Source organism: Procambarus clarkii, chromosome 70, assembly GCF_040958095.1.
Source record: "Procambarus clarkii isolate CNS0578487 chromosome 70, FALCON_Pclarkii_2.0, whole genome shotgun sequence".
Taxonomy (NCBI): Eukaryota; Metazoa; Arthropoda; class Malacostraca; order Decapoda; family Cambaridae; genus Procambarus; species Procambarus clarkii.
The window spans coordinates 8,715,028-8,787,116 of NC_091219.1; the positions used below are offsets into that span (position 1 = coordinate 8,715,028).

Genomic DNA, 72,089 nt, shown 5'->3' on the forward strand with positions numbered 1-72,089 from the left:
AATTTAACTGACAGTGTCAGGAAGCAAAAATGAGAAGCAGGAGGGAGTATAGATAGGACAGAGGACAAATGACAGAGGATAATAAGTTTCGATGCAACAGAGCTAGGAATGAATATATTAATATATGGATAGTATCGAAAAGGAATTATGAGAGCGTTATTGCAGTGAAAGCAAAAAAGCAACCTAAATACCTACATAGTCAAATAAGAAGGAAAATGTCAGTGAACGACCAAGTGACAAGATTAAGGAAAACAGAAAGGGCATATACGGAAAGTGACAAGGAAATCTGCGAGGTACTGAATGTCAGTTTTCATGGAGTGTTCACAACTGAGCCTGAGCAGCTCCCATTGTTAGAAAAAGAAATGTCTAAAATGAGAGATTAACAGAATATAGAAATGCCAGCAGAGGAGGTAATGAAACAACTAACAACACTGGATGAAACTAAAGCAGTTGGACCAGACAAAGTATCACCGTGCATACTAAAAGAGGCAGCGCAGGCCCTCAGCGTGCCTCTAGCAAGGATCTATAATGAGTCATTTACGAAGGGAGAGTTCGCCAGTTGCTGGAAGAAGGCAATTGTGATACCAATTTTCAAGAAGGAGATAGGCAAGAGGTACCTAACTACAGACCAGTATCACTGACAAGCATCCCCTGTAGAGCTTGAGAGAATAATCAGTTAAGACTATCACACTTAGAGAACATTAGGTATGTAAATTAACTCCAACAAGCTTTCAGAGAAGGGAAATCATGCTTAACAAACCTTTTAGAATTCTATGATAAAGTAACAATAATAAGGCAGGACTGGGAAGGATTAGCAGACTGCATATTTCTAGACTGCCCATAACCCTTTGATACACAGGAGACACCTGCACAGGAGACTGCAATTAAAATTTGAGAGGCAAGCGGGAGTAAGCGGAAAAGCCCTAGCTTGGGTAAGGAATTACTTAACAGGCAGGAACCAGAGGGTAACAGTCAAGGGCAAGAAGTCAGACTGGCGAACCGTAACGAGTGGAGTACCTCAAGGATCGGTGATCGGACCAGTTATATTTTTAATGTACGAGAATGACATGTCTACAGGAATCGAGTTCTATATGTCGATGTTTGCGATGACGCGAAACTAATGAGACGAGTTGTGACAGATGAGGATTGTAGGATCCTTCAAGAGGACTTGGACAAGCTGCAGAGATGGCCAGAGAAATGGCTACTGCAGTTCATCACGAGCAAGTGCATAGTTATGGAAATGAGAGTAAGTGACAGGAGACCAAAGGGTCAGTACACAATGAAGGAAATTACCTTCGAGAGAGGGACCTGAGAGTGGACGTAACTCCAAATCTAACTCTTGAGGCCCATATAAATCGTATAATGACAACATCGTACTCTATGCTAGCAAACGTTAGAACGTCATTCAGAAACCTAAGTAAAGAGTTATTCAGAGCACTTTACACCGCGTACTGGAGACTAATCTTAAAGCATGCACCCTCATCATAAAGACCCCACCTAAAGCAACACATTAGGAAACTGGGAAAGGTTCAGAAATTTGCGACGTGGCTAGTCCCGCAGTTGCATGGGATGGGATATAGAAAGCAACTAAAGGAACTGAACATGACGACATTAGTAAAACGGAGGGAGCGAGGAGATATGATAGCAGCATTCAAAATACTTAAGGGGATTGACAGAGTGGAGATAAACGAAATGTCCACAAGGAATTCCAACAGAACAAGGAGACATGGATGGAAGCTGGAAATTCAGATGAGTCATCGAGATGCTAGAAAGTTTTGTTTTAGCGAGAGAAATGGGGAAATGGAATGAACTAAAGGAGCACATTGTGCAAGCAAACACTGTTTGTAGATTTAAATCTAGGTATGATAGTGAAGGACAGAATCCATTGCATTAAACAACTGGCGGCTCGAAAGGCGTGATCCAGGAGCCAACGCTCGATCCTCCAGGCTCAAAAAGGTGCGTACAAATAGATGAGTACACACAAGACATGATGGACTACATCACGTAGAAGTGATGTAGTACATCACTACAAGAAGTGATGTTTGTTTGCTGCGTCTGTTTGACGCAGCAAACAAACTTGTCCCAATCTGACAGGAAAATCTAAAATTCACATGAGGGCCCCATAGTTTAATCAGGAATGCAAGTTTGCAAAACAGTTAAGTACAAGGGCGTGGAGAAACTATAGAATTAACAAGGCAACAGAAGAGAGGCAGAAAAACTGTACAAAAATGGCATAATTAGTAAGGCAAGGACTCACCCTAATTTGCTGCACATCAGAAGGAAAACAACAGTGAAGGAACTGGTAATAAAACTGAGGATAGGGGCAGACAGGTTCACTACAAATGACAGGGAATCTTGCAAGGAACTCAATACGAATTTCTAGGAGGTCTTCACATTAGAGTAAGTAGTTGTTCCAGAGATAAGAGAGGGAATTTCTAACCTGGCACCACTGGAGGAGTTTGAGATTACCAGTGGGGAGATAAGGAATCATTTGCATGAGTTTGATGTGATAAAGGTTATAGGCCCAGACGGAATCTCAGTATTGATACTAAAAGAAAGAGCAGATGTACTGTGCCTACCACTCTCATTGGTTTATTACAAATCGCTGGTAATGGGAGAACTACCAGAAAATTGGAAGAAGGCTAATATAGTTTCAATTTACAAAACGGGTGACAGACAGGAGGCACTGAACTACAGGCCAGTGTTCCTAACTTGCATACCATGCAATGTTATGGAGAAGGTTGTGCGAAAAAAAAGTAGAACATCTGGAGCAAAAGAACTTTGTCACACATCATCAACATGGGGGTTCAGGAATGGCAAATCTTTCCTAATAGGATTAATTTAATTCGATGATCAGCCGACAAAAGTCAGGCAATAAATAGAAGGAGTGGTAAGAATGCATATTTTTAGACTTGCTGAAAGCCTTTGGCACAGTTCTCCATCAGCTATAATTGTAGGCAAGAGTAAAAAGAGAAGGTACTCTATTGGATAAAGGCGTACTTAATCAACAGAAGACAACGAGTCACTGTGAGGGGTGAGGTCTCAGAGGGGCGGAGCGTCACCAATAGTGTCCCGCAGGGTTCAGTCCTTGGACCTATCCTGTTTCTGATATATGTAAATGATCTCACAGTGGGTACAGGCTCGTTTCTCGCAATGTTGGCTAATGACGCAAATATTATAAGGAGGATTAAGACCGAGGATGATAGCAAGAGGCTACAAGATGACTTACACAAACTGAAGGAATGGTCCAACAAATAGCTATTGATGTTCAACCCAAGTGAATGTAAGGTAATGAAACTAGGTGGAGAGAGCATGAGGCCAGACACTGGGTACCGGGAGATTAAATCCTCCACGAATTCCTCCAGTAATTGATCGGGTAGATAAAGACAGAATATTTAATACAAGGGGCACACGGACTAGGGGACACAGATGGAAATTGTGTGCCCAAATGAGCCACAGAGATATTAGAAAGACCTTTACAGTGTCAGAGTAGTAGACAAATGGAATGCATTAGGAAGTGATGTGGTGGAGGCAGACACCATGCACAGTTTCAAGTGAAGATATAATAGAACCCAATAGGCTTAGGAACCTGTACATCAGTTGACTGACAGCTGAGAGGCGGGACCAAAGAGCCAGAGCTCAACCCTCGAAGGTACAACTAGGCGAAGACAACTAGGTGAGTAGACACTCATACACACACATAAAAGACTTTAAAAACTGTTATCTCTACATTATCTAAGATGGCTAAATTTTGGTTGAGTAAACTCAACGTTTTTAAACCTTTGACAACATTTATTTATATCAATAATTTAGGTGTGACCTTTGTACAACCTACTACCTTTCTACAATCAGATAATAAAGGCAGTTATATAACAGTGTTTGGCGCCCTCCGTCACCAATGGTTGAGACATGCTGAGCACTGGGAGGTACCTTGCTTCTTGAGCCTCTCGTTTCCAGTCTTAATGGGGAACTAGTGAATATAGTATAACCGGTTCCCTTCTCCATGGATGACAGAGAATTGAAAACTGATTGCTATAGTTCAACTTGGACTCAACTCTGAGTTACATACATGTATTTGTTTACTGGACCATAAACTGTAGTTTTAACACAGTTTACACTGGTGACAAAAACTTATTTGCCTATATACTTGTTTTAGTTCTGGTATAATACAGGTGGAAGTCATATCCACGGGTTACAGAAGAGACTTGCAAACTTAGCGGTACATTGAAGCTAAGACTTGTCACAACGGGTGACAGAGACGTGTACTTCTGCTCGGGTGACAGATGAAACTTACCTGTCTAATTGTACAGTTTGTACCAGTCTCCACGGGTGGCATACAAGACATAATTCAACGCTGGGTAGTGTAGTGCATCTTGGACACATCTCAAATGATAACATAGACTTGTGTATGGAGTCGGGGGTTACAAGACAGTACTACCTCTTGTCCTTGGATGACAGATGAATGAGACTTATATAGTGAGCAGTATAGTGCAGCTTGAACCTTTAACCAGAGATTCTTACTGAAGCGACCATACGAGTCATAAATACTCATTCTCCGCCCAAGTAAAACAGAAACAAGCAACACTTAGTGGGCCAGCCAGAAGCTTAGGGCCCCGTGCAGGAATATCCCTGCCCAAAAAAAAAAGAGATGATAGTGTATTGTGTTTTGGAATGAAACTATTTAGTACTTCAACTCACTCAGTAGCTCTGTTCTCTCTTTGTTCCGCGATGTTTATCAGGGAACATCTTCATCTATCTTCATCCATTGTTAAGGGAGTTAAAAGTCAAAGGAGCTAGCTGAGGCACAGGTACAACTAAGGGATCGACAGTTAGTTTTTTAAACTTTGTTCAATGTCAACCAAAATTTTGTGACTAGTTGTATATGAAAAGGGCTGCAATTGATCAAAGTTTCAGTACTGCAACCTAAATAGAGAGGGAGATTTATAATTTTTATAATTTTGTTCAACGAATATTACACATTTTCAAGTGTTTATAACAACCACACCTTTCAGATATAATCATTCTATGACACTTTTCTGTCACAATAGCAAATAATAAAGGCTCCGTACTAAGGTATTTTCCAAAATATCTTTAGTTTTCGTAATGCAAATAGTCAAAGTTCCCCCCAAAATTATGCAAATATATCATGTTTATTGCTATTATAAAATCAATAAATGAACTTAGGAAGCAATGCTTAGTACCAATTTTAGAGACATACACTCTACATATAAGGGGTACGTTTCATATAAATTTAATAAAAAAAGAAAGAGTTATAAGAATTTTTATCTTACTTGAAAATAAATAAGAAAATAATAAAGTCTAAGGTGCTGCCATCTGTGACTGAGGTTGACATCAATCAATTTCCTCCAAAATTGGCACCCTTACAGAAAGGCTTACGTGCAGTCTGGTGTATAAGTTTCATGCAAATCGTCTGAAAAAAACAAACAAATTTAAAACAAAAATAAAAAATAAAGAATTCTTTTTATTTTAACTTTTTTTTTTTTAATTAATTATATTTTTTTTAATATATGCTATTGGGATAGCTGAGAGTCATAGACATGATTTCAGTTGACACTTGTGTTTGACCATTTTGTAAAAATTTTGACACATAATTCAATATTTTTTTCCCCCTTCCTATTTATGCTACGATGCTGAGACTTGAACCAGATGAAAACCTTATCATGTACAATCAGTCAAAAAAGTTTGATTGAAATCGAACGAGTTTTCTTTTTTGGCATTTTTGGAACTAAGGCCAATGTTTTCTGTTACGCTGATGATCTAGTTCTGTTTACACCGACGAAAGATTCTTTGAAAATCTTGATAGGAATATTTGAGAGATATTCTCACATATTCTTCGGTTGTATGCAGAATACAACCTTACTTTTCATTCAGCTAAATGTGCTGTAGTTCCCTTTAACTCACTCAATCCGTTGTATATTGATCCGAAATTAAAGTTATTACGCTGAGAGATTACTGAAAAATATTTTGAAAAGCATCTGGGTCATATCAATCCTGAAAGGGTCCACATGAATTTTTCAGATGGTATTAGAGACCTAAACGTTAGAACAAATGTCATTATGAGTGAATTCGTTCATCTTGATACCTGGTCGCAAGTAAAGTTAGCAGTCAATATCAGAGCCCACATGACTGCGAACTATGCCACCTTTAAAGTGTTGATTTTGGTAACCTTAATTGTGAATGGAGAAAATGTTCAAGAAGAATAATGGGTGTTCATCGTGACACTCATTGCAATCTCATATCAAGCCTTATGTCCAAATCCACACTTGAAGAAATTGTCCACAAACGAATGATATCCTTTTGTCTGAAGGAAATTGCACATTCAGCAATCTCGTTCAATTCCTTTTTATTACACTCAGTCACTAGAGACTCCAACTATCCCAGAAGTGAAAACTTAGTTGTCAGGAATTACAACTTAAGGATGAATGATATATAATGGTGCAGCAGGTATACATAATAGGAAAACAACTTGTCAGCAGAGAAAGCAGGGAGACCCCCAGCTGGATAATTGGAATTTTGAAGGAACAACTTTGATAAAGAGACGGTTTACTGCCAGGAATGTCGAGTTCTGTGGAAGTCAGATCTATGTTGCACGAACTGTGTGTTGGGAGTGATTTTGATCCGGCTTTGCGCTAGAATCAAATACATGGAGACTGCCGAGGGAGGATATTTTGTTTTTATAAACTCATTGAATGATTAGTTTATATTAATCCTTTAAATTATATTCTCATTGTCAGAGTTTCATGTAATATTGTTTTTAACACTTTCTTTAAGATAAATGGCTCACTGTAAACCTATGTAAACTAACCAACTATATATGTACTAAACATACACTCTTTTACAATATTTTCTTAATTTATTGTTTGTAAGTGCATCTGGACCCTTCATCACGGCCGACAGAGACTTACTTGTATCCTGTTGGGTTAGGTGCAGCTTGGACCCTTCACCATGGGTACAATTGCAGACCATCAAGTAACCATTGACGGTGTGTGTACCAGGCTTGATGTAGCAGTTGTGATCTTGATCTGTGGCAACAAACAAAACCAGCATTATATAAAGATCATGAGTAATGTTCATGTTATTTGCTTACATATGTGTTAATTGTTTTTATAATTTAAATTTAATTTTAATTATTTTCAATATTTTTATTTAAATAAATAAATAAATAAATGTTTATTCAGGTAAAGTACATACATACAAGAGGTTTTACAAAAAATGGTAGATTTATAGATAGAGCTAGTACATTCAATGCCTAAAGCCACTATTACGCAAAGCGTTTCGGGCAGCACGCTTTTTATAATTAAATTAATAGTAATATTACTATTAATTTAATTATTATTACTATTAATCTAATTCTCATTATTTACATTGTAATTATTTTGAATATAATTGTTATTATTGTTTGATTTAATATTTCCATTAATTTAAATATAGTGACAGTATTTCGTTCAGAAATATGTTATTGAGTACAGCAAACTTGTTGTGAGATTTCTGATTTCTCCCTCTGGCAATGGCTGGAGCTTATTTACTGTTAAGTGCCTTAACTCCAGATTGGTATACTAGATGTGAAAATATCCTTTTGAGTCGACTGCAACCACACACCCAGACTCTATGCAGGGAGGTCAGATGCGTCGAATGAGTAATCAGAAAAGTGAGAGATAAGCGAGAGCAACCGCCAAAGATCCTGTAGTACAGGAGAAGGATGAAGACCAAGGCGATCTTCCCCTCTACAATGCATAACAAGACCGTCTCTCACTGGGTCGTGCTCTTTGCAACTCGCTGGCAGCGAATAAAGCAGGTAGAGGACAGGTCCTCACATTTAATCTTTTATTCAGTGATTAGGATTAGGAGTTGGAGCCTGAATCAGCTCATGTGCCTGTTCAGGACAATTGTAAGTAAAGTAATGAATGGGGGCATTACTGCAGAATGAAGGAATGACATAAAGACCTGTGTAGACAGGATAAGAATTTATTCAACAACTTAATGACTCATACACAGCCCCACACTTTACGTTAAACCAAGAGTGTCATTTCAAATCTGACAATCACCACTTTGCAGTAGGTCTCGTTGACCCACCACCTGACAGGTGTATAGAGACACAAAGTCTCGACCCAATGGACAGGTCATCAACAATAGTGAACTAACCTGAAACACTTCATGTACACTCTTGTCAAATCAACCACTTGAACAACAAGGTGGACGTGGCGCTTTTACGATGGGCGGCCATCTTCCAGCTGCCGTGAGGGTGAACTCCATAGGTTTGGAGTTTACTGGCTGTGCAGGTTACCCTCTTGTGAACTTGGTCTTGAGTCACATGCTCTGGGTCCCTGTCCAGGACGTCTACGGTGTCGAGCTGGTCACTGCTCGCCATGTGATCATAAAGTTTGTGGGTGAGGCAGTATACCGTGATTTTCTCCGGAGGTGCAAGGGGGCGTACTTTGCTGCTGCAGGACGGCAACAGGTCTGTGACCATTTCGGACCGCAGTGGTGCTGTGACATATGTGAGTGTCCATGGCGCCCCCATGGAGTTAGTATGGGGGGACTTCCAGAGGTATGGTCCCGTCGTCAGTGTGCGGATGAACTCGCTGTCTTCTGGGAAGTATTCGGGTGTGAAGACCAACATTCGTACCCTCGGGATGCGACTGAGGTCGGACATTCCGTCCTCTGTCCGGCTTTTAGGGTACTACGTGCGGGTGTTTTATGCCCAGAAACCCCTGGTTGATACCTGGTTGATGGGGTTCTGGGAGTTCTTCTACTCCCCAAGCCCGGCCCGAGGCCAAGCTTGACTTGTGAGAGTTTGGTCCACCAGGCTGTTGCTTGGAGCGGCCCGCAGGCCCACATACCCACCACAGCCTGGTTGGTCCGGCACTCCATGGAGGAATAAATCTAGTTTCCTCTTGAAAATGTCCACGGTTGTTCCGGCAATATTTCTTAAGCTTGCTGGGAGGACGTTGAACAACCGCGGACCTCTGATGTTTATACAGTGTTCTCTGATTGTGCCTATGGCACCTCTGCTCTTCACTGGTTCTATTCTACATTTTCTTCCATACCGTTCACTCCAGTACGTTGTTATTTTACTGTGTAGATTTGGTACTTGGCCCTCCAGTATCTTCCAGGTGTATATTATTTGATATCTCTCTCGTTTTCTTTCTAGTGAGTACATTTGGAGGGTTTTGAGACGATCCCAATAATTTAGGTGCTTTATTGCGTCTATGCGTGCCGTATATGTTCTCTGTATTCCCTCTATTTCAGCAATCTCTCCTGCTCTGAAGGGGAAGTGAGTACTGATCAGTACTCAAGACAGGACAACACAAGTGACTTGAAGAGTACAACCATTGTGATGGGATCCCTGGATTTGAAAGTTCTCGTAATCCATCCTATCATTTTTCTAGCTGTCGCAATATTTGCTTGGTTATGCTCCTTAAACGTTAGGTCGTCAGACATTATTATTCCCAAATCCTCTACATGCTGTTTTCCTACTTTGGGTACATTTGATTGTGTTTTGTACTCTGTATTATGTTTAAGGTCCTCATTTTTACCGTACCTGAGTACCTGGAATTTATCACTGTTAAACATCATGTTATTTTCTGATGCCCAGTCGAAAACTTTATTAATATCAGCTTGAAGTTTTTCAATGTCCTCAGCCGAGGTGATTTTCATACTGATTTTTGTGTCATCTGCAAAGGTAGATACGAAGCTGTGACTTTTATTTTTGTCTATATCTGATATGAGAATAAGGAAAAGCAGCGGTGCAAGGACTGTACCCTGAGGTACAGAGCTTTTCACTGCACTTGGACTAGATTTTATATAGTTGACCGTTACTCGCTGAGTCCTGTTTGACAGAGAACTGATTATCCAGCGTCCTACTTTACCGGTTATTCCCATTTACTTCATTTTGTGTGCTATCACGCCATGGTCACATTTATCGAAAGCCTTTGCGAAGTCCGTGTATATCACACCAGCATTCTGTTTTTCTTCTAATGCCTCAGTGACTTTGTTGTAGTGCTCAAGTAGCTGTGAAAGGCACGATCTTCCCGCTCGAAATCCATGTTGGCCTGGGTTATGAAGGTCATTGGTCTCCATGAAATTGGTGACCTGACTCCTAATCACTCTCTCAAATACTTTTATGCATGTGCGATGTTAGTGCAACTGGTCTATAATTTTTTGCCAATGCTTTGCTCCCTCCCTTGTGTAGAGGGGCTATGTCTGCTACTTTAAGTGCATCTGGTATCTCCCCCGTGTCCAAGCTCTTCCTCCACACTATACTGATTGCCTGTGCTACCGGCACTTTGCATTTCTTTATAAATATTGAATTCCATGAGTCTGGACCTGGGGCCGAGTGCATGGGCATGTTTTCAATTTCTTTTTCAAAATTTAGTGCGCTCGTGTTTATATCAGTTATATTTACAGGGGTTTGAATATCCCGCATAAAGAAATTGTCTGGATCTTCCACCTTCATGTTGTTTATTGGAGTGCTAAACATGTCCTCATACTGTTTTTTTAGGATTTCACTAATTTCTTTGTCATCCTCCGTGTATGAACCTTCACTTGTACGAATAGGTCCAATACTGGCAGTGGTTTTTGCTTTTGATTTCGCATATGAGAAGAAATATTTTGGATTTTTCTTTATTTCCTGAATTGCTTTCTGATCTAACTGCCTTTCTTCAGTTTCATATGAGTGTTTCAATTTCTGCTCGATTTCTTCAATCTCCCTATTTAAATTATTCCTTCTTTGACGGTACTTGTTTCTGGTGTGGCTTGTTGGGGCATCAGGATGCCGGGTGCACTGCTGATCCGGTTGCTCCCGTAAATTTGTTCCGTGAAGAGGATTTCCCGCCGCTTCCTCTGGAGGAGGACTCCGGGGGTGAGAAGGTGAGCGTCCCGTTCGCTGCTGAGGCTTCCTGAGCGTCGCCCGACGTTCCCCCCCGGTTGTCGCAGACCCTCCTCCGGATGTTGCGGTGCCGTCGGATGTTACTCCTGATCCTGTCTCTGGAATTGCTGCTCCCGTGGGCCATCCTAGTGCTCCCTGTGAGGCATCGCCATCTGCTCCCTCGTCTTCGGCTGCTGAACCTGGCCCTGCATCCTCACCTCGGGTCCCTACGGTGCTGGGTGCTGGGTGGCTGCGGAGCCTCCTGCTGTGTGTGTGGTCCGGTTCCCTCTGTGGTAGAGGCTGCTGCCGTTTTGCGTCGGGTTCGTCCGGCTAGTGGTGCCCATGTTTCTGGATCCACTTCCGGCTCTGATGATATCCGGCCGGAGCCCAAACGTTCCAGGCGTTCATCTACTGCATGGGCCGATGTTGGGGACTTTAGTGACTGTGGGTCTTCGGGTGTTGACGCCGTGGATCCGGATGCGTCGTTGTCTCCGCGGTTGGTGGTGGTGGAGGTACATATGCCTGCTGGTGCTGATGCCCGTGTCTCAGGTGTGCCTTCTGTTCCTTCCCCGCTAGCTGGCTCTCCGCAGTGGGGTGTGGCGGCTTCCACTGCCAGGGATAGTGTGGATGCTGGTGCTGGGCATTGCCTGGTAGTGACTTTACGAAAGGATGCACGCTGCCCTGGTTCCCAGCAGTCGTCTGGTGGTGTGGTCCGGTGCTGATGCCCGTGTCTCAGGTGTGCCTGCTGTTCCTTCCCCGCTATGACTGGACCATCATCTATGACTGGACTTCCCACATATAACTGGACCATCACTTCTCCGTAGTGATGTTGGAAATTTCCAACACTAATAACTACTATTGTATTATAATAAATCATTATCATTATATACTAACTACAGTAGTTACTAATTTCACTAACGGTAGTGTCAACATAAATTAACCATTGCATCTGCGTATTAATGCTAGAATTCTCATGAAATCGAGTAGCAACATTGCATCAGATAATGTCCAGTTAGACACATATATTACCAATGGGTTAGAGAATTGAATGTGGTTCTCTAAAATTATCAGTAATAATTACTTACGGATAATATAACTCCCAATAATCTCAAACCGAGAGTTATTAACTAAATAATTATGTAATAGCAGTCCTTTCTGTTACGTACGAATGTCATGGAGAAAATAAAATCTTCTGCATTTCTCGTTTAACACCATAAAATGAGAATATGATAATATTCATATCCCTATAATTGCAACCCAGTTCTCATTAACGTATTACATCCATAATTGTGAGGAAAAGAATTATTCGTGATTAATAATTTCTGTGGTGAATGCAAGAGACGGGTTGAGGGAGGCGGCGACGCCACTGTGCGGAAGGCATCCCTGGCGTGAAGAGTGGCGAGACACGTGGTAGTGACTGGGGAATTTATCGGCAAGAATTACGCTGATACTCGGTCAACAGTTAATAATTACTTATCCACGTGTTCTATAGTGCCCAGCCAGTTAATAACGCGTCAACAATTGAAGCCAAGACCCGTAATTACACGTACACAGCAGTGAACGTCAGGGACTGGCTGACGCGGTTCCGGCAGACCTCAGTATTCAATATGCTCACGATAAGAATATGTTTCTCGTTTGATGCATCATCCTAGATTATATATTTGGGAGTAGTTTGTCGTTATATAGCGAGGATACCCAATATACAACGTTAGTACAAGTTCGGCAATTTCCTCCGTTTTCATGAATATTGAAAATAAAACGTAGCCTATTCAAATGCTACTTAAATTTCTCTGATTTTAGCGTGTATGCGAGGAGTCATCAAGTTGTTTCTCTTCATTCGTGATATTCACCTCGAGTTCTTTCTTTGTGGAGATCCTGTGAACACGAGGACGAATGACGAAATGATGTTACAGAAATCGTCTTAAAGCTAAGACTTTTTCGTACAAATTTATTTTTATGATTTTGATTCTTATATAATTCCTGTAGAATCTTTGCATTGAATAGATTATTACCAGAAATGATGATTGGTAATTAATGTGTTTGCTCTGACTGTTGCTCAGTAATTCATGATCTTTAATATTCACAATTTGAGTTCTCATATTTGAATCTATAGTAGTTTAGATTTATAATATCATTTACTCAGCAATGAACTAGTGGCGAACCACACTGGTTTCTAGATGTATATGAATTTCTAGAAATACCCCCCCACTGTAGGTCTTTGAGGCTCTGACTTTAATTAATTAATAATACAGTCCATTCATTATTTGAAGTGATTATCCTTTTAATAATTATCCATAGACACTGGTTCTCTAGTGTTATTCTAATGATCACTTTTATTAGTTTTCCCTCTTTTCTCAAAAGTGGGTGGTCCTTCAATTTATTAAATCAAATAAGTAAATAATTGAATATATGAGTCAAGCCCCAGATAACCCACATTATGGTCCTTCGAACCGGATGTATACTAATTGGTAATAACTAATCACCGTGTGAAGTAGTTTAAACTAACCACATTTATTAATTGTGTCTACCGGCAGTGTACCACATAGGTTAGCCTAATTCACACCAATTTATTTGCTGCTTATACCTCATGTATAAAGTAGCACTCGTGGGACACAGTTGATTGCTCACAACACTCAGACCTATACCTTATACTGAGGTAAGAATCTTCAGGTCACCAGGAGCAACAGCTCATAACTTCTATAATAATTCCACATTAACACCCACGTTAGAGTGGCCTCACCATCTAACTATTATTTATTTAGGTGGTAATGACATCCATCCTACTCGACACCCAGCTGAGGTAATTAATCACCTTAAAAGAATAATTTCCTCATTTAAACTCATTAGCAGTTCAGTAGTGTTTACATTAGTGGAACCTCGCCAACTGAGCAATAATAATCGTTGGGGAGTGAGTCCAGAATATTACCAAAGAGCTGCCAAATATATAAACTTTAGGCTGAGGAAGAGAGTACGATTGGATGCCACTTACATTCAATTTATAGCCAGACCATGCAGGCAAAACCTGGCAAGAGATGGTGTACACCTGTCAGGTGAGTCTAGGTCACATGTAGTTGACAAGTTGGTCAACACAATCAATCACCATAAAGGCTGTGGCTGTCAAGCCAAATTAATTGTACATAATTGTATTTTCATATTGTATTTTTATGTGATTGTGCTGAATTTGGCACAAATGCAGACTAAATGAATTTGTAGTTTCTTAGGTAGAAATTCTTACAACTAGTCTTGAGCTAGTTAGTAGTACATACATTATTCCTTCTTGTGCTGACCCTATCAAGGATGGGATTTAACCTTAGGGTAACTCTGATTAGAGGATATCCGTATTAATTATTTGTGTACTCATTATTTGTGTGTATGCATTTTGAGTGCTGCTGAATGATCACCATTACATCTAATGGTGATAAAGATGAGCTAGCCGGAAGAAAGTTAATGGTGAAGTTCAAGCACTGCTCAAAATCCTTAGCTACTTATTTTTAGGTAGGTACATTTATCCTCGAGTGAGGTACAGTGTCATTTAGCCAGATTTATTTAGGCTATACTCAATATTACTTGTCAACTAATGAGCAAGTACCCAAGCTTCATTAGTAATACTTATTCAAGTCCTATGAAATTTGGACTTAAAGCCACCATGGCTACTCCTGAACAATTAAGGAGAACCTATATTGGCCTCAAAGGTCATTTAACTAGACTAATAATTAAGTCTGGTACCTTGTCTAAAGCAACTCCCATTGATTACTTTCGACTAGAAACATCAGTAAGAATAGCTGATCTAAAATTTGATCAAGTTAGATCTACAAGCCAGTCTTATCTCAACCTACTGAATACCACTGAAACTGATCCTGACGAAATAGATCAAATTATAGCAGATATTTCTCAGTATGAAGATGAGACTCTAGATAAACTTGACATACTATCCAATATAGTAACACAATCTAAATCTAATGCAAATAATACTATGTCTCAATCCAGTAATCAACTACCTGAGGTTCGTCTACCTACTTTAGACTTACCTACATTTGCAGGGCTGGATGAAGAAAATTGGGACACCTTTTGGACTTCATTTGAAGTTCATATACATAAGAAATCCTCTCCTGACAAGATTTCTAAATTCTCATACCTGATTAGTCTTCTCAAAGGGGAGGCTAAAAAGGTCATAAATAACCTAGCTCTCACTGAGAGTAATTATGAGGAAGCTATAAAACTGCTAAAGTTGAACTATTGCAACAAGGAGTTGAGTATAGCTAACCTTTATTAAGAGTTGCTAGATCTGAATGCACCAAGTAACAGACCAGACTCACTTCAAAGCTTCAGGCTAGAAGTAGAGTCTCTAGTGAAGGCCTTAGGTACTAAAGTTGATGTACCAGCCTCAGAATGGTTAATCAAGTTACTTTTGCAGAGGAAATTACCTCGAAATATCTTAGCAGAAATATGCTTTCACTATAAAACCGAGTTTCTCACTCTCGAGCAAATATTCGAGGGACTGAGAATAACGGTTAACTGGTTGAAGACTCATGATAAGATTAAACCTGAGTCTAAACCACCTAATATTGACACCTCAGTCAAACCCAAATCGACTTTGAATAAGTCCAATAAATTCAAACCTAAGACTACTCCATCCACTAAAAAAAGGAGTGGTAGTGTAGGTATTTATTCTGTATCTCCCTCTGACGTTACAACTGATATGTCTACTAAAAGGACAAATTCAGCCAGAGAGAGAAAATGTTTGTTCTGTGATCAAGAACACGTCACCTACAAATGCACTGTTTATCCTAACTTTAATACCAGGATTAAACGGTTACAAGAAATACACAGGTGCACCAAGTGCATGGGCTCTCATGATCCCTGTAAATGTGTAGTGCAGCTACGGTTATGCAGTAGATGCAACAAAGGTGTACATCATTATGCCTTATGTAGAAAAACTTCTACACAATCTATGACAACTGGGGAGAATTCTATGAATTCTATCACAGTACAATATATTCAGGTAAGGTAAGGTACATACATACAAGTGATGTTGACATTAATGGATTGATATATAGATAGAGCTAGTACATACAATGCCCAAAGCCACTATTACGCAATGCGTTTCGGGCAAGAAAAACATTAATATCTAGAACTTAATACTAATTGAGCATAAAGAATAAAAAGTGTTGAGAACAAATACAAATAAAGATAAAAAAAAAGGGGGAACATGACTGAAAAAGCAGCACAAATACAATAGGTTGACAAACAGTGTTGATTAAAAAAAATAACAGACATGGGTTGAAAATAGAGGAGTGAGGTAGGTTACAGGGAATTTATTAGGTAGTGTTTAGTTTTTATCTTAAACTGGTTGAGAGAGGTACAGTCTTTAACATGGTTGGGAAGGTCATTCCACATTCTGGGTCCCTTGATTTGTAGAGCATTTCTAGTTTGATTAAGTCGTACTCTAGGAATATCAAAACTGTATTTATTTCTGGTGTGGTGCTCATGGGTTCTGTTACAACCTTCAATGAAGCTTTTGAGGTCAGGATTGGCATTACAGTTGAGCGTTTAATATATGTATAATACACAAGAGAGAATGTGCAGTGACTTAATATCTAACATATTCAGAGATTTGAGTAAGGGTACCGAGTGATGTCTGGGGCCAGAGTTGGATATTGTCCTAATAGCAGCTTTGTGTTGGGTAATTAGAGGACGTAAATGATTTTGGGTAGTAGAACCCCAAGCACAAATACCATGGTTGAGGTATGGATAGATGAGGGAGTAATAGAGAGTAACCAGGGCAGGGCGGGGTACATAATATCTGATCTTAGAAAGAAAGCCAACAGTTTTTGAAACTTTTTTTGATATATTTAGAATGTGTCCCTGGAAATTCAGCTTGTGGTCGATGAGAACGCCAAGGAATTTGCCATCTAATTTGTTACAAATTTGGGTATTGTTTATTTTGAGATTTATCTGATTAGAGGATTTATTGCCAAACAGAATATAAAACGTTTTGTCAATGTTAAGGGTGAGTTTGTTGGCAGTTAACCAAAGATGGACTTTCTCTAGCTCAGTATTTACTGTGGCATTTAGAGCAAGGGGGTCAGGTCTGGAGTAAATGAAGGTTGTGTCGTCAGCAAATAGAATTGGTTTGGAGTGTTGGGAGGCATTTGGAAGGTCATTAATGTAGATGAGAAAAAGGAGAGGGCCAAGTATGCTGCCCTGAGGAACACCAATGTTGATGGGTAGGGTGGGAGACATTGTATTATTCACAGAAACATACTGGAGCCTGTCAGTAAGATAAGATTTGAGGTATTGCAGGGAGTGTCCTCTGACTCCATAATGATGTAATTTAAGAAGAAGGTTTAGGTGCTTGACAGTGTCAAAAGCCTTATGCAGGTCCACAAATAACCCAACAGGAAACTCCTTTTTATCAAGAGCTGCGTGAATTAAGTTAATCATACTAATAAGTGCATCGTTAGTGCTTTTTTTGGGTCTGAAGCCATATTGACAAGAGCTAAGTATATTGTGTTTGGCTAGAAAAGAGTAAAGCTGCTTGTAGATTAGTTTTTCGAATATTTTTGACAAGTTAGGCAGGATTGATATAGGTCTGTAGTTGTTAACATCTGTGAGATCACCACATTTGTGGACAGGGGTTACTCTTGCTTTTTTTAGAATGTCTGGAAAGGTTTGGAGTTCAAGTGACTTGTTGAAGAGCAATGCAATAGCAGGGGCTAAAGATCTGGAGGCTTTTTTGTAAATTAAAGTTGGTATCTCCTCGAGGGCACTAGACTTGGTTTTAAGGGAAAGGATTATCTCATTCACATCAGTGGAACTAGTAGGCTTTAGGTACAGAGACTGTGGATAGTTACCTGTAAGATAGTCCTTAACATCAGTACAGGAAGATGAAATATCATTTGCAAGGGATGACCCAATGGAAGAGAAGAACCTATTGAACTCAATAGCAGAATCAGAGGCTGAAAGCTGACCAACGTTAGTGGAAAGGAGTGTTGGTTTGTTATTTAAAATCTTCTTTGATCCCAATATTTGTGAAATTGTGCTCCAAGTTTTTTTAATGTTGCTCTTTATTTGGGTAAATTTATCTTCATAGTATTTAGTTTTGGCTCGTCTAATTATTTTAGATAGCAATAACGAGTAATTCTTTGAGAATTCTTTGGAGACTGTTCCTAGCCTATACTTCTTCTCAAGGTCGTGTTTTTTGTTAATGGATTTAAGTATTCCCTTTGTAAGCCAAGGATTCTTAAGCCTTTTGCTTGTGACTTGTTTTGTAAGCATAGGACAATGGGTGTTATAAAGGCTGTGTGTAGAAAAACTGCTAGCTTGATGTCTCCTATGTTACCTAACTCGGACTCCCAGTTGACATTATCAGCAGCAGTTATAAAATTGTTTATAGCAGTTTCATTGTGCAGCCTAAAGCTTAACTCCCTTGTCTCTAGAGGTGGTTTGCTAATGTTAGTTAAGAGAAATGTGGGGTAATGGTCTGTAGTGCTATTGGTGATTATACCTGAAGTAAGCGGAGAAGTTATGTTGGTCCAGATGTGATCTAGAGTCGTAGCAGTACTATCAGTGATTCTAGTTGGTCTAGTGATTAAGGGTATGAGGAAGCAGGAATTCATACAGTTGAGGAAGCTAACAGCAGTAGGGTGTTCAGGCTCGCAGAGGTCAATATTAAAGTCCCCTGCGATAATTAGATGGTTTTTGTTCAGTCTGTTATCTAGTATTAGATTTCTAAGGTTTGAGGTAATATTGCAAGGTACATCAAGAAATAAATGTACTTGCTACTGAGTCAGGCAATGATACCACACTGCCTACAGCTCAACTCAAACTAATTGACAGGAAATCGAGAGTTAACACTAGAGGTCTCTTTGATCAAGGATCACAGAAAACCTTCATCACGCAACAATTAGTCAAGCAGTTAAAATTAAAACCTGCCAAAAGTGTGAGACTGAATATTTCTGGGTTCTTGACTAATAGTGGACCTCGTGAATATCAAGTAGTCAAGGTGTTAGTGAGACTTGCATCTTCCACTAGTCCAATACAAGCAGTAGTAGTAGATAAGCTTCCTTCGGACGTGCAGGTCACGGGACTAGCTCGCACTGCGAGATATCTTAAACGAAACCGCATGAGGCTAGCAGACTACAAAATAAATTCTGACTGCCTCATTGATATTGGTATACTTATAGGCGCTGACTATTATTATAAATTTATAACGGGATGCAACAGACAACATGGAATGAATTTGTTGTCATCTGCTGGAGGCAAATTGCTTACTGGACCGGTGCTTTTCCAACAAAATCCAGCGTCAACCAACCAACAATCTAACAATACAATAGTGGCGTGACTAGGCTTGGAACAGTCACCCCTACATTTCAGAGAAATATCTGAAGATAATGAGTCTGATCCACCTGTACATCGTCGGTGGGATTTAGACACTTTAGGTATTGTCCCTGAGCAACTAAGCCCTGATGATATGTGGACTTACCAGCAATATCTGGATACAGTTGTCTATAAGGACAAACAATACTGGGTGAGACTACCATGGAAGTTGAATCATCCACAACTTCCAGTTAATTATTTCATGGCAGCCTCTCAATTACAGTCTCAATTAATCCGGCTGAAGAAGCAGCCAGACAAACTGAACATGTATCATCAATTAATTCAACAACAACTCAATAGTAAATTTATCGAAGTTGTTGATAATGATGACCGAAAAATAGGTCACTATTTACCCCATCACGCTGTGGTGAAAGATTCATTGACAAAGCCAATACGTATTGTCTTCAACTGTAGTGCCAAAGTGAAGCCAAACAGCGTGTCCTTGAATGAATGTCTCCAAACAGAACCTAGCCTAACACAAAGGCTACATGATGTACTATTACGATTCCGTACTGGTATTTTCGCTTATACTGCTGATATCAGTAAAGCTTTCCTTAGAGTAGGCTTGCAAGAAGAGGATCGTAATTACACCAAATTTCTCTGGATTAAGGACCCACTGGATCCTGACAGTGATGTCATAACTTACCGATTTGCCTCTGTGCTATTCAGAGCGACTTCCTCCCCGTTTCTACTTCAAGCCACATTAGATACACATTTGAGGAAGTCAAATAGCCCTTATAAAGCAGAGATCAGTGACAACTTGTATGTCGATAATTTCCAGGGATGTACAAATGACAAATCCAAATTGGTAGAAATCTACCATGAGGCTAACCGTAAGTTATTAGGAGCCAATATGCCACTACAATCATGGGCCTCAAACAATAAATCATTAAACCAGATAATCGAGAAAGAATTTCCAGGTTATCAGGCGCCAAATCAATTAAAAGTTCTGGGTGTGGAATGAAACACAAGTACTGACGAGATGAATGTCAAGTCAGTACAAACCAATAATTCATCCCTTACCATGAGAAAATTACTCTCGTATGTCAGTCAACCATTTAACCCTTTAGGCTTACTTAGTCCTATATTAATAAGGGGTAAACTCCTAATGCAGGAATGCTGGCAGAAACATATGGGATGGGATGATCCGTTGCCAATTGAGTTACAAGATAAATGGCAGATACTCACAACAGATTTCAATCAATTAGGTGTTTTGAAATTTCCTCGTAATGCTTCAGGACAAAACTTACCCACAAATTTGCACGTTTTTTGCGATGCCTCTGGCAAAGCGTATGGCGCTGCAGCCTACTTAGTTAATAGTGCACAATCAATTTTACTCACATCTAAAGCAAGAGTTGCTCCAATCAAGAAGAGATCTAGATCTTTACCTCAAATGGAGTTAACTGCATTGCTGATGGGAGTAAGATTGGCTCATTGCCTGACCAAGACACTCAATAATATCCACTTTGGTGAAATCGTCGTGTGGTCGGACAATGAGGCAGTCTTACAATGGGTAAGAAACAACAACAATAAAACTCCCTACGTTAGTAATCGTGTTAGGGAAATTCATGAATTATCTGCTGGATATAAATTCAGACATGTCCCCACTAAGGACAATCCTGCAGATTACTTATCACGAGGGTTAACATTAAAGCAACTAATCAAGTCTTCGATGTGGTTTAATGGACCTTCATGGCTTGTTGGTGGTCAGTGGCCCAAACAAAAGCCACAAGTCATAGTGACCAATATCACTACTCCCATGAAAGAACCAGAACCTCATCGAATCTCAGCTATTAATCCTCACAATTATTCTAACTTGAGTAAGTTATTAAGAGTGACAGCACATGTGTTTGACTTTCTTGCTAAGATAGGAATCAGACATAAGTTTCCCAATCCTATCCTCTACTGGATCAAACGTGCACACCAAGAGGCATATGGAAGTGAATATGAAAATCTTCCAGATAAATTAACCAAGTCTCTAGGTATCTGGTATGATACCAACACTCATAATATATTAAGGTGTGGAGGACGTTTGCTTCATGCAAAAATTTATTTGGATACAAAGAATCCGATCCTTCTACCACGTCACCACATTATTACAAAACTTCTAGTTTTGCATCACCATCAATATGATACTTTGCATGGCGGAGTGTTAGACACTCTCACCGACCTCAGACAGAAATATTGACTTCCTCAAGGTCGTTAAACTGTCAAATCAATCATTAAGTTCTGTGTGATCTGCAAAAGATACGACGCTCGAGTGTGTCCTTACCCAGGACCTCCACCACTTCCTAAGGAGAGAGTAGTTCATCTTTGTCCCTTTGAGACCACTGGTGTCGATTACACAGGAGCCTTGCTCCTCACTAGCAATCCAGATAAGATACCAGTGAAAGCTTATATTTGCCTCTTCACGTGTGCTACCACACGAGGCGTACATCTAGAAGTGACTTCTGACATGAGTGCCGAAGCCTTCATCCAAGCTTTTCGTAGATTTGCAGCTCGCAGATCCTGTCCCAAACTAATGATATCTGATAATGGTTCAAATTTTGTGGCAGGAGAAGCCTGCCTACGAGAGATATGGAATCATCCAGAAGTGCAGTCTGTCCTGCAGAGACGACAATGCCACTGGAAATTTATTGCTCCCAGAGCCCCCTGGCAAGGTGGGTTCTACGAACGTATGATAGGGACTATCAAGAAATGTTTAAGGAAGACCTTGCTCAACCCCCGCAAGCACAAATAGATGAGTACACTGTGAGTCTCAACACAGGCTATATACACAAGCCAACGCGATACACAGTCTTTCCACAAACTGCTTAACCCACAGATAGGATCTCAACATTGCCAGACCTTGGTAAAACCCACGTAGTCCCAGCGTCTCCAGAACCACCTTGTAATATCGATAATCCTTCTTGGTGCTGGAAATCTAATCCTCTGGACATCAGCAATATCCCAAAAAACCGGTGCCAAGAATAATTACTGGTTCGAACGTAACAATACTTCAGGACAAGGGCAAATAGAGGCTTTCCTTCGAGCTCTTGAAGGTGTCATACTGTCTCTTTGAATGTCCTGACCCAAATACCGGCACACACCACGTTAGTCAAGCACCCAGAGGCCGTGACGTCATTCCATCTTAGCCAGTCAGAGCCATTGGCCTCTCGCGCCAAAACTAGGCTCTTCTCCCATTGGTTCCGGCACAAGTCGCTGATTTTAAAGTGGTGACTGGTACCACCCGCTTGTGAGACAATGTCCTGTTGTTTCATAGGGGGTTGGTGCGTTTTGTGGTGAGGCCAACCAACGGTTATGTGAGGAGAGAGGAGTCATTGTTTCCACCCATCACTACCATACTACAGCTAAAATTACTCCACTGGTTGGGTCGTATCCTACTCCTGGTAACAGAGTCCTGCATTATCCATTGTAGGTGACCCAGGTGACCCCAAGTCACAAGTGTTGACCCCATTGTACTTCTGGCAATATACCAAGTGATTTGATCCCAAACTCGGGCAACTCTGGATTCCAAATAACAGAGTTGCCTCCTGCAAACACCCGTGCTTGCCATGCAATCAATAAGTTTTTGCGCTGAGAGAGCACTCTCTCACACTTGTTCGTGAAGAACTCTTTCAACTCCAAAGAAAATGTTTTGAGAGACGAATGTCGTCTATGCCTTCACATGCTCACTTTGGGAATGACAGCCCCAACGATCTCAGTAAATAGGCTAGACAGTATAACTATGGTGGTGCAATTTAGTATTTTGTGGGCGAGATAGAGTATATTATTCCCCCATTATTATCAAGATAAATTTCAATGAACTTAAGTGTAAACTTTCCAGCAGACTTTTCCTATATTTTTTTAAACGGTATGATAAAGACTTGGCATTTTCAGATTTTAGTGTGAGATGAAGCTTGAAATTACAATAATCATAAATGCAAATTTCCTGTAGATTTACAGGAAAGTTTACAATGTAAACTTTCTTCCCGTAGACTTTTCCTGCAAAATTTAAATGATACGACGTAGATATATAATTTCCATAACTTTAAATGTAAACATCCCAGCCCATAGATTTAAATTGAGATCTTAGGGTTTAGACTGAAATAGACTTCCTAGGCCATAAACTTTTAGGTAATTTTCCTGGGCCATAAGCCTTAATGTAAACTTCCTAGGTCATAGACTTGAGTAAAAACGTATTGTGCCATTGACTTAAATGTACATCTTAGGCCATAGACTTTAGTACAAACTTCCTACACTTAATGTACTTAAATGGATTTCCTTGAGCATAGAATGTAAACTCCCTAGGCCATAGATTTCAATGTAACCTTCCTAGGCTATAGACTTTAATGCAAATTCTAGCTCATAGACTTTAATGCCAAGTCTTCCAGTAGACTTAAAATGTAGTCCTCATAGCCTAGGCCATTTATTTAGTCCTATTTAAGCCTAGGCCATAGACTTAAATAGAAGTCCCCACAGAGTTCCCAAGTTTCCTATATGTCACGGACTCGTCACTGCCATCTGCGAATGACCTGGTAGTTCCAGCGCCATCTATGAGTCTGTACCTAAACTCCCCGAGAATGGGACGCCACGTGGACAATGCAATCGGGTGGTGGCTGTCTAATGCCTGCAAATGGCTCAAAATTCCTGCCTTCGTCAGCCAGAGGGATCGCTGTGGATGATCTTTGGTGAGGTGGCGACTAGAGATCAGCACCATCTGTTGTGCTACTGAGCACAATGTCGACGTCCCCAGTGCAAAAGTGGTATTTCTTGATTTCGCCAGTACCTTTAAGTGATGCCGTGTTTGTCCACAGAGGTGACATGGGGCAGCAGTGGTGCTGAGGAGAGGCAGTTTACCTTGGGCAGCCTACGTTCTTCCCCCTTAGTCTAGCCAGATGACTATGTAGGCCACCGCCGCCCATCTGTAGCAGAGTGTGTTATCTGCTAGTGCAGTTGTATTGGAATAGATCGGTGTATCTCGGGACTGGCTAAGGGAAGAAATGCGCGACAGTAAGATGTTGGTGGAGAAGTACTGCTAACTGGACGTTACAGGCTTCTGCCGGGGGTTCGCCATCCCTGTATTAATTGTGTTGTGGCCCCAATCAGCGTGTGGCTGAAGTTCTGGCCGAGAGAGTGGTCGAGGGGGCAAAGGCACCTTATGTTGGAAATAACCAACAGTTTTATACATTTTTGTATTTTATACAACCTTTGTATTAACCACAAGTAGTTACTAAAATCACTAACTTGTAGATTTGATCATTATCATGATTTATTTAGACATATTGCCAGATTCTTCCTAGTCAGAGTGACGACGTGAGGAACGACAGGTAGTAACATGAATTCTCTCCACATTTAGTTGGATTTATAACAGGAGTCCAGTTTATCATTTCCTTTACTAAAAATAGTTACTTACTAATAAGTTTAATTTCGTAGTATACTACTACTTACTGGAACTCCCTTATTTAGTTGATATCAAACATTCTAGAGGAAATTACTTTGATGTAAATGATTTTACTTTAAATAATAATAGGGGTGTGTACCACCTCTGGTGCAATTGTAGGGACCCACAGCCTTGAAGAAAATAGAGTATTCAGAGAAGACCTTGTGGATTCTCACTGAACACTAATCTTTTCTTCTCCTATCACCCCTCTTATTTTGTTTTATGCTGTATTCTATTATATATCATATAAATACATAGCCAAATGGCAATATTTATTATGTCTATACAAAAAGAAGACATCCACTTTATTTTTTTTCTCTCCTTTGTTTCTATGTGGATTTTGTTGTGACTAATGATTCTCCTCCTTCCCATCAACAGGTCTTCCTCACTGGGCTTGCTCGGCTTTTGTGTTACTGTGAGGGTGCCATCATCGTTTACCCTTCAAGACTGACTCATGCTGGCATTGCATTTGTGGACTTCCCTTCACAGTAAACAGTCCTTCTCCATATGGTGATTGTCCAGGGCAAGCAGGGTGTGACTGCCATCTTGGAGAAGCAGGGTCTTTTAATATGAAGAATCTTCCGTCTTCTCTACTTACGCCAGCTTGTGCCGGCCTTGCATTCTTGTTACTTCATGGCCCTTGGGCCTTTTTTATTTATTTTACATAATAAATTTTTTTATTAATACCCGTGTTTCACAAGAGATCCTTAACATTTTAAGCACCAATTGTATTGACTAATGTACGTCTTGTAACCTTTAAGACATAAATAGACAAGACATAGATAAATGAGTGAATAATACTGAGTGACTAGGTTAGGGCGAGGAACATAGTACAGTGTCTGGCTTTGGAAGAATGCCTACTGTTTTAGAAACCTTATTGCCATGATCATAATCGTATGGGATAAAAAGCATTTGTTGTCACTCCTACACTGTGGCTTGTTGAGCTTGAAACCTTTGCTCCTTGTTCGTGTTACATCTGACCTTTTGAAGAAATTGTATGAATCAATATCCTCCAAATTGTTCAGTATTTTAAAGGTTTCGTTCTATTACTCTCTCATTTGCATATATCTAAGCATATAGATTAGATATAGATTTAGATTAGATTTTTTAGTCAGGTAAAGGTACATACATTGCAGATGAGTTACAAAGGGAAAGACAATGACTAGAGTTCACTAGCTCTATTGGAAGAGAAACGTCTGCAAGACAAGTGTGGGCAAAAATTAAGGTAGCAGCGGCTCACAACGACCCCCAGGGTGAGGCTGAAGAACTAATTCACAAGTGGAGTGATGCAGCATCATCCTCCTCCCTCCCTGCAGAAGTAAGCAGGGAACAGCTCCTCCGACATAATGACAGAAGGATTAGGATAACAAGAGCACAATCTAGTGATGACGAGTATGGGGAACCAATTACAGCCAAGGAAGTAAAGGGGGCTATGAAAAGGGTAAAAGTACAGCACCTGGTGAAGATGGCGTCACCTACGACATACTCAATGCACTGTGTGAAGTGTCTGGCAATCCACTACTCCACCTGTTTAACAAGTCATTCCTATGTGGAGTGCTGCCCACACAATGGAAACATGCAATAATGGTCCCAATACCGAAACCCAATGACCCTGGCAATTATAGACCTATCAGTCTCATGTAATGCACTTGGAAGATGCTTGAAAGGATCATCCTAAACCGACTATTGCACAAAATAGGCAGGTTAGGGGAGGGGTCAATGGATTTGTTAAAGGACGGAGGACAGAAACTATAGTTAATTACCTTGCTAATGATACAGCTAAGTACTCCCAATGAACTCGCACCTCGGGGCAAAATTTTAAAATTTAAAATACAATACCTAAAGCCACTAATACGCATAGCGTTTCGGGCAAGTATATACGAAGTAAAACCCAAACAAAGAACTGACTCCGTAGGACCCATAAAAGATGAGACTAACAATTTTAAGTTGTATCATAAAAGGGCGGCAAACACTCTCAATGAATACCTAACATCAGTGTTCACACTAGAAAGCTTGAATGACATCCCATCACCAACACAAATGTTTGTCGGAGGTAAGGAGAATGAATTAAGAGAAATACCAATTACAAGCGACACAATCAGGAAGAGCATTGACAAACTTAAAGACTCAGAAGCCCAAAGTGTAAATGGATTTAAGTCCCAAGTCGTAAAGGAACTGGCAAATTAATTGGGTGGTTGTAGGTAGGAGCTGCCTCGTATGGGCCGGTGGGCCTTCTGCAGTTGCCTTTGTTCTTGTGTTCTTGTGTTCTTATGTTGAGTAGCAACATTTGCAAATTTGCAGATGATACAAAAATAGGTAGGGAAATTAACACGGAAGAAGACTCACTATCACTTCAAGTTGATCTAAATAGGGTTTTGAAATGGTCAAAAGATTGACAGATGCAGTTTAATGCTGATAAATGTAAAGTTTTGAGACTAGGTAATGATGATAGTTACAAGATACGAGCTAGATGGTGTTGAGATTGCGAAGTCGGATTGTGAAAGGGATCTGGGAGTTATGATTAGTAAGAATTTAAAACAAAAGGATCAATGCATGAATGCTCGTAATAAGGCAAATAGGACACTGGGATTTATTAATCGAAGTGTTAGTAACAAGACACCTGGTGTGGTTCTTCAGCTATATCTTGCTCTGGTTAGGCCCCATTTACATTATGCAGTTCAGTTTTGGTCGCCATATTATAGAATGAATATAAATTCACTTGAACGTGTCTAGAGTAGGGTGGCTAAGTTAATTCCCCAAAATAGAAATCTTTTATATGAAGAAAGATTAACAAAGCTTAAATTGCATTCACTGGAAAAGCGAAGAGTTAGGGGTGATATGATAGAGGTTTACAAGTGGATGAATGGACATAACAAAGGGGATATTAGTAGGGTATTAAAAGTATCAACACATGACAGAACACAAAACAATGGGTATAAATTGGATAAGTTTAGATTTAGGAAAGACTTGGGTAAATACTGGTTTGGCAACAGGGTTGTTGATTTGTGGAACCAATTACCGCGTAACGTGGTGGAGGTGGGGTCCCTCGATTGTTTCAAGCGTGGGTTGGACATGTATATGAGTGGGCTTGGGTGGTTATAAATAGGAGCTGCCTCGTATGGGCCAATAGGCCTTCTGCAGTTACCTATATTCTTATGCTCTTAATTCACTATGCTTGCCAGTGAAACTCCTTTTCAGAAAATCGCTGGACCATGGAATAGTTCCCCTAGTAATAGTTGAAGGTGATGTAGTGATCGAGTAATCCTTATACTCCATTATCTCATCATCATAATGGCATAACTAACTACACAAGCATTAATCCTATCCCTATTTACAGGTAACGGTTTTCCACCCTTCTATATCTTACTGTGAGGTGTCGTCACCGTACATAAGCAAGCGACTTGAGAATAGCACATTACGGGCTATTCATGCCCGTGCCACCTCTTGGGTGGCTTAATCTTTATAAATAAATCAGAATAGCACACACCACACGGGAGACATCTCCCGTCACGCAGGGTGCAGTCGCACCTCCACAGATCTCCAGTATCAGCTCTTGATATTGGTAATGGCTCAAAAGGGCATGAATACACCACTTACGGGGTATTCATGCCCGTGTCCCCTCTTGGGTGGCTTAATCTTCATCAATCAATCGAATAGCACACAGTACAATCTCCAGTCAAGAATGTAGCACTCGGCGTGTACAGTTCTAATCGACCCAAGACGCTACAGCCTCGACACAGAGCAGACAGCAGACTACGACCGTTGTTCAGGTCCATGTAAACTACATCTACCCGAAGTCCTTCGTCTGAATAGCCAGTTACCAGTTACAGGAGATACTTTTTCACCCACAGAATTATTAACTCATGGAACCGCCTACCCACCGAAGCGGTACGTGGCAAAACGATGCTGATTTTCAAAATATACCTGGAAAAGATCATTCCTCCCTACACCTGGGGGTACCTTCGTTAAAGTAAAAAGGTATACAGAAATAACAAAGAAAATAGATGTGAATACTATTACCTTCTATGTTAGTAGTAGTTGTGCAAGTGAGGAGAAAGAAAAAATATTACGGAGTTCATGGATGAAAGTAGATTGATAATATTATCTTGGAACGTTAATGGATTAAAAACTAGAGCGGTGGATGTACACTATTATACTCTTAGAGAGAATATTAACATAGCAGCACTCCAGGAAACTGGGGATAGGGATGGTAACAATCTGAACATGAAGATGAACATGTTGAACATGAAGATGTTCAACTGCTGGGCGAGCCCTCTCCTACTCATCTGAGGGGAGGGAGATTAGATTATGCTTGTTTGATAAATGCTGAGGGCATAGAGGAGAATTGTCTTACTGTGGATGAAATGCTAAGAGATTTTGCATTACAAATACAGCTTAAACTAGATAAAAAGCATGCCTGCCTTCAGAGGAAAAGCTTAAAGTTTAATAAGGGAGAATTAAGGGGTCTTGTTGGTCATATTAAGTCTTGGTATGATACTTATAAGCCAGTTTCGGCAGAAGCATTTTATTAAGATTTAATTAAGGAGGTAGATGTATTTAGTGCAACATTGAACCGGAAAACATCTGGTATAGAAAAGCATCCCCCCATAAAAGTGTGCGGAGAAGAGAAAGGAAATTTGGAGTAAGTATTGGCAGGAGTTTGCAGAGAAAGTTAGGAGTAACAAACTTGAAGGAAATCTGGCAAGACATAAATGAAATAAGGGGTAAAAAGCATAATTTTGTTGCACATCCTGACCAGTAAGGAATTGCAAAAGGTCTCGTAAATAAATGGGCGGAAGCTGCCAAACTTAGTTCATTTAATTACCCGCTGTAACGAGAGAGTCGTTTGATTCTTGGAAAGATCTAAGAAAGGATTTTATACTTACAGCAGGTAACAGTGGTGATGTCACTTGCACAGGTATTACCAGAGAAGAACTAATAACGGCGATTAAAGTTGGGAAATCTACCGCCCCCTGGGGAGGATGGAGTAACTTATGAAATACTTAATGAACTTGCCATTATGACGAAAAGCCCGCTGTTAGACCTCTTTAATATTAGTTATAAAGAGGGCAGAATTCCCAGTAAATGAAAAAGAACTAGGATCATCCTTATCCCTAAAGCCAATGGAGAGTACAGACCTGTGTCTTTAACCTCGTGTTTTTGTAAAATGATGGAGAGGATCATTTTAAATAAACTTTCGTATATAATAGGTGATCAGCTGTCTAATAATTTTTCGGGTTCCTCAGAGGAAAAAGTACCTCTGACTGTATTATTAAATGTCTAGCTAATGGTAATGATTATTATAGAATTTTTATTGATTTATAAGGAGCTTTTGATAAAGCCATCAAAGAGGTTATTTTATATGAATTAGCTGGTCTTGGTGTTGAAGGGAGATTATTGCGCTGGATAGGGGATTATCTTCAGGAAAGGAAGGCTCAGGTGTGGTATCAAGGTTGTATGGTTCAAGGATCAAGGTCAAGAACTCTGCACACCTCAGGGAGGAGTGTTGAGTCTCACCCTGTTTAATGTACTAATGAATAAGATAGCATCTGAGAAATACTCAAATTGGGTAACTCCAATCATATGCCGATGATATTTTGTTTCAGGGCAAAGATATTTCAAAGGTTCAAACAGTGTTGGACAATTTCGGAAACCAGTGTCACCACATGGGACTAGTGGTTAATGAAGACAAAACTAAAGTTTGAATGTAGAAGTCGGAGGCCCATTACATTGGAAATAAACGGTAAAAATATAGAGAGTTAATATATATAAATATTTAGGCATAAATGTTGGATATACCCATGAGAGTTTGGAAACTGAGATGAACAGACTGTTGAGTCAATGTCGGAAGAGATTACAACCTCTGAAGGCCTTGGCATGCTGTGGAAAGGAGTGGGAGTCCAAGTGCTACGAATGATGTGCTTGAGTACTGTAAGATTTCTTATTGATTATGCTGCACCTGTCATTTCTTGTTTTGGTAAAGGTAGGATGGGCAAGTTGGAGAAGATACAAAATGAAGCCGTTGGGGGTCGTTGTGAGCCGCAGGCCGGGCTCTGCTCCCCTTAGCTACCTTAATTTTTGCCCACACTTGTCTTGCAGACGTTTCTCTTCCAATAGAGCTAGTGAACTCTAGTCATTGTCTTTCCCTTTGTAACTCATCTGCAATGTATGTACCTTTACCTGAATAAAAAATCTAATCTAAATCTATATCTAATCTATATGCTTAGATATATGCAAATGAGAGAGTAATAGAGCGAAACCTTTAAAATACTGAACAATTTGGAGGATATTGATTCATACAATTTCTTCAAAAGGTCAGATGTAACACGAACAAGGAGCAAAGGTTTTAAGCTCAACAAGCCACAGTGTAGGAGTGACAACAAATGCTTTTTAACCCATACGATTTTGATCATAGCAATAAGGTTTCTAAAACAGTAGGCATTCTTCCAAAGTCAGACACTGTACTATGTTCCTCGCCCTAACCTAGTCACTCAGTATTATTCACTCATTTATCTGTCTTGTCTATTTATGTCTTAAAGGTTACAAGACGTACATTAGTCAATACAATTGGTGCTTAAAATGTTAAGGATCTCTTGTGAAACACGGGTATTAATAAAAAAAATTATTATGTAAAATAAATAAAAAAGGCCCAAGGGCCATGAAGTAACAAGAATGCAAGGCTGGCACAAGCTGGCGTAAGTAGAGAAGACGGAAGATTCTTCATATTAAAAGACCCTGCTTCTCCAAGATGGCAGTCACACCCTGCTTGCCCTGGACAATCACCATATGGAGAAGGACTGTTTACTGTGAAGGGAAGTCCACAAATGCAATGCCAGCATGAGTCAGTCTTGAAGGGTAAACGATGATGGTACCCTCACAGTAACACAAAAGCCGAGCAAGCCCAGTGAGGAAGACCTGTTGATGGGAAGGAGGAGAATCATTAGTCACAACAAAATCCACATAGAAACAAAGGAGAGAAAAAAAATAAAGTGGATGTCTTCTTTTTGTATAGACATAATAAATATTGCCATTTGGCTATGTATTTATATGATATATAAAAGAATACAGCATAAAACAAAATAAGAGGGGTGGTAGGAGAAGAAAAGATTAGTGTTCAGTGAGAATCCACAAGGTCTTCTCTGAATACTCTTTATTTTCTTCAAGGCTGTGGGTCCCTACAATTGCACCAGAGGGGGTACACACCCCTATTATTATTTAAACAGGTGAGTAAAAATAGGTGAGTACACATACGGTGTCAGCAAACTTAGCCTCCAAACACACACACACACATGGTATCAGCAAGCTTAGCCTCCAAACACACACACACATGGTATCAGCAAGCTTAGCCTCCAAACACACATACACACATGGTATCAGCAAGCTTAGCCTCCAAACACACACACACACATGGTATCAGCAAGCTTAGCCTCCAAATACACACATGGTATCAGCAAGCTTAGCCTTTAAACACACACACACACACACAAACGGTATCAGCAAGCTTAGCCTCCAAACACACACACACACACACACACACACACACACACACACACACACACACGATATCAGCAAGCTTAGCCTCCAAACACACACACACACACACACACACATGGTATCAGCAAGCTTAGCCTCCAAACACACACACACATGGTATCAGCAAGCTTAGCCTCCAAATACACACATGGTATCAGCAAGCGTAGCCTCTAAACACACACACACGCACACGCTGAACTACAGGCCAGTGTCCTTAACTTGTATACCATACAAGAAGATGGAGAAGATTGTGAGAAAAAACCTAGTAACACTTCTGGAGAGAAGAGACTTCGTGACAACCCATCAACATGGGTTCAGGGAGGGTAAATCTTGCCTTACAGGCTTGATAGAATTCTATGATTAGGTGACGAAGATTAAGCAAGAAAGAGAAGGATGGGCAGACTGCATTTTTTTGGACTGTCGGAAAGCCTTTGACACAGTACCCTATAAAAGGTTGATGCATAAGCTGGAGAAACAGGCAGGAGTAACTAGTAGGGCGCTCCAGTGGATAAGGGAGTACCTAAGCAATAGGAAGCAGAGAGTTACAGTGAGGGGTGAGACCTCAGAATGGCGGGAAGTCACCAGTGGAGTCCCACAGGGCTCTGTGCTTGGACCTATCCTGTTTCTGATATACGTAAATGATCTCCCAGAGGGTATAGACTCATTCCTCTCAATGTTTGCTGACGACGCCAAAATTATGAGAAGGATTAAGACAGAGGAGGACAGCTTGAGGCTTGAAGAAGACCTGGACAAGCTGCAGGAATGGTCGAACAAATGGATGTTAGAGTTTAACCCAAGCAAATGTAATGTAATGAAGATAGGAGTAGGAAGCAGGAGACCAGATACAAGGTATCACTTGGGAGATGAAATACTTCAAGAGTCCGAGAGAGAGAAAGACCTGGGGGTTGATATCACGCCAGACCTGTCCCCTGAAGCTCATATCAAGAGGATAACATCAGCAGCATGTGCCAGGTTGGCTAACATAAGAACGGCCTTTAGAAACTTGTGTAAGGAATCTTTCAGAACATTATATACCACATATGTCAGACCAATCCTGGAGTATGCGGCTCCAGCATGGAGTCCATATCTAGTCAAGCATAAGAGTAAACTGGAAAAGGTTCAAAGGTTTGCCACCAGACTAGTACCCGAGCTGAGAGGTATGAGCTACGAGGAGAGACTACGGGAATTGAACCTCACTTCGTTGGAAGACAGAAGAGTTAGGGGGGACATGATCACCACATTCAAGATTCTCAAGGGAATCGACAGGGTTGATAAAGATAGGCTATTTAACACAAGGGGCACACGCACTAGGGGACACAGGTGGAAACGGAGTGCCCAAATGAGCCACAGAGATATTAGAAAGAATTTTTTTAGTGTCAGAGTGGTTGACAAATGGAATGCATTAGGAAGCAATGTGGTGGAGGCTGACTCCATACACAGTTTCAAGTGTAGATATGATAGAGCCCAATAGGCTCAGGAAGCTGTACACCTGTTGATTGACGGTTGAGAGGCGGGACCAAAGAGCCAGACCTCAACCCCCGCAAGCACAACTAGGTGAGTACATGGTATCAGCAAGCTTAGCCTCTAAACACACACACACACACATGGTATCAGCAAGCTTAGCCTCTAAACACACACATGGTATCAGCAAGCTTAGCCTCTAAACACACACACACAAATGGTATCAGCAAGCTTAGCCTCCAAACACACACACACATGGTATCAGCAAGCTTAGTCTCTAAACACACACACAAACGGTATCAGCAAGCTTAGCCTCTAAACACACACACACACAAATGGTATCAGCAAGCTTAGCCTCTAAACACACACACACACACAAATGGTATCAGCAAGCTTAGCCTACAAGCACACACACGGTATCAGCAAGCTTAGCCTCCAAACACACACACACACATGGTATCAGCAAGCTTAGCCTCCAAACACACACACACATGGTATCAGCAAGCTTAGCCTCCAAACACACACACACACATGGTATCAGCAAGCTTAGCCTCCAAACACACGCACACATGGTATCAGCAAGCTTAGCCTCCAAACACACACACACATGGTATCAGCAAGCTTAGCCTCCAAACACACACACACATGGTATCAGCAAGCTTAGCCTCCAAACACACACACACACATGGTATCAGCAAGCTTAGCCTCCAAACACACACACACAGAAAATGGGAACATTGAAACAGTTGATAAACTTGATTTCAAGAGAGAGAGGTCACTATGGGGAACTTCAAAATTTTTTTAATAAGTAATTAGGCAGACTTGTTGCTAGACAGGGAAGTAAATTAAATGTGTGCCAAATTTTGCAAAATATACAATGAAGGCACACAAACATTCATACCAAAACAGAGATGCAGGGCCAGAAAACAGGATTGGTTCAACAGAAATTGAGAGAGGGCCACAGACCAAAAGACACAAAAATGGAATGAAAGACATTGAAAAACTACAGCAGATGTCAACAAAGTTTTCGATTGGGCAGCAGAAAATAACATGATGTTTAACAGTGATAAATTTCAGGTATGGCAAAAATGAGGATCTGAAACATAATACAGGGTACAAAACACAATCGAATCTTCCCATAGTAGAAAAACAGCATGTCAAGGATTTGGGAATAATGATGTCCGACGATCTAATGTTTAGGGAGCATAACCAAGCAAATATTGTGTCGGCCAGAAAAATGATCGGATGGATTATGAGAACTTTCAAATCCAGGGATCCCATCACAATGGTTGTACTCTTCAAGTCACTTATGTTGTCCCGTCTCGAGTACTGCTCAGTATTCACTTCCCCCTTCAGAGCAGGAGAGATTGCTGAAATAGAGGGAATACAGAGAACATATACGGCACGCATAGACGAGATAAAACACCTAAATTATTGGGATCGTCTCAAAGCTCTCCAAATGTACTCTCTAGAAAGGAGACGAGAGAGATACCAAATAATATACACATGGAAGATACTGGAGGGCCAGGTCCCAATTCTACACAGTAAAATAACAACGTACTGGAGTGAACGATATGGAATAAAATGCAAGATTGAACCAGTGAAGAGCAGAGGTGCCACAGGCACAATCAGAGAGCACAGTATAAACATCAGAGGTCCGCGGTTGTTCAACGTCCTCCCAGCGACTATAAGAAATATTGCCGGAACAACCGTGGACATCTTCAGGAGAAAACTGGACTGTTTTCTAAGAGAAGTTCCGGATCAGCCGGGATGTGGTGGGTATGTGGCCCTGCGGGCCGCTCCAAGCAACAGCCTGGTGGACCAAACTCTCACAAGTCGAGCCTGGCCTCGGGCCGGGCTTGGGGAGTAGAAGAGCAGAACCCCATCAAGCAGGTATCAATATAGAAAGAAGCCAAACCCCCAATCATACCAGCGATACAAAGATGCGAGAAACAACTATACAGCAGTAAGGGAAGAGGCAGAAAGAATTTTTTTAAAAAGGGATAATGGATAAATGTAAAACAGAACTGGGCCTATTCTACAAATTCATAAACAATAAATTGCAGGTAAAGGATAATATCCAGAGGTTGAAAATAGGAAACAGATTCACAGAAAATGATAATGCAATGTGTGAAACATTAAACCAAAAGTTCCAAAGTGTGTTTATACAAAATGAAATCTTAAGAGAACCAGACACAATAAGAATTTCAGAGAACATCATAGAGCGTATAGAGGTGTCTAGAGATGAAGTGGAAAATATGCTAAAGGAGCTAAGTAAGAACAAAGCAGTTGGTCCAGATGGAGTTTCACCATGGGTTCTGAGAGAATGGGCATCTGAGCTCAGCCTTCCACTTCACCTGATCTTTCAGGCATCCCTGTGTACAGGAGTCATAGCAAACATGTGGAAAAAGGCTAACATAGTTCCAATCTACAAAAGTGGCAACAGGGAAGACCCCACCTCTCTCAGTTATAGACCTGAATCATTGACAAGTGTAACAGTGAAAAGATTGAAAAAAAAATAATAAAAACTAAATGGGTAGAACACCTGGAGAGAAATTATATATCACACAGACAGTATTGTTTTCGATCTGGAAGATCCTGTGTATCGAATTTACTCAGTTTCTATGATTGAGCCACAGAGATTTTAAAGGAAAAAGGTAGTTGGGTTGACTGCATCTATCTAGACATAAAAAAGGCTTTCGACTGAGTTCCACATAAGAGGTTGTTCTGGAAACTAGAAAATTTTGGATGGGTGACAGGTAAGCTTCTAACATGGATGAAAAATTTTCAGACTGATAGAAAAATGAGGGCAGTAATCAGAGGCAATCGGACTGGAGAAGTGTCACAAGTGGAGTACCACAGTACATGCACCAGAAATGTTCATTGTCTACATAAATGATCTACCAGTTGGAATACAGAATTATATAAACATGTTTGCTGATGATGCTAAGATAATGGGATGGATAAGAAATTTAGATGATTGTCATGCCCTTCAAGAAGACCTGGACAAAATAAGTATATGGAGCACCACTTGGCAAATGAAATTTAATGTGAATAAATGCCATGTTATGGAATGTGGAATAGAACATAGATCCCACACAACCTACAAATTATGTGAGAAATCTTTATATAATTCTGATAAAAGAAAGAGGTCTAGGGTTGATTCTAGATAGAAAACTATCACTTGAGGCCCACATAAAGAACGTTGTGTGAGGAGCCTATGCTACGCTTTCTAACTTCAGAATTTCGTTTAAATACATGGATGGCGAAATACTAAAGAAATTGTTCACGAGTTTTGTTCGGCCAAGGCTAGAATATGCAGCGGTTGTGTGGTGCCCATATCTTAAGAAGCACATCAACAAACTGGAAAAGGTGCAAAGACATGCTACTAAGTGGCTCCCAGAACTAAAGGGCAAGAGCTATGTGGAGAGGTCAGAGGCACTAAATATGCCAAAACTAGAAGACAACAAAAAGAGGTGATAAAATCACTATGTACAAAATAGTAACAGGAATTGATAAAATCGATAGGGAAGATTTCCCGAGACCTGGAACTAAAAGAACAAAAGGTCATAGATTTAAACTAACTAAACAAAGATGCCAAAGAAATATACAAAAATTTCCTTTCGCATACAGAGTGGTACACGGTTGGAACAAGTTAAGTGAGAAGGTGGTGGCGGCCAAGACCGTCAGTAGTTTCAAAGCATTATGTGACAAAGAGTGCTGGGTAGACGGGAGACCACGAGCGTAGCTCTAATCCTGTAACTACACTTAGGTAATTACATATGGTGTCAGCAAGCTTACAGTCGAAACACACACAAACAGCCTGCCTATTATTCAAGGCCTTCTCTGAGTACTCTCTATTTTCTTCTCTGAGGCTATGGGTCCCTAATCTTGCACCAGAGGTGGTACAACTTTTAAGTTTTTAACTATTGCACTGAGCACCTGATTTTGGCATAGACTTCTTAGTGCAATTGTCAAGGACATAGTTCTGGTATTTTTTTGTTTATAAATATTCAGGTATAGTTAATGTCAAAATGTTTCAAAACTCAATTTATATTTCAAAACAAAAAAAGTAATGAAAACATTACAAAACAATAAAATATAGCCTAATTAATTAATTAATAAAATAGCACAACTCTCAGAATGTCTAAACGTGCTTTGAGCAATGAAGTAGTTAATTTTATATATATAATATTATATATATAATATATATTTACCTGTGACTACTGCTTAGCAAAAATTTGATCTCTGTGAAAATTGGTCTCGTCATTGCTAGGAGATATTTTAAGACCATGATTTGCTGTGGATGGCACTGTAGTCTTCAAGTCATCAATCTAAAAATAGAGGTAATCTTTTAAAATTTAAATTTTGTATAAAAAAAATGCAAAAATAAATTGCAAGAATAATATGAAGTTATTATACAATTTCTTTTAATTATTTAAATATTTGTGAGACATTATTAAGAAATGTATGAAGTACAGATTCTCTAAGACTTGATATGTATCTGCTTATGTTCCACCACATTACATTCAGGGCTGAAGAGAAAACACAGCCATTAAGGTAATGATCACTTAAGATGGACTGGGATGCTACATGTAGGTTGTGGGACATTTGGGGCTTGACTCTATTTATTTAATTATTAATGTAATAAAATTCTATTACGAAGGACCACCCGCTTTTATAGTAAAGACGGAAACTAATAAAATATGATCATTAGAAAATTCCTAGATGAACCAGTAACTATGGATAAAATACTAGAGAATATGATCACTTATGTAATTAATGGGCTGTATAATTTAACTGAATCAAAGCCTCAAACACCTACATTGGGAGGTTATTACAGGAACTTCATATATGTCCAGGAACTAGTGTGGTTCGTGCACCAGTTCATTATGCAATAATCTAATTCTATGACCAATTATAGAATCATTGTATTTGTCACCAATAAGAACATAGATTATGAACATGAGAAATTAATACTTATAATAAACACATGTTAATCCAGAAAACAGTGATCCGCAAGAATAATGTATTACAGATAATGTAATTTAAGGAATACGGAAAAGGGTCTTAGCTTGAAGACGTTTTCCAAGACATCGGTTATGACTCATCCTCGGAATCTCCTGAACTCATCATGGAACACTGGGAGATGATTAACACGGGAAATGACAGCTCGGGGAATTCTTCACACACACTGCAAATCAAATATATTCAGTAGCAACATATTAAGTTGTTAAACATCTATGTTCAAGAAAATTAAATTAGAGAATGGAGACAGATACCTGTGGTTTTTTATAGTCGCTCTGCGTGACGACAAGCTACCCAGCTATATCCTATCCTAAATGATGCAACAAACAGGAATAAGGGTACTTAGCTAATAGGGCAATGTGTAAGTTAAGGCTTGCCGAAGTTCGCGTCCTAGGTTCAGCCGTCGTAGTAACGAACACGTGGTGTCGAGCTTAGCCTAGATGTTGACGCGCTCCTCTGGCCAGTCACGTTGTGCTACACGAACAAATTAACAGGTTCCTGGCTGAATGTCAAGTTAATTCTCTTGACAATTCAACACGGCGTATAAAGTGACACTGACACCAGCTAAGTTGTTGTCTGCAACTGTTCTTCACACCTCACAGTGGCGACTTTCGTCTTCCGCTCTTGGTGGCGTCCACCCCGGCGGCTTGGGTAATGGCGTCTCTCTCTCCTCGCTCCGCGTCCCGCATTTGATACACAAATTATTAACTACGAATAATATCATCTCTCGCAGTTGTGATTGAAATGCTCGGATATGGACGGGTTTATTATTCAGAGGAGTTAAATATTATTATTCGCCCGTTTTACGATGGTAAACAAGCAATGGAGAGGAATTAAAGTCTCTCCAGGGCATTCATGCGTGACGTTAAATTTATTACTAGATAACAGTTATAACTATAAACGCTCTATTTGGCATTAGTTGGGGATCAGTTTATCTGTAAATAATTATCACACAGAACACCGTTGTTTTATAGAGAATCAAACTCAATTCTCAGACACACTGGATATAGTTGTGTTTATTATAATGGAATCTGACGCAATACTGGCGTCTGGTGACGTAAGAATTCTAGCCTTATTGTACAGATGTAACTATTAGTACATGTGAACTCTACGTTTGGTTAATTTTAATTACTACAATGATTAGTAGATTTAGAAATAATTAATAATAATACAACAGTGTTGTATTAGTGTTGAAAATTTCCAACATAGGTGGGGGCTAAGCTGCTTGAGGCTAGGATGCTCAGCCTGCCTTGTCTAGGCTGGGCTGGGCTAGGCAACACTAGGAAGGAGTTAACAAATCTCTGGAGTGCCTTACTTTTCCTGATATCCTTAAAAAAGCAAGAATGATGCCAGGACTCAGTTGTATATAGTCCTGGGGACCATTCAGGCTTGTTTGCATTTGTGTTCCTCACGTGTGCCCCAAAGAATGAGGTGATTTGATAAAATGCTATGCCCAAGATTACCATCCGAGTGCCGGCGGGGAAGTGGTTCAAATAGCTACGGCTATCGCTTCCTTATGTCCGGTCATGATGGTCAAGCGGATTAAGGCGTCTCTGTACATACCAGTTGCGTTGCTCCTGGCAGTATGGGTTCGAGTCACTTCTGGGGTGTGAGTTTTCAGTTGTATATAGTCCTGGGGACCATTCAGGCTTGTTTGCATTTGTGTTCCTCACGTGTGCCCCAAAGAATGAGGTGATTTGATAAAATGCTATGCCCAAGATTACCATCCGAGTGCCGGCGGGGAAGTGGTTCAAATAGCTACGGCTATCACTTCCTTATGTCCGGTCGTGATGGTCAAGCGGATTAAGGCGTCCCTGTACATACCAGTTGCGTTGCTCCTGGCAGAATGGGTTCGAGTCACTTCTGGGGTGTGAGTTTTCAGTTATATATATATATATATATATATTATTAAATATGACCGAAAAAGTAAGATTAATAATTCTAACACGAATTTTCTCAATCTTTCGTACATTACGCTTCACTGTTGGAGGTAAATCAAAAATTAATTCTCCAAAATTCATTTTTATTTCTAGTCTGACGCGACACGGGCGCGTTTCGTAAAACTTATTACATTTTCAAAAACTTTTGTTCACAAATACACAACTGAATAGAACTTACGTATCTCTGATTTTATATCTACATTTGAGTGAGGTGGGAGGGGTGATGTGGCATTAACACAAGACAGAACAAGAGGGGATATTAATAGGGTATTAAAAGTATCAACACAAGACAGAACACAAACAATGGGTATTGAATAGAAGTGTTTGTAGAAAGCCTATTGGTCCATATTTCTTGATGCTTCTATATTGGAGCGGAGTCTTGAGGTGGGTAGAATATAGTTGTGCAATAATTGGCTGTTGATTGCTGGTGCTGACTTCTTGATGTGTAGTGCCTCGCAAACGTCAAGCCGCCTGCTATCGCTGTATCTATCGATGATTTCTGTGTTGTTTACTAGGATTTCTCTGGCGATGGTTTGGTTGTGGGAAGAGATTATATGTTCCTTAATGGAGCCCTGTTGCTTATGCATCGTTAAACGCCTAGAAAGAGATGTTGTTGTCTTGCCTATATACTGGGTTTTTTGGAGCTTACAGTCCCCAAGTGGGCATTTGAAGGCATAGACAACGTTAGTCTCTTTTAAAGCGTTCTGTTTTGTGTCTGGAGAGTTTCTCATGAGAAACTCTCCAGACACAAAACAGAACGCTTTAAAAGAGACTAACGTTGTCTATGCCTTCAAATGCCCACTTGGGGACTGTAAGCTCCAAAAAACCCAGTATATAGGCAAGACAACAACATCTCTTTCTAGGCGTTTAACGATGCATAAGCAACAGGGCTCCATTAAGGAACATATAATCTCTTCCCACAACCAAACCATCGCCAGAGAAATCCTAGTAAACAACACAGAAATCATCGATAGATACAGCGATAGCAGGCGGCTTGACGTTTGCGAGGCACTACACATCAAGAAGTCAACACCAGCAATCAACAGCCAATTATTGCGCAACTATATTCTACCCACCTCAAGACTCCGCTCCAATATAGAAGCATCAAGAAATATGGACCAATAGGCTTTCTACAAACACTTCTATTCAATACCCATTGTTTGTGTTCTGTCTTGTGTTGATACTTTTAATACCCTATTAATATCCCCTCTTGTTCTGTCTTGTGTTAATGCCACATCACCCCTCCCACCTCACTCAAATGTAGATATAAAATCAGAGATACGTAAGTTCTATTCAGTTGTGTATTTGTGAACAAAAGTCTTTGAAAATGTAATAAGTTTTACGAAACGCGCCCGTGTCGCGTCAGACTAGAAATAAAAATGAATTTTGGAGAATTAATTTTTGATTTACCTCCAACAGTGAAGCGTAATGTACGAAAGATTGAGAAAATTCGTGTTAGAATTATTAATCTTACTTTTTCGGTCATATTTAATAATATATGTCTACAGGAAAGACTGCTACCAAAATATACTAATATATATATATATATATATATATATATATATATATATATATATATATATATATATATATTTATGTCGTACCTAGTAGCCAGAACACACTTCTCAGCCTACTATGCAAGGCCCGATTTGCCTAATAAGCCAAGTTTTCATGAATTAATTGTTTTTCGACTACCTAACCTACCTAACCTAACCTAGCCTAACATTCTCGGCCACCTAACCCAACCTAACCTATATAGATAGGTTAGGTTAGGTTAGGTAGGGTTGGTTAGGTTCGGTCATATATCTACGTTAATTTTAACTCCAATAACAAAAAAATGACCTCATACATAATGAAATGGGTAGCTTTATCATTTCATAAAATAAAAATTAGAGAAATGATATTAATTCAGGAAAACTTGGCTTATTAGGCAAATCGGGCCTTGCATAATAGGCTGAGAAGTGCATTCTGGCTACTAGGTACGACATATATATATATATATATATATATATATATATATATATATATATATATATATATATATATATATATATATATATATATGGAACCCTCAACCCTATAAGTGGAGGGTTCCTACAAACTCAACCAGAGGTGGTACCCTCTATATATTAATAAAAAGGCAAAGCTATGCTAAATCTAGGCAGGGATTGGCTTGGCTAAGCTGGTCAGGGCTTGGCTAGGGTAGGAAGGACTGGTTATGTTTAAAAGCAAGGCAGGGTTAGGCTAGGCAAGACTAGGTAAGGGTATACTGGGATAGGCTTGGCTACGGTAGGCTAGGAAGAGGTAAGCTAGGATAAGCAAGGCTGTGCAAGCACTATGCACAGCTAGAATGAACTATGCTAAGATGGTTTAAGCTGGGCTAGGTTAGGATAAGCTGAGTCATGCAGGGCCCCGATTGACCAGTGGAGTCTAATGGTCTAACCTTCTAGCTAGTTTGCTGACCTAAGAGTGTAAATGCCTAGCCCCTAACCTGAGATATATACAAGAGTTGTTACATTCTTGTACAGCCACTAGTACGCGTAGCGTTTCGGGCAGGTCCCTGGAATACGATCCCCGCCGCGAAGAATCGTTTTTTCATCCAAGTACACATTTTACTGTTGCGTTAAACAGAGGCCACAGTTAAGGAATTGCGCCTAGTAAATCCTCCCCGGCCAGGATACGAACCCATGACATAGCGCTCGCGGAACGCCAGGCGAGTGTCCTACCACTACACCACCTGCTGCAATATTATTATAAAAGAAATATTACTTATTATAATCGTAAATACTAAATACCTGTTGTGTTGATTTAGGGGCGACGACGATCGTGGGATCGGATGCGAGCCACAGGTGGCCTACACCATGCTTTCTAAGGCGTCCATCTCATGACAAAAACAAATCCGTGCATTCATACACAAACAGAGATCCTGTGGTTATGCGAATACTTGCAATTCTTTTACTTAAAATAATAACAATTAGAGTAATAATAATTAACATAATTTTTACTCAAGATTCATAAAAATCATTAATACTATTTTAAAAGAAAATTTATAAGACATCTAAAAACAGATATACAGACTTTGTGTGATATTTATTTCAACATTATATATTAATAGAATGTTGTAACTATTATTTTTAAATATTAGGTAGTTTCCAGCTACATATATCGCATATAAACGTTGCAAAAAGATTTTAGACTGAATTAACACATTACACATTTATGGAGTAATTAACAACAAAACAATCTTTATTTTCATTGCAGAACATATATCAGAGCATACTAGTGACTCATACATTTAAAATAGTGTGATTTTTAAACAATTCGGTTGTAAACCCGCAGAACCGCCTACCCACCAAAGACGTAACATAAGAAATAGTATATAATTCATTATTTTAAATTCCATATATAATCATTAATAATTTTCGGCAGCTATCGAGGTTCTCCATAGGTAAATTCCTGTACTCTAACAAGATGCTACTTGCTGTTTAGCTGTTTAAATTCTTTGAAAATTGTAATGACCAGCGACATAAAATATAACAATGAAATAGTAGCTGGTAACTGTAGGTGAACGAAAAATTAAATTCCAAATTGATTAGATGTTTTTCTAAATATAAAGATCGACCTGAAGGAATTTTATGAATTATGGACTAATTAAACAAAAAAATAGGTAATTTTACTTGAAGAACAGATACCAGAGAATAGTTAGTGAGTACATTTACATTGTATAATGGGAGAAAGCCCCTGGTAGCCGCGAATTAAAATAACTACCTACATTAATTGATAACTAGGAAATAGTATCTAGAAACTATCTGAACGAAAACACAATACCAATTTGTTTAGATGTTTTTCTTAATATAAAGATCAACAGTAAAGAATCTTATTCATTATGGACAAATTAACAAAAAAAAAACGATAATTTTCATTGAGGACCATATATTAGAGCATACTTAGTCACTTATATATTAAAAGTATTGTGTATTTTGAACCATTGGGGTTGTAAACAAACAGAACGGCCTACCCGAAAAGTCGTAACATGAAATGTTGCATATGTTTGCTAATTTATTATTTGATAAATGATTATTATTAATTTACGACAACTATAGAGGTTTCCCATTAGTTAAATTACTGTAGTCTGACTAAATGCTACTACGAAACCTATATAAATCCTGGGAAAGTCACAATGACCAGCGACATTAAAGCATAGAGGGTTAAATAGTAACAGGCAACTGTCGGCGAACGAAAAATTAATTTCCAAATTTATTAGATGTTTTCCTAAATATAAAGATCGATAGGCTGGAATTTTCTGGATTATGGCCTAATTAAGGCAAAAATATATATATTTTTACTTGAAGAACAAATATCAGAGCATAGTCAGTGAGTTATAGAATAATAAGAGTGTGGTATTTCATTGTATAACAAGAGATTGTCCATGGAAGCGATAATAGACGTAGTTTTACACAAAATAACGTCCAAAAACAGCCGTAGAGTCAAACGGCAAATGTTGACGTTCTTTTTAAGAGGATAGGTTGGCTTGTTATCATTTGATAAATTTTTCTTCTATTTACCAACCTAAAATTTTCTGTTAGATTAAGGACCTGCCCGAAACGCTGCGCATAATAGTGGCTTTGCACTATGCTATGTATCCTCACAATCCCAATGTAACTTCTTTTATATATATAAATAAACAAATAAATAAATAGTTATTACAGTCTCCGTGGTGTAGTGGTAAGACACTCGCCTGGCGTTCCGCGAGCGCTTTGTCATGGGTTCGTATCCTGGCCGGGGAGGATTTACTGGGCGCAATTCCTTAACTGTAGCCTCTGTTTAACGCAACAGTAAAATGTGTACTTGGTTGTAACAACGATTCTTCGCGGCAGGGGATCGTATTCCAGGGACCTGCCCGAAACGCTACGCGTACTAGTGGCTGTACAAGAATGTAACAACTCTTGTATATATCTCAAAAAACAAAAAAAAAAAAAAAAAAACATATAAAAATGGTGCTTCCCAAATCATCATTATATAGAAGAGTTTATGCTTCGAAAAATCTTTGAAAAAGAAGAAAGAGAATGGATTGAAGGAACGTCCACAGAAAATGATATTGCATTGGAATGGCTATGGGGTACACTAAAATCAAATCAAAATCGAAATGTTTATTCAGGTAAAAATACATACATAGAAGATGAGTTACAAACATAATGTTGGATTTATTGATAAAGTTAGTACATATAATACCTAAAGTAACTAATACAGTGTTTCGGGCAAGGTGTGGGGAGAAAAAACCCTTAACCTAGAGATTAAAGTATAAATAGTGTTGAAATAAGGAAAAAAAGGGGGGGGGGGGGTGAGGGGGAACATGGCAGAAATCAGCAATTATACAACTTGGTCAACAAACAGTATTGTTTGACAATAGCAAGACATATGTTGACATTAAGGGAGTAAGGTAGGTTACATGGAGTTTATTAGGTACTACTTAGTTTTCCTCTTAAACTGGTTGAGAGAGGTACAGCCTTCGACATTATTGTGAGGTCATTCCACATTCTGGGTCCCTTGATTTGTAGAGCATTTCTAGTTTGGTTAAGCCCCGCTCTTGGAATATCAAATAGGCATTTGTTTCTGGCGTGGTATCCTTGGGTTCTGTTACAACCTTCTAGGAAACTGTTAAGGTCATAACTGACATTACAGTTCTGAGTCTTAAATATATAGAGTACGCATGAGAGGAAGTGCAGTGACTAAATATCTAACACATTCAAAGAGCTTCAAATTTGATCTGTATCTAGTGTTACCCAATCTCCCAATTTTTATGCACTTAACCCAATCAACCTTATCATTTGTGTTCATTGTTGTCTTCTTTTGTGTTAGCCATATGCTGTATTGTGCGTACCATTTGTTGTCAACTAACATTCAAGCTGCTATTGTAATCAGTCTGAGCCACCTATGTGTTTTAATATACCTACAATTTTCTCTCATCCTTTATTTTTTTTTCTTGCCTTGTAACTGTTATCATTTTTTATAAATTTTGCAAGTATTTACCTACTTAATTTTTTTTTTTTTTTTTTTTTTTAGATTTTAGGACCTGCCCGAAACACTGACGTACTAGTGGATTTACAAGAGTGTAATTACTATATTATGTATTCCTCACAATCCCAATGTACCTTCTTGTATATGTATAAATAAATAAATAAATAAATTTGAGTAAGGGTATCGAGTGCTGTCTGGGGCCAGGGTTAAATATTGTTCTAATAGCAGCTTTGTGTTGGGTAATTCGAGGACTTAATGATTTTGGGTAGTAGAACCCCAAGCACAAATACTATAATTTGGACTAATATAACAGCTCCCCTTACATCTGGGGTAATTTATGAACAACTGACCACTATCCTACTTTTCTCATAGCAAACATTGACACATCACCACCAGAAACCAAGAAACTTTCATTCAGGCTACATAGTGAATCAGCTTTAGGCAATCTCTCTAATGCACTTCACAATATTAACTGGGAATCTGAATTTAATAATTCACAGGATATAAACTCATCAACTAACCTCTTTCTCTCCAAAACTCTAAGCCTCTACAACACTCACTGTCCCCTCCTTACCAAACAAGTAACTGATAAAAGAAAAAATAACCCGTGGCTCACAAGTGGCATAATTAAATCAATCAACAAAAAACATGAATACGAAAAGAAATTTAGGAGTGGCCTAGTTTCAAAGGAAGTAGTTAAAAGGTACTCATCAGTGCTTACCAGTATCATAAGAAAAGCAAAACTTTCATATTATAAGACTAGATTCAAAAAAGCAAAAGGCAACATGAAAAGCACATGGAATACCATCTCTAATATCCTGGGAACTAAACAACACTCCCACAACCAGATAACACTCTCTAAGGATGGCCTTACACCGTCATCTGACTTAGAAATGGCGAATGAATTTAATAGCTTCTTTTCATCGATTGGTGCTAACCTTGCAAGTAAAATCCCACAGACTCAGACACATATCACTCAGGCAGCTATCCAAACTCTCTTCTCCTCTCACCAGTCAGCCCGACAGATGTTGTGTCCATCATACACTCACTAAAAACCAAAGCTGGGAACATCAGTGAAATCCCATCCATTGTATACAAGAGCGCCTCCCATGCCCTTGCGCCACCTATAGCTCTGCTGTTCAACAAATCCCTTGAGTGTCATACCTTCCCTGATATCCTGAAAAAAGCAAGAGTAACGCCAGTTCACAAAGGAGGTAATCCGGCAGACATAAACAACTATAGACCAATATCGAACCTACCCATACTATCAAAAATATTTGAAAAAAATTATCTACAAACAGCTCTACTCCTATCTCGTAAAATTCGACATTCTTAGCCCCTGTCAGTTTAGCTTCCGCTCTCAAAAGAGTACCAACGATGCAATTATTAGTCTCCTTGATATAATTTACTCAGCCTTTGACAAAAATGAGTTTCCAATTGGACTCTTCATTGACCTGAGAAAGGCCTTTGATACTGTTAATCACGATTACCTCTTATGTGAACTCCATCATTATGGAATCCGAGGCCATGCACTGGACTATATCCAATCCTATCTTAGTGATAGACACCAATGTGTAGCCATCAATAATATAATCTCTCCCATTCTACCAATAACCGTTGGAGTGCCACAGGGCAGCATCTTGGGACCTCTTCTATTTCTTATATACATCAATGATCTGCCTAATGTCTCTAACATTCTGAAACTTGTTTTGTTTGCTGATGATACTACCCTCATCTACTCCAGCCCCAACCCACATACACTAAATGATGTTGTTAATAATGAACTAAAAAAAGTCCACTTATGGATGTCAACCAACAAACTAACACTTAACATAGAAAAGACCTACTACATCCTATTTGGAAGCAAATCTACAAATGCAATTCAGCTTCAGATAGACAATGTAAACATTAGCAATAAAAATGATGGAAAGTTTCTTGGCATATTCCTAGACAAGAGACTCAACTTCAGTACCCACATACAACACATAACTAAGAAAGTCTCTAAAACAGTTGGTATACTCTCCAAAATCAGATATTATGTACCTAACTCTGCTCTCATCTCTCTATATTATGCACTAATCTATCCCTATCTCAACTATGGTATCTGTGCATGGGGTTCAACCACTGCAAACCACCTCAAGTCCATCATCACCCAGCAAAAATCTGCTATCAGAATAATATTAATTTCTGCTTTCAGACATCACACAGCCCCCTTGTTTAACTCCCTAAACATGCTAAACATAATCTCACTCCATAAATTCTCTTGTGTCAACTATATTTACAAAACCCTGTTCTTAAATGCAAATCCTTGTCTGAAACTCTTCCTGGACAGATGTAATAGGACCCATTATCACCACACCAGAAATAAATATCTCTTTGATATCCCCAGAGTTAAACTTAATCTGTGTAAACACTCTATGCAAATAAAGGAACCCAGTTTATGGAACTCACTCCCTTCTGAATTGAAAAGCTGTCCAACTTTTACATCATTCAAAATCAATACTAAAAAGTACCTAATTTCATCTTCATAGTTTTTCACTTTTTGCCTTAAAATTGCACTGTATCTATTGCTACCCAATCTCCCAACCTTTATGTTCCCAATTTGAACATCTTTACCATTGTGATCATTGCTGTCTTCTTATATGTGCTGCCAATCTGCTGTATGGTGTTTATAAATCTTGTTTATCTGTATCTTTTGCTACCCAGTCTCCCAATCTTTATGTACCCAATCTGAACATCTTTACCATTGTGATCATTGCTGTCTTATATGTGCTGTCAATCTGCTGTATGGTGTCTATTAATCTTGTTTAAATTACAATACAATACAATACAATACAATTTTATTTAGGTAAGGTACATACATACAATAAATTTTTACAAGGATTGGTTGACTTATAGGTAGAGCTAGTACATACAATGCCTAAAACCACTATTACGCAAAGCGTTTCGGGCATGATAAACTTAAATGACAAGCTTAATACTAATTGAGCATAATGAGTAGAATGAAAACATAGATGAAAAAGCAGCACAAATACAATTATGTCGACAAACAGCGCTCTGTAAAGAAAAACAGACATTGGTTGACAATAGAAGGGTAAGGTAGGTTACAGGGAATTTATTAGGTATAGCTTCGTTTTTAACTTAAACTGGTTGAGAGAGGTACAGTCTTTAACATGGTTGGGAAGGTCATTCCACATTCTGGGCCCCTTGATTTGTAGAGCATTTCTAGTTTGATTAAGTCGTACTCTAGGAATATCAAAACTGTATTTATTTCTGGTGTGGTGCTCATGGGTTCTGTTACAACCTTCTATGAAGCTTTTGAGATCAGGATTGGCATTATAGTTTAGCGTTTTATATATGGATAATACACATGAGAGAATGTGCAGTGACTTAATGTCTAACATATTCAGAGATTTGAGTAGGGGTACCGAGTGATGTCTGGGGCCAGAATTGGATATTGTCCTAATAGCAGCTTTGTGTTGAGTAATTAGAGGACGTAAGTGATTTTGGGTAGTAGAGCCCCAAGCACAAATACCATAGTTGAGATATGGATAGATAAGGGAATAATAGAGAATCACCAGGGCAGGGCGTGGTACATAATGTCTGATCTTAGAAAGAATGCCCACAGTTTTTGAAACTTTTTTTTATATGTTTAGAATGTGTCCCTGGAAATTCAGCTTGTGGTCAATGAGAATGCCAAGGAATTTGCCATCTAATTTGTTACAAATTTGGTTATTGTTTATTTTGAGATTTATTTGATTAGAGGATTTATTGCCAAACAGAATATAGAAAGTTTTGTCAATGTTAAGGGTGAGTTTGTTGGCAGTTAGCCACAGATGGACTTTATTTAGCTCAGTATTTACTGTGGCATTTAGAGCAAGGGGATCAGGACTGGAGTAAATGAAGGTTGTGTCGTAAGCAAATAGAATTGGTTTGAGGTGTTGGGAGGCATTTGGAAGGTCATTAATGTAGATGAGAAAGAGGAGAGGGCCAAGTATGCTGCCCTGGGGAACACCAATGTTGATGGGTAGGGTGGGAGAAATTGTATTATTCACAGAAACATATTGGAGCCTGTTAGTAAGGTAGGATTTGAAATATTGTAGGAAGTGTCCTCTGACTCCATAATGATGTAATTTAAGAAGAAGGTTTTGGTGGTTGACAGTATCAAAAGCTTTACGCAGGTCCACAAACAACCCAACAGGGAACTCATTTTTATCAAGAGCTGCATGAATCGAGTTAAGCATACTAATAAATGCATCGTTAGTGCCTTTTTTGGGTCTGAAGCCATATTGGCAAGGGCTAAGTATATTGAGTTTGGCTAGATATGAGTAAAGCTGCTTATAGATTAGTTTTTCAAAAATTTTTGACAAGTTTGGCAGGATAGATATAGGTCTGTAGTTGTTAACATCTGTGAGATCACCACATTTGTGGACAGGCGTTACTCTCGCTTTTTTTAGAATATCTGGGAAGGTTTAGAGTTCAAGTGACTTGTTGAAGAGCAAAGCAATAGCAGGGGCTAAAGATCTGGAGGCTTTTTTGTAAATTACTAATCAAGTTGTCAATGTAATCAATCAAGAGCTCTAATATAACAATGTGCTTTAATATACTTACTAAGCTCTCTCATCTCATTTTTCTCTTGCAATGTATCTTTATCATTTATCAATTCTGATAGAAATTACCTACTTAAAATTATCTGCTAGATTAAGGACCTGTCCGAAACGCTGCGCGTACTAGTGGCTTTACAAGAATGTAAATACTGTACTATCCAATGTATTCTCACAAACCCAATGTACCTTCTTGTATATATATATAAATAAATATAAATAAATAAATAAATAAATATATAAATAATTGAGATAAGGATAGATGAGAGATTTATAGAGTAATACTGCTGCAAACAGGATGGATATAGGGTCCAAAACAAGTCACACGATGCTTAGGGATCCACTATACCACCTAAAAGGATAGGTATTGGGCCATCTAACACCTTTTGGACAGGTATGGGGTCCACGGCCACCTTTTGGATAGGTATGGGGTCCACTACAACCCGCAGGATGTGTATGGGGTCCACTACCACCTTTTGGACAGGTATGGGGCCCACTACCACCTTTTGGATAGTGTGAGGGAATGAAGATTCCCTCAGCTAGTTTTCCTAGTTTTCTAGATTAGGCTAGTCGCTCTAGGGACTCTAGTCAAGAAGTTTTCAAACTTACATACACTTGTGGGGTGTTGGATGAAAGCTCATGTTATGGACTATCATGTAAGACTAGCTAGAAGTCTGTGATTACTCTGTAGAGTGACTTTCAGATTTTTTCCTGTTCCTGTGAAATAGGATGAGAGTTGAGAATGAAGTGGTGTGAGAGGATACTTGACTCAAACCATTAGAGGTGGTGGGGACAGTGGGGTGAACGTCGCCCCCCCCCCCCCAACCATGTGAGGCATTGCGCCACTGTCTTTAGGCCTCCTCCTCCTTGTGACGTCACGGGACGCCGCAGGGCGAGGCGGCCGTCTATGATTAGTTTAGGCACCTCTGCTCTTAGCTGAGTTTTGGCGCAAATTGCTGTTATTGGTAGCGGCACGAGAGAGCAGTGCCGGCTTTGTACTGATTGGTCCAGATAAGGTAGGGGGGATAGATGGGCATTTGAGTTTTCCCCAGACCGCCATATAGTCAGTCTGAGCTGGGCGGCAAACTGAAATGGTGACTTTGGGTGGAGGTGGCAGCCTGCCACCTCCACCCCCGTTAATTGCTGTCATCCTGATTACTCATCGTGTATGGCACTCCTGCCATCCTGGGTTGTGTCAAGGTCCAATTTGCATGAAATTGGAGCCGATGAGTATGGTAGGAACAGTAACAAACTAAAAGACAGTTACAGTGTTCACCCATGAGGCAGCTGGCAGGCCTCATGGTGTATCAGATTGATCACTCACATCGGGTCAGAGTATCCTGTCTAGTGTTAATGGACAGTGGACAATTGGTGGAATATGGGTAGTGTAATTGTGGTGTTATTACAGGCTCCTGTTTGACTTTGAATTCCACCTTGTTGGGTCCGCCATGTGGTGACGCCGCCGGCCATTGTCACTCCAGTGTACGAGCGAGGCATGCTCTGTTTTAATGGGGGTGTTTGAGGGTTCTCCAATCCCCATTCTGTATGCCTGTGGGCGCCAGCCAGCCAGCCTGAGGCAAGCCCCATGTGCGCGCCGCTCAGTGGCAAGACAGTGGGGCCACGTGATAGCCGCACCTTGGCCAGCCGCCCGGTGGCCACCCCCGCCTGCCCCGGGCCGTGCCACCCCAGCTCGGGTGGGGCGCTGTGACATTCCGCACTACCCGTGGCACCCCCCCCCCTTAGGGGCACGTGGTGGCCACATGCCTTGGCCATTCCCTTTGGCCACTTTCCCTGGACAGCCTAGGGCCCCACCTAGTCGACGCACGAGGAGCAAGCTAGGTGTTCTACAGCCAGAGTGGTAGTGACCAGGGAAATGTATGTGTTGAGGATTTAAAGAGCCGTGAGTACAATAATAGTTGTTAGTGTAACAGTGTCTCAGGACTAGTGGAAATTACGGTAAAAGCTGTGTTGTCCCATAGCCCTGCCAGGCTAGGGAAGCAGCTGAGAGACAGCTGTCTGTAGCACGTCCAGGTGACTGGTTGGGCGGTACCTGGAGATGGATGTTGTACACAGTACCACACTGTAGTGGTACTGTGCTTCTGGGAGTATGGGTTCGAGTCACTTCTGGGGTGTGAGTTTTCAGTTATATATATATATATATATATATATATATATATATATATATATATATATATACATATATACATATATACATATATATATATATACATATATACATATATACATATATACATATATACATATATACATATATACATATATACATATATACATATATACATATATACATATATACATATATACATATATACATATATACATATATACATATATACATATATACATATATACATATATACATACATACATACATACATACATACATACATACATACATACATACATACATACATACATACATACATATATATATATATATATATATATATATATATATATATATATATATATATATATAAGTGTGTAGACTGACTCGAGTATGTAACCGGTCAGTGTAGAGATTTACCATATAAGTGATCCAGTTGTCGATTCTATATAATCGTTCAGACTTGATTAATGCCATAGTACCGCATGTTAATTATATCATTGCAGAGGTAGGCAGGCCAGTGTTGCAGGGATGTCAGTGGATACCCTGAGGTTTGTGTAGTTAGGGATACATTTATCTGGTGATATAATTTTCATTGATTATGTGAATGCCATTTATATGTGTTCATTTGCATGTTTTTATGTACTGTGTTGTGTGGTGAGTCAGTAGATGAGATTGTTGACTGATTGCGTAATGATGTCATTAGCATGTGGGGTATGCTGACGGCATCATTATGCTGTAGGTTTGTGCAGTGTTGTTATCAGGTATACAATATTACTAACCTAGGAACTGTGTTTAGGCTTTAAGGGGCTTCTTTGATTATTCAGGGGAATTCACAGTACTTAATGAGAGCAGGCAATTGATTTGTTAATTGCCTAATTAAGAGAACTAGTGCCAGCTGTCTGCGTAGCGATGGTGCATTGTATTAACGTAAATTGCCTTGGTAAAGTAGCTGTGACGCTCACAGTAGTCCCTTGCACCGGTTGCAAGATAAGGGGGGCAGTAATATTGGTATACTCTTGTTGTTGCATAACTGTGTGTCATTACTGTGTGGGCACAGTAATTAACGAGTTGTAGTAGCAGCAACCATATGTGGGCTGTGCATTTATGTTGTTATGTATGCCGTAGTAAATGTGAACTATGTAACACTGGGGTTACTTTGTTTCCTTAAGTTGTGTTGAGGACTTAAGGATTCAGTGAGTTAATTAAAAGGGTAATTAACTGGATAAGGGGTGCACACTTATTGTTGAGTGAGTGAGAGCTGTTATAGAAAAACAGTGTTTAGCTTGTTGAAATACATTTCAGGTGCAATTAATTGTCCATGTGACAACTAATTGACCACTATAGCTAATTATGTAATTAGCATTCTCATCATGAATTCACGTAGTGGGAGAGGATCTGTCAGAGTTTGTGTTAACGTAATTTGCTCGGGACTAATTACCTTTCTGGGGTATTGCAATTAGTTGCTCATGATAATTAGTAGAGTAATTAACGTCTGGGGTCTTGAGGACTGAGATGACTCGGTAAAGCGAGGTCATGGAGCTAGCATAAATCGTTATATTAATCATATCCTGTCTGAGGACAGTGGATTAAGATGCACTCTTGTTAATTAGGGGAGTAATTAACTCTTCTCCCATGAATTCACAGTGTTTGATGAGACCTGCTTAGGCAGTGGGGAGTGAGACGTATTTATGTATGATTAATTATCGGTCCTGGTGACAGTTAATTAATTGCTCGGAATTAATTAGGGTAATTAACACTCAGTAAAGTAAATTTTGACACAGACTGTTGAGAAGCTACCAAGTTAGGGTAGGCTTAGTTAACATAACTCAATTGGGACGTAATTAGTGGTCCGTTTGACCTAAATTAAGAATTACTCACTGAATACTTGCAAGGAGTCAAGTGTGATGTAATATAAGAGAGTTTTGAGTTATTGTTAACAAGTTGACTTGTGTTAAAGGAAACAAGTGTTGATGATTAACATAGAGTACCATCATGTTGTTGTCTATGAGAGACAATTGTTTGTGATTAACGTAGTACTTTGTTGCTGACTGCTGTGATCAGTCAATTAACGCAATTAATCACATAATCAATTTGGTAATTTATTAAGGCAATTTCTTTTGTTTATCATCTGGTGACGAGAGTAAAGTAACTTAGGGATTGCTGGAGCTGTGTCTCAGAATCCCACTTTGCCGGGCTTCGTTTACTGTTACAGTGCAACCCCTTGCAGGGGGTTGCAAAGAGTGTTCACATTAGGTTGTGATAGGGGAAGTCACTGTTGGACTACCCGCCTAGTTATGGGGGTCACTCCTGTTATGGAAGGAGGACCCTTAAGATTGTGGTTATAGTATCTGTTACCGTGATGCCATGACAATATTGATTGCAAGCTTGTGTTATCAGTGGGCATCCTTCATTTGTTCAGTTAGTTCATGTTGTCAGCCCGAAGTGTCAGCAAGATGGAGCCTGCTGTCACTTCTCGAGGGGCTGTTGAATAGCTGTGTTGCAAATGCCACTTGATAGACGATAAAGTAACAAGTCACTCTCTGTAGTGTAACTTAGTCTGTGATATTTTTTTATTTGCATTATTGCGTCATCAGTGGGCACACCTGTGTTCAGGTTAGTTCAGTATGCAGGTGCACAACAAGGGTTGCTATTTAGCTATTTGTTATAGTGCCACTGGATGGACATTAACGTAATGTAAACTCGATAATGTAGTAGTTTAGTCTCTTGTTATTAATAAATTGTTATTTTATAGAAAACGGTCTTTGATGTCAACCCTTCAACCATTCTTTTCCACACATGTTCTGCTTTATACGATTGAATGTTGATGTGATCTTTTGATATGACAGATGTTCTTGGGAACTCGAATTCCAATTCATAGCGCCACATCATATATAAATATTTGATTGTGAGAACCCGTTGGTTATCCTTTATTAGTTTTAACGTCCTGTTTAACTAGGAGGAACCAGCGGCCTATGTGGACAGGTTTTCACCCCTAGTCGTGGAAGCCTGGCGTTTTTTTTCCCGCTTTTCCTTTTTCTATTGGACTCATGCTTAACTGCCGTGAGCAGCCTTTAAACTTGTAGTCCACCTCTTAGGGGAGGAAGGCGTAGAAAAAAATCTCACAGATAGGTATGCATGGGGTCCACTACCACCTTTTGGATAGGTATGGGGTCCACTACTACCGTTTGGATAGGTATGAGGTCCACTACCACCTTTTGGATAGGTTTGGGTATACTACCACCTTTTGGATAGGTATGGGGTCCACTACCACTTTTTGGATAGGTGTGGGGTCCACTACAACCTGCAGGATGTGTATGGGGTCTACTACCACCCACAGAATTATTATGTGGTCCATTACCGCCCACAGGTTGGTTATGGGATCCATTCCCCCCCACAGGATGGGGAATGGCGTCCACTACTGCCTACAGGATGGGTATGGGATCACTACCACCCACAGAATGGGTATGGGGGTCCATTACCTACCACCCATAGGATGGGTATGCATGGGGGCCCACTACCACCCACAGGATGGGTATTGGGTACACTACCATCCATTGGATAAGTATGGGGTCCACTACCACCCACAGGATGAGTATTGGGTCCCCTACCACTTTCAGGATGAGTATGGGGTCCACTACCACCCACAGGAGGGGTATGGGGTTCACTGCCACACACAGGATGGGGTATGGGGTCCACTATCACCCACAGGATGGGTATGGGGTCCACTACCACCCATAGGATAAGTATGGGGTCCACTACCACCCACAAGATGGGTATGGGGGTCAACTACATCTCAAGGATTGATATAAATTCCACTACTTCCCACGGGGTGTTGGTGTTGGGAGTGGTGGTGGTGTTGGGAGAGGTGGTGGTGTTGGGAGTGGTTGTGGTGTTGGGAGTGGTTGTGGTGTTGGGAGTGGTGGTGTTGGGAGTGGTGGTGGTGTTGGGAGTGGTGGTGGTGTTGGGAGTGGTTGTGGTTATCTTGAGGTTATCTTGAGATGATTTCGGGGCTTTTAGTGTCCCCGCGGTCCGGTCCTCGACCAGGCCTCCACCCCCAGGAAGCAGCCCGTGACAGCTGACTAACACCCAGGTACCTATTTTACTGCTAGGTAACAGGGGCATTGGGTGAAAGAAACTCTGCCCATTGTTTCTCGCCGGCGCCTGGGATCGAACCCAGGACCACAGGATCACAAGTCCCGCGTGCTGTCCGCTCGGCCGACCGGCTCGGCTCTGGTGTTGGGAGTGGTGGTGGTGTTGGGAGTGGTGGAGGTGTTGGGAGTGGTGGTGGTGTTGGGAGTGGTGGTGGTGTTGGGAGTGGTGGTGGTGTTGGGAGTGGTTGTGGTGTTGGGAGTGGTGGTGGTGTTGGGAGTGGTGGTGGTGTTGGGAGTGGTTGGGAGTTACAAGTGTAACCCGTTCTCGCACTTGCTTACAGTTAATATTGGCTTATTTAATAAGTGCATATGTGACATACTAATTGATTGTGAATATTTTAGTTTACCTTGAAAAGCTTCATAGAAAACACCAACTTCACCTAACCTTCTTAGTATGTTAAGATAAGCATCTTATTGCTTCTTATTTGCAATTATTACTTAACCTATCAACGGAATAGGTTAAGTAATAATTGTAATTAAGAAGCAATAATATCACAAGTAGAATGTTCGATTTCAAGACAGAACAAGTATATACTATGCCTAAAGCACTAATACGCACAGCGTTTTAGGCAAGATCTGGGAAAAACTTAAAAACTAAGACTTAAGACTAATTGAGATCAACAGCATGAACTGAACTGACATATGTTGACATTTAGGAGATAAGGTATGATACAAGGAGTTGATTATGTAGTACTTAGTTGCTATTCTCTTAAACTGGATGAAAGAGGGGGAGTCTTTAACGTGATTGGGAATACATGCTCACATACATACATACACATACATACATACATACATACATACATACATACATACATACACATACATACATACATACTGTCACGTGGGGGTGGGCGGTCCGGGGCTCTGCTAACACTCGGCTGCTAGGGGCTCAAAAGGCCCAAATACTCAGCCCCTCCGACTCCCTGGATTCACCGGAGTCTCCTTGGTCACACAAGATAGGACCAACAATGCCCACCTCCGCAGGTCTTTGCTTCCACCACAAAGGGGTGCCACTGATTCACCCTGGAAGCCCTTCAGTCAACCACGGGGAAACTGCTGTTAACAGTTCCGGCCTAGACCCGTGGGGGAGTGAAGGAAGACTCAGGCTTACCTATAACCATAGCCTCTCTGAGTCTTGCCTGCCAGACAAAAAAAAAGGTTGCAGGAACTCCTTTCCCGCCTGTCTTCTCTATCTTCCTCTTAGCAAGGTCGCCAGCTGGGTTATTATATCTGCACCCCAGCAATGCAGTTCAGTGGGTGTATCATATATCGTTTGTAGCCAGAAATGTATGCTCATAGAGAAATATCACAAATGGAGGCACACTCAAACACAGTAATAAAATGTGTGGATTTACTGACGCAAATTACATGAACACACACACACAATCACAAGTAATACATGAATATGGAATATGGATGATGAGTCTGGAGATCGTCAGCCTCTTCTTCCACGACCTCCAACTCTCCTTCAACTGGGCAGGAAGACAGGAGTCTCACACTCTCACAGGAGGGCCTCTTCACCACGTCGGCACCTCTTCTTCACTGTCCTGCCATCCATACACACTGTCCTCTCTGACAGTCCTGGACACAAGCTGCCTTGCAGCCTATTCTACTATTAAAGTAATGAAGTCTTGCTGCCACATACACAAGTAAATATTGTGGCCTAACTAGCCTACTCATACAAGGGGTAATGGGAGGGAAAAATGATCTACCTTACACTCCTGGCTCACGACGCCTGTCCCTCGATGGTGTGAGGTTCCCACGCTTCCTTGGGTCGATCCTCGACGATCCAGGGCGTTCCACAGGTCCTCAGGTGTCGTGAAGCCTTCGCGTCGTCGCCGTTCCAATCCCTGAGATTCAGCTGCCCCAATCCTGGTTCATCGATGGGCGCTGAGCTAATCACTATCTTTCCCCACCCTCGCCTCTCCCACAGGGCGTCGCTCCTTGTCCTAGGCACGGTGTCGTCCTTCCAAGATTCTCAGTGGATGTGACCCCAGTCACAGCTAGCTTGCTCGCCCACCTTCCAGACCTCAACGTCCAGCCAGCGGCGCCGCCCAGCGTCGTCGCCGACTATTTTCCAAGTTTGGGCACTTCTCTGCTCACTGAACTTGGTTCCTCTTTGGCTTCCCAGAAGCGCAGGGTCTCCAATAACTATGGTGGGCAACGAAGGCCAGCTCAATCCACTGAACAAGGCTTGCAGAGCCTCCAATCCTTGAGAGCAGACCGAGGCGCGTCCTGTCGCTTCCACGGTCAGTACAACTCTGACGTTGGCGCCGCCCGGGGCACTCGGTGACGTCATGGCGGGCCCTGATTTGTCGCCCGCGACCTACGTCGGCCAATCCGCGATTGGCATAGTGTCCCTTCCACAAGGTCATATCTGCCGTAGGGGATACTGTTTCATTTTATATCAGGGCGCCAACTTTCCTTTATTTACAACTTATAATATAACCTCATTCCATTAAATGGCAGCCGGTCTGGTCGCCACATATATCATTAGACTCCCTGAACCTCAGAGAATCAGTAGGGAGAGCTGATATGACTCTTTAAGCCGGCAAACGAAAGAAATAGGAGAGGGCACCGTAACATACCCCTCCCCTTAAAATAAGAGTCATATCGGAAGAGCAGCACTCAAGAGGGCAACCTATACTCTTGCTCCCTCCGTTCCTGAAGTGTCACTCCTCCAGTTGGTGACGTGGCTCGTACCACCTTGCCAGTCACTTGCCTCATTGTATCTCCACCTCGCATAGTACCGGGTGTGATGGGTGTTCCCTGAACACCTACAAGAAATCCTCTCTCCGTGGCTACGAGTGTACTCCCACGGCTCGTTACCACTGTAAGATTCAGTGCATGCAGCGCCTCCACCGCGTCGTGCACTCCGAGATAGTCTTGCATTTCCACTGCGTCCTACAGGTACTCCATGTTTCCTCTCATGATCTCCTCTTCGCCAATCTTCTCTCTTCTCGGTTCCTCTTCTCCCGTAGGTGCGTTGTCTCCTCACAGTGGCACTTGTAACCTGTACTCCATCCAGCAGCTTCCTCTCTTCCACACTAGGCTTTTGCGATGGCCCAATGCCCCTCTGGTTAGGCTGGCGCCTACCCTGGGTGTACCTATTCCCTGCTTTCTTCGTATTGCCTTTCCTATACCATTCGCTCCTTCGCTCCCGACGAACATCTTCACTCCTCCATGAGATTCTCTTCCCTGCAGACGTCTTCTTCGGTTCGTGGTTGGGCTCTTCCACCTCCCTGTGGCTCACCTCACCACGGTGGTTCATCTTGCACCTACCACTATTCATCTGGCTGGCATAGGGTGCACTGCGTCGTGGCTCCTCCACTCTGCCCCTCACTGCCGTTCGCTCATCCACTGAGCTTACTTTATTCACGTTTCTGTATGGAGGGAGTGCGGTCTGCAGCCTCCTCACCGCCCCAGGCGTTTGTACAGCTGCTCCTCGCCACTCCTCCACACGCATCATCAGGCTTAGTCGGAGGTCCCCGTCGGGGTTTTCCACAACCTCCGACGACCTCTCTGCACTCTCGCCCTCGTTGTCGTCGTCTCTGGCGACGTTTTCCCTGTCGAAGTCGGCTTCCTCTCTATCATCTGGAACGACGGATACCTCACCTGGCAGGGTTGTACCGCTGCTTGAAACATAGGCACTCCTGGCCCAATCAGGTTGTATCCTGCCTCCTCCGAGGTCATTACCCAGCACCATCTGTACATGCTCTAGGGGTAACTTAGGGGCTACAGCTACTATAGCTTTCTCGACTCCGTAGTCGGCAATCAGCTGTACTTCGTGAAGTGGCAACCTGTATTCCTCCCCCACACTGCGTATCCTCACCACTCCCACAGGTGAATCATTAAATTCCTTGGGGAGAATACTCCTGGTCACCACACTTATGTCAGCACCCGTATCTCGAAGCACGGCAACCTCCACTGGGTCTGACCTTCCAAACTTCACGTTGGCCCCGAAAACGAAGGGATGTTCACCCAATTTCATTTCCCAACCATTCACGTTGGGTCCACTATAATATGGAGTGTGAAGAAACACTCTCTCCTCTTCCAACATTAGTCCTACATTCCTTTGGTGCTCCTCACACTCGCGGGCATAATGTCCTCTCACACCACAGTTGTAGCATCGGCTGCCTCTCCTGGGCGGCCACTCGCCAGTCACTCTGGCGGTACCACTTGCAGACGTCCCCTGGGTCCTCCTTGGACTCCCTGTCGTCGTGTCCGGGACTGCAGCACTTGCTCCTGAGCTAGGTCCACTGCTCACAGCTTGGGGCTTCCTCCCCGCGTCTCTTGAGCTCTTGAACCACGTTACTTCATCGGGCACACTACTCTTGGGAGAGTCCCCACCCGTCCTCGCTCCTCCTGAACTCCTAAGGTTCCCTCCCGACCTGGGGTAAGGCGAGTGTCTGGGCGGCCCCTCCCTCCTGATATGTAGTGCCTCCTCCAGCATGTCGGCTCGATCCGCTGCAGCCTTCAGGTCCTTAATACATGCTTCTCTCACCCTTACTCGCAACTCAGGATGGAGCACCGACATGAACTTCTCCATCACTATCAGTCGTTTGATATCATCCACCGACTCCGCTTCCTCCGCCTTCAACCATCGTAGGAATTTCCGTTCCATATCCCTGGCGGTCTCGGCGTAAGTCTTTCCCGACGCTCTTGTACACTCTCTGAACCGCTTCCGGTACATCTCCGGAGTCAGCCGGAATGAGTGGAGAACCGCATTCTTAATCGCGTCATAACTAGTACACTCCTCTAGGTCCAGCATGTTATAGGCTTCCCGGGCCTCACCAGTCAACCTGCCCTGGACCAGAGCAGCCCAATCATCTTCCGGCCACTCCTTCAGAGTCGCTATCCGTTCAAAGTGTTCGAAGAACGCCTCAGCTTCTTGTGGTTCGAACGTAGGTAAGTCACGTTCCCTTACCTTGAGGTCCTCCCGCCGTGCAGGTAGTGAGGGCAGACCACGTTCAACGCGACGCAATTCGACTTCTTTCTTTGCCCTTATCTCCTCCAGTCGCAGTTGTCTCTCTCCTTCTTCCCGCTGCAGCCGAGCTTCTCGCTCCTCTCGCTGCAGCTCAGCCGCACGTTCCTCTCGCTGCAGCTCAGCCGCACGTTCCTCTCGCTGCAGCTCAGCCGCACGTTCCTCTCGCTGCAGCTGCAGCCGTGCTTCTCTCTCCTCTCGTCGCAGCTGGGCTTCCAGTTGCATCTTCATTATTTCCAGTTGCAGGCTCCTCTTACTACAGCTGGACCTTCCACTGCTCCCATGTTCACTGTGAATTCTCTCCACACTGGTAGGCGCTTGGGGAGGCCCTAGTCGGGACGGTTCACCTTGCGATGGCTCTCCTCGGGACGGCTCCTCTTGAGATGGCTCCTCTCCCGTCGCTTCCTCTCGAGCTGTGAGCTGTGCCATGATCTCTATCCTTCGCTCTGCTACCTTAGTCGTCCTCAACCTGATCCCAAAGTGGTTTGCCACTTGTTGGAGCTGGGCCTTGGTACACTCCTCCAAAATTCTCTCGTCCCTTGTGTCAATAAATCTCTTTACTTTGTCTTCCTCCATCTCTATATCATCAAGCATACACGACGGCACAGACAAGTTAGTAGGCACTAATTTCACCGTTTCAGTCCCTTAGCCGGTTGAGTAACAGTACCACCGAATTCACTGGCCACACTGTATTAGTACCCTGGCAACACTTGTCTTGAAATTTGGTCCACACTGTAGCTTGATCCACGCTTCCTGGCGGGGTTCCCAGTCCTTGGCTACTGGGGTTCGAATCCTGGCGAGGTCGCCAGTTCTCTTGTCACGTGGGGGTGGGCGGTCCGGGGCTCTGCTAACACTCGGCTGCTAGGGGCTCAAAAGGCCCAAATACTCAGCCCCTCCGACTCCCTGGATTCACCGGAGTCTCCTTGGTCACACAAGATAGGACCAACAATGCCCACCTCCGCAGGTCTTTGCTTCCACCACAAAGGGGTGCCACTGATTCACCCTGGAAGCCCTTCAGTCAACCACGGGGAAACTGCTGTTAACAGTTCCGGCCTAGACCCGTGGGGGAGTGAAGGAAGACTCAGGCTTACCTATAACCATAGCCTCTCTGAGTCTTGCCTGCCAGACAAAAAAAAAGGTTGCAGGAACTCCTTTCCCGCCTGTCTTCTCTATCTTCCTCTTAGCAAGGTCGCCAGCTGGGTTATTATATCTGCACCCCAGCAATGCAGTTCAGTGGGTGTATCATATATCGTTTGTAGCCAGAAATGTATGCTCATAGAGAAATATCACAAATGGAGGCACACTCAAACACAGTAATAAAATGTGTGGATTTACTGACGCAAATTACATGAACACACACACACAATCACAAGTAATACATGAATATGGAATATGGATGATGAGTCTGGAGATCGTCAGCCTCTTCTTCCACGACCTCCAACTCTCCTTCAACTGGGCAGGAAGACAGGAGTCTCACACTCTCACAGGAGGGCCTCTTCACCACGTCGGCACCTCTTCTTCACTTGTGGGAAAAACCTGCTGGGATTGATATAAGAGGAGACTACCAGGGACTTGTACTGAACTAAATTAAAAAATTACTGTCTGCAAATTAATTCAATTAAAATCTCTAGCTAGGGTTGTAAATCCTAAATCCTCTTTTCCTAATGACAAACTGTGGGCTGTAAGGGACAGGTGGGGTGAATGACTTAGTTGATAGAAGTTCCAATCCACCTGTAGACAGGGATCTCACATCAGCTTGTATTTTATACAAGGATAAGATTTAATAAATTCAGTTATCTGACTGAACACTGGCTCTGTTTAAATCAGGGATTTAAACATACATAGTCTAACCTAGTACCATAACTTAACAGCCAATAGATTCTTATACTATAAACAACAAATTAATTGTAAAAGTATAAATAAATGACCTTAAATGGAGTCTTAATACTATTAGCTTAGTACTAGAAATTATATTCAATTAAATGAACTTATATGATAACTTATAAATAACTAAGCAAGCAATTGATAACTTAATTTATATATTCAAATATATATGCAGACATATTCACTTTATACAGTTAGCTTGACTGAATCTCTTCCAAGACTGTGGACACTTGTGAGGTTTTTACTTATTGAGGCTGAATTCTTTTCTGACAGAATGGACACTCATGAGGTTCAGTGCTTGGATAAGATTCACAGCTACACTACAATTTTAATAAACGTACCGATATGTGAGGCTTAGCCTCGCTTTTTAACCAACAGACAGATTTATAGGATATTAAAGCTACACAAGCATACAATTGGCCAATCATATACCAAATAACCTTCAATATACTTCTCTGCCAGTCGGGGTGCCTGTCTGACAAGTTTGCCAGACTGATTAACTCTCTCTTGTTGAGTTTAGGCACGATATTTTGCTACAGCGTTGCTGTATGATGATCTGGTAGCGTTGCTACGTGATTATCCTGCAGTTGCAGAAGAATGATTCGAGATAAAAGTTTATGAATGAAGGTGGAGGAAACCGTGTCACTGATCTCCACTATACACTCTATTTTATGTGAATGTTCACGGATTTTCCTTGTAGATATTGTCCAGGTACTCCCCCAGTTCTAGAGAGTATTCACTGGCGATAAAAAATATTAGATAAGGTGTCCTTGAGCTGGTAATGTTCGCTAAGGATCAGTCACTTGTTCACTCATTTGTAAACAAACGCGGAGTGCCGCTGGGCTTGTTGGTGGGCGCTTCTCTCCCCCCCATCGCCCTGCCATGCTCTCTGAGCACGGTAGCCTTCTATGAATATTGATTGATTATTTTTACAGTCTAGACTTATGATTAAGATAAGATGTGATTATAATATAATTAGATATAAGATTTAAAGATTATAAGTAGTATTTGTAAGTACCACTGAATCTTATTAAGGATTTGATTTTTAATCCTACCGGATGTTGAATCAATGTTCCAATAGTTTTTTAATTAAGAAGTCCTTCTAGAAGCTTCTGGATCCTTGAAAGATCATGTACAAAGTCACGTAGGCATCAAAAGGGCCCCTGTTGCGTACGTGTTCATGGTGCCATTGTCATCCAGGATCAAGCTATATAATGAATCTTTAAAGATTCATTATATGATTTTGATACAATTTAGATATGATTTTGATATGATTTAGATATGATATAGAAATTATACATTTCTTAGATGATTATTAGATATGGTGGGTAAAAATTTCCCACATCTTCCAGAGGGAGAGAACTGGCACAGAGTCCAATACTTAGGACAATAGTAACCATATGTATTTATTTACTCTCCATTGGATTGATAATACAAGTGCAAATTTTGCTTGCACTTTTGTGCTGCTGTCCGTTGTGGACGATTGTGTCTGTTAGGAGTCTGTGGGTCTTGTGGAGTTAGAGTGTCTTGAGGTCTCTCAGGATCTAACTGCAGCTGGCTCACTGATTCCATGTGGATGAGTTTGTCCAATGTCTTCAGGGAAGTTGTTCCTTTAGACAGGATTTGACTATTCTCAAAATCCCCTGACTATCTGGATGGACTGAGACAACTTTACCTAATGGCCAGTCAGCCCTAGGGCCATCACTGTCTACCAAGACAATATCGCCAGATTGGAGATTAGATATATTATGTGGGACATTGGCCCCATAGTGATGTTCTCGTAGAGATGTAAGATATTCTTTTGTCCAAACATCATTCCATTTTTGGATTATGCTAGACAGATGTTTATACCCCTGAACCAACTCGCTCTGACCCACATATGAGGGATCTCTGATCTCATCATCCACTAGAGATGGTACTGGAGTCAGAAGTCTTCCATACATTAGGTGGGCAGGACTTAATGGCTCATGTTGAGTAGGATCCTCAGACAAGTAAGTCAACGGCCGGTTATTCACCCTTGATTCTTTTCCGTGATTACTGTCTGGAGTTCTTGAAGATTGATTTTCTGACGGTGTAGAGATTTTCTCAAGGATCTTTTTACAGTTCCTATTAACCGTTCATAAAATCCTCCGTGCCATGGGGCTCTCGGAGGGATAAATTTCCATCTGCAATGACGCTGTTCCAGTGTGGAAGTAACTGCAGGATGGGAACAGATTTCCCGTAGACATGCTTCTCCAGCTACCAAGTTTGCTCCGTTATCTGAAATCATCAGCTTAGGGCATGATCGGCGTGCTGCGAATCTGCGGAAAGCTTGAATAAATGATTGAGCAGTCATATCGGGTGTTACCTCTAGATGTACTGCCCTGGTGGTAGCACAGGTGAACAGACAGATGTATGCCTTGATAGGTTGCTTATCTGCAGTCCCTGTTAGATATATTGCTCCTGTATAATCTACTCCTGACGTTTCGAAAGGTTGTAGATGGACCACTCGTTCCTTTGGTAGGGGTGGTGGCTCTGGATAAGAGCAAGTTCTTGCATCGTACCTTCGGCATATCATGCAATTCTTCAAGATTGATTTGACTGACTGTCTTCCCTGAGGAATCCAGTACTGCTGTCTGATTTGTGTGAGTGTGTCTAACACTCCTCCATGTTTGATGATTTGTTGATGTGTATGCAACACAATCAACCTTGTGATCCAATGATTTTTTGGTAAAAGCCATGGATGCACCGTATCTAGATTGATATCTGCGTGTTTAAGTCTCCCTCCACAACGCAGAATGTTGTGATTTTCTTGGTCTATCCACAGACCGAGATTGTGTTTTAACTTATGCGGAAGATTTTCATAGTTATTCCCATAAGTTTCTCTCTGGGCTTGTCTTACCCAATAGATAAGTGCATCAGGAAAAGTGTATTTTATACCTTTTTTCCTGAGATAATGAAACACGTTCTGTGTTACATTGATTAATTTGATGAGCGAGGAGTAACGAGTACAATCCAAGACTGATATTTGAGCTTGCTGCCTGGTGGTAGTTATGGTTTGTGTCGTAATGACGTGTGGCTTTTGTCCAGGCCAACTACCATTCACTAACCATCGGGGCCCATGAAACCAAATATCTGCCTTTGCAAACTGTTTAAATGTCATACCTCTTGATAAGAGATCAGCTGGATTATCCTTTGTTGGTACATGCAACAATTGAAAGCCTGCGGAAATTTCTTTAATTTCCGAGACGCGATTTTTTACATATGGAGTTGGACAGTTGTCGTTTCGTACCCATTGTAAGACAGCTTCATTGTCAGACCATATAATGACATCTTTGATGTTCATGGTAGACAAGACTTGTTTGATATGCACTGCTAATCGTGTTCCAGTTAGCAGTGCTGTTAGTTCCATCTGAGGCAAAGTCCTCTTTTTTAATGGAGCTACTCTGGCCTTAGAGGTGATAAGATATGATTGATTAGAAGTCACTAAGTAAGCACAAGCTCCAAAAGCTTTGGCTGACGAGTCTGCGAATACATGTAGTGATACTTCCTCATTTTCCTCGACTATGTGTCTCGGAAAGATTATCTTTTCAACTAAAGTTTGTTCTTGAGCCACTTCCATCCAAGCTTTTTGTAACTGGATTGGTAGTGGATCATCCCAACCAACCTTAGCCTTCCATGCTTGTTGCACCAATAAACGCCACTTGATAGTCAAAGGATTTAGTAGACCAAGTGGGTCAAATACTTTGCTAACTTGTGAAAGCAAATCCCTTTTTGTAGTGATGTTGTAATTTACTGGCACAGATTTGATCGATATTGTGTCCGAGATTAAATCCCAATCCATGCCTAACACCTTTTGTGATTCTGGTACGTGATATTCAGGGTAATCTCTTGCTATTTGATTATTCAATGTTGCATTATTAGAGGCCCAAGATTGTAGTGGCATGTTGGCACCTTGTAGCTCCTTGTTGGCCTCTTGATATAATTGTAACAGTTCAGTAGTACTGTTAACTGTCCCTTGAAAATTATCTACATATAGATTTTGACTGATTTCAGTCTTACAGGGACTTGATGATTTCTTCAGATGAGTATCTAGAGTTGCTTGCAACAGAAATGGACTGCTTGTCGCGCCGAAAAGAACTGAAGAGAATCTGAAAGTCACTACAGGACTATTGACATCTTCTGGGTTCTCTACCCATAGAAACTTAGTGAAGTCTCTATCTTCTTCCTGCAAGCCAACTCTTAGAAAGGCCTTACTTATATCTGCTGAATACGCATATTTGTTAAGTCTAAACTTCAACAGTATGTCATACAATTTCTGAGTTAGACTAGGACCTGTTTGCAAACAATCATTTAGACTGGTTCCTTGGGGTCCAGATTTAGAGCTACAATTAAAAACTATCCGTAAAGGAGTTGTTTTTGATTCTCTCTTTACAGCCATGTGTGGTAAAAAATGGCCTATTTGCTTATTGTCATCTTTCACGACTTCGATGAATTTATTCTTTAATTGTTGAGCAATAATCTCATGATAGAGTTTTAAATGCTCAGGCCTTTTTCTTAGCTTTGCTAGTTGCGATTTAAATTGACTATAAGCCATGTGATAATTGGTAGGTAAGGTTTTATGGTTGATTTTCCATGGTAGCCTTACCCAGTACTGTCCATCATAGTACTGTACAGTTTCTAAGTATTGATTATATGCACAGACATCATCAGGACTTGGTTGTTCAGGAATTATTCCTATGGCATCAAGTTCCCACAATTGAGGTACAGATTCTAATCCATCATCAATCATGTGGGGGATTTTAAGTGGTGACTGTTCTTCGCCTAGTCATGCCACTATTACAGTTTCTGTATGATGTGATTTTTCAGGAGTTGAAGGTTCAAGATCTAGTATAGGTCCTGTCATCAATATGCCTCCTGCTGATTTGAGTATATTCATACCCATAGATTCTTCTGATCCCAGAATGAATCGATGATAGTAGTCAGCTCCAATCAGGATTCCGATATCCCCTATGTAGTCAGAATCAAGTAGAGGATCTGCTAATTGGATTCCTTTTTCTTTTAGGAATTTAATTGTGGCTGTCAGACCAGTCACTTCCATTTCAGTAGGAATTTTATCAACTACTATGGCTTCTACTGTCCTTTGGGATGTACCTAGACAGACATTGAGTTTTACTACTGGAAAGGTTCTACGACCAGAATTAGTAAAAAACCCTGATATGGATGTAGATACTTGCTTTGAAGATTTAAGTTGTAAATCTTCTGCCATCTTTTTACTGATAAAGGTTTTCTGTGACCCTTGATCAAAAAAGCCTCTAGTTGGAATACAAATTCCTTGATTGCATAGCTCTAGCTGTGCAGTAGGCAATATGGCTGCTGTAACAATTTCTGTATCCAAGTCGTTGACATTGCTCATTACTGTACAGAATTGTACGGCTGTTGTGGTATTATCATCTTTGGGCTTTGCCTGAGATGCAGGTTGATTATTGGAAGTTTGTGATCTGGATTGAGTGTTAATATCACTACAGAGTGCTGTGTGATGTACACTTTTATGACAATATTGGCAGTTCTGCAATTGAGTGATACACTCACTAGTATCGTGCTTCCGTAGACAACGGATGCACCTGTTCAAAGATTTCAGTCGATCGATTCGACTGGCACGGCCTACATAAACTGTGCATTGATAAATGGTATGTGCTTCTTGACAGAATAAACATTTTGGGGCACTTGCAGCTCCTTTTGTCTTATCTGTCTTAGGAGCTTGGTTTCCTACAGTTCTGTTAACTGTGGGGGATATAGCATAAGAGCCAACATTATTCTGTTTCCACTTTGCAGAAGAGTTTTGTTGCCTTGATTTTTGACTGCCATTTTGGACATTTTTGCTTTTGTCCGTGGATTCACTTTTGGGGATTTTTTCTTGAGATCTAAGTTTTCCTCGGCTTCGTAATCTTTGTACGTAAGCTCGAAGTCCATCAATGATTTGGCTTTGTGATAAGATGTTGTTACAAGTATGTAAAACTTGTAGGTAAGTAATTACATGCAAGTAGGTCATACAAGCATGTAACACTTGTACTCCTCCAAGGATTTCCTTAAAGGATGAATTGTATCTGTAATAATGTGTATCTACATTATTCATGATGTGATGAAGCATTTTGCTTTTTCTTTTTTCTCGGCTTTGCCTTTTCTATTAAGTAAGTCTCTTTGAGATGCTTGATTAACTTCAGATTTTCTGAGGCTGCTTTCACTCCAGTGAAAGCATGAGATTAGGTGATCAAGACTATATTCTTGGATTAAGATAGTTATCTTAGATGGATGATAATATTTGTATTGACATTGTCAATGTGTTGTTAGCCTTTCAGATTGTGATGTGAGATTAAGATTGGTCTTAATCCCCAATTGTAGACTATTGTAGCCAAGTGATGATGACATTTGTCTATCACCTGATTTAAATGGTCTGTAGGCTGTAGATTCAAGTGATTTTTTAGACACTTTGTGTCCTCTTCTTTTCTGTTTCAGCTGCAGGTGGAATACTGTTAGTCATTTTGACCTTTTCCGAGTTTCGGAGATTCCGAGATTTTTCTCTTTTTTCTGATAAATATGTATGATGTTAATGTATTTTGATAAATGAGCTTTCCTGTCTACTTAGGTAATGATTCCAAAGATCGTCCTTCATTTCCTCCTTGGAATCTGGTTGTAGCAGGTGTTCATTATCAAAAGTACTGTAATAATTTGATTTGTGACCCGAATGCACGAATGCACCAAGTTGGTAAATCCTGTAATAATTTTTTAAAAATAGTAAATGGCACTATTTTTGCAAAGTTATTACAAAATCTGTTACCATAATAATTGTTAGATAAAATACAGTAGAATGTCTACTGGTTTTACCTGTTATATAGGGTATGATATAGTTGATTATAGATAGATTGTAATGAAAGCTCTTACAGTGATGATAACACTTTTTTAAAGAATATTATGTAATGAGCAGCTCTGAAAATCAGTAGATTAGAGATAATGCTAGATAATACACTTAAATATATATGTAATGTTACCACAATGAGGTAGATAATGGTATTTTATGATTAAGATGCAGTTGTGTCTGTGACACTGATATACTTAAGTACTGTGGTTTCTTAACACAAACCAATATTAGTATGCTATGAATGCTTACTAGTTAATGGATATGGTGGCTTAAGCCACTGCAAACTATTTGTTTACTTAGATATATAGCTATGATAAACATTGGCTGATAGCTAGGTTAGGCTAGAATATGTAAGAATTATTCCAATGCAAAATCAAGAAGTTTCTTATGTATTTGGCATTGAAATATTCGGTAAACGAATGATCATAAATATCTAGGTACAAAAGACCATTATTATCTAGGTTCGAAGGACCATTAATGTGGGAAAAACCTGCTGGGATTGATATAAGAGGAGACTACCAGGGACTTGTACTGAACTAAATTAAAAAATTACTGTCTGCAAATTAATTCAATTAAAATCTCTAGCTAGGGTTGTAAATCCTAAATCCTCTTTTCCTAATGACAAACTGTGGGCTGTAAGGGACAGGTGGGGTGAATGACTTAGTTGATAGAAGTTCCAATCCACCTGTAGACAGGGATCTCACATCAGCTTGTATTTTATACAAGGATAAGATTTAATAAATTCAGTTATCTGACTGAACACTGGCT

General features: G+C 40.7%; 1 protein-coding gene and 1 long non-coding RNA gene across 2 annotated transcripts; both read right to left on the bottom strand.

The window, feature by feature from the left end:
* Positions 1-31,324: 31,324 nt before the first annotated feature.
* On the bottom strand, positions 31,325-43,537 carry LOC138356167 (uncharacterized). The gene is made up of 3 exons (XR_011224232.1): positions 43,447-43,537; positions 37,901-38,017; positions 31,325-31,604 (listed from the first exon to the last, which is right to left on the bottom strand). It is a non-coding gene; the product is annotated as an uncharacterized lncRNA (long non-coding RNA).
* Positions 43,538-63,658: 20,121 nt separating this feature from the next.
* On the bottom strand, positions 63,659-69,924 carry LOC138356025 (uncharacterized). Its single transcript, XM_069311578.1, has 2 exons — positions 64,765-69,924; positions 63,659-64,270 (listed from the first exon to the last, which is right to left on the bottom strand). Exon 1 carries the CDS (start codon positions 69,192-69,194, stop codon positions 66,435-66,437), a length of 2,760 nt encoding a protein of 919 aa, XP_069167679.1. The 5' UTR covers positions 69,195-69,924; the 3' UTR covers positions 63,659-64,270; positions 64,765-66,434.
* Positions 69,925-72,089: the final 2,165 nt, after the last annotated feature.

Bases quoted from the DNA above. Each gene is read 5' to 3' on its own strand.
- LOC138356025 (XM_069311578.1), bottom strand. From the start codon at position 69,194: ATGATTGATGATGGATTAGAATCTGTACCTCAATTGTGGGAACTTGAT.